The sequence below is a fragment of the Juglans regia genome, chromosome 1, assembly GCF_001411555.2.
Source record: "Juglans regia cultivar Chandler chromosome 1, Walnut 2.0, whole genome shotgun sequence".
Classification (NCBI taxonomy): Eukaryota; Viridiplantae; Streptophyta; class Magnoliopsida; order Fagales; family Juglandaceae; genus Juglans; species Juglans regia.
The window spans coordinates 19866374-19927321 of NC_049901.1; the positions used below are offsets into that span (position 1 = coordinate 19866374).

General features: G+C 35.8%; 4 protein-coding genes across 4 annotated transcripts; all 4 read left to right on the forward strand.

Moving 5' to 3' along the window:
* The first annotated feature begins 22011 nt into the window (after positions 1-22011).
* LOC108983604 lies at positions 22012-22799 on the forward strand. Its single transcript, XM_018955306.2, has one exon. The coding sequence runs from the start codon at positions 22283-22285 to the stop codon at positions 22550-22552; it is 270 nt and encodes an 89-aa protein (XP_018810851.1). The 5' UTR covers positions 22012-22282; the 3' UTR covers positions 22553-22799.
* A 9260-nt stretch (positions 22800-32059) lies between these two features.
* LOC109018158 lies at positions 32060-32606 on the forward strand. Its single transcript, XM_019000339.2, has one exon. It carries the CDS (start codon positions 32215-32217, stop codon positions 32485-32487), a length of 273 nt encoding a protein of 90 aa, XP_018855884.2. The 5' UTR covers positions 32060-32214; the 3' UTR covers positions 32488-32606.
* Positions 32607-37936: 5330 nt separating this feature from the next.
* LOC109020212 lies at positions 37937-38442 on the forward strand. Its single transcript, XM_035683342.1, has one exon. The coding sequence runs from the start codon at positions 38041-38043 to the stop codon at positions 38308-38310; it is 270 nt and encodes an 89-aa protein (XP_035539235.1). The 5' UTR covers positions 37937-38040; the 3' UTR covers positions 38311-38442.
* A 17053-nt stretch (positions 38443-55495) lies between these two features.
* On the forward strand, positions 55496-56110 carry LOC118343953. The gene has a single exon (XM_035683343.1). It carries the CDS (start codon positions 55743-55745, stop codon positions 56010-56012), a length of 270 nt encoding a protein of 89 aa, XP_035539236.1. The 5' UTR covers positions 55496-55742; the 3' UTR covers positions 56013-56110.
* The last annotated feature ends 4838 nt before the right edge of the window (positions 56111-60948 follow it).

Sequence of the window (60948 nt, forward strand, 5' to 3'; positions counted from 1 at the left end):
ATAGTTCACATGGTGGTCATCGATTGCCTTACTAGCTTCCGATTGGCTGGCAGGGTGTGCCCCGTTGACCTTCGGGATGCTAGCCAACGAGAACCAACTAAGAGAACTCTACCAGCTCTATCCGGCAGTCTAGTTGGGGGGGGGGGACCCAAACTTCACCACGTTAGAGGGGCAATGGGTAGCCGACCTACCACTGCGAGCCTCCTAGGAGCACGACCATGCGCACCCCTCATAACACTATGCATGGCATGCAGAGTGGATGTATGTATTTTGTGCATAATGCACACCCACGTGCACAGTGGGTGCCTCGCATCTGATGTAAGTATTATGTGCAGAGTTCCCCCTCGTGTGCACAGTGTTTGCCATGCATTTGCACATGCTTCTCTCTCCTTTGTTTCTCTCTTCTTCTTTTTTTAACAACATTTTTAACAAAATAAAAATAAGAGGTGAAAAGTTAAGTGATCTTATTTGCTTCTTTGGAGATGATTTCATAAATCGGGGAATCATCCTTCTCTCATTTTTGGTCTAAAGAATAAATCGATTCCACATACAACGCCAACTGTTAATGCGCAAATTTGCACAATACACCGAAAAGGGAGGAAAAAGTCATCCTGGCCCACGGAGGTTATTCGGGCCATGACGAAGTATTGAAAAAGCCCACGAATGTGGTTTGAGAGTCGATACGGTACTCAAACATACATCCATGAAAATAAACAATAAAATAAATACAAAAATAAAAATAAAGATAAAGACACTCGGATTTACGTGGTTCGGCATAAAAGCCCATGTTCAAGGGTCATTTTGGGGAAAAATCTACTATGATGGTGATTTTATAGTCTCTCATGGCCTCACTATCTTTGAATACAATCTGGTCAATTTGACCATGTTTAACAAAGTGGGTGCAGTTACAAACATAGATGTTGGTACCAACATAATAATAGAGGTCACAATTTTATACCCGTGGTAAGGTCATAACAGAAGCAAAAATTGAATGTCATGCCAGAATGCTTTTGGATACAATGTCATACCATAACAGAGTACTAAGCAGATAAATATCATAAAAGCATATAAGACTTTCATACTTCATATTTCCTTTTTATGCAGTTGAGAACAGATTACAAAAAATGCTCCTGGCTACACAATTGATGACATAAATATTTCCTTTTCTTGTTTAGATACAAAGAATAATGCAGAAAACAACAATGGTTATTTTCATAACAAGAAGATGTAAGTTTTTCACAAAATCAACTTTAGTCTGTTTTTGACAAATTCTCTAGTGTTGGAGCACCACTTAAGTGACTTTTCGAGAGTACTATCTAAGCCTTCAACATGAATCGCAACAATATTAAAACGTAATCTTGGAAATATTGCTAACATATAACAAAATTATATAACCAAAACTATAGCTCAAAATAAACCTGTAAAAAAAATATTCCATAATGGCGCCTTGGGTTTATAATGGTCTAAGTACAATTTCCAACACACTACTCACCAATATATCTCACCACAATGTACATCACCATTTACAATCATACTCCTGACAAATCAGAACACTAACCCACATTTTTACGTCCCTCCCTCCTCTGTCCATGACATTATAAACAAAGACCCTCCAAATATCAACCATGAAATTACTCAATCTACAAATTCCAATATACAAATGGAGACAATCAAAACTTCTAATTGGCACCAATCACAAGATTCACAAAAATTAAATGGTGGTTACGAGGCAATAGCTCGTAGGTACCTTACCCAATTTTGGAGCAATGGTCGGTCGTATTCGAGAGCGAGGTGGCGATGTTCTTTATGCTCAATGACACTGACAAACAAGGCTAAATTCGAGTTTAAGATGGTGAGGAAACTGGAAGGAGAGAGTGCGAGAGAGAAAGATAGATAGATAGATAGATAGATAGATAGATAGAGAGAGAGAGAGAGAGAGAGAGAGAGAGAGAGAGAGAGTGTGTAAAAGAGATAGAAACCGAGACATACCTTAGTGGCGAGAAGTGCATTGTTGGCTCCGGTGGCCTCTGTTGATCACCGCAGTTGACCTAAGACCTAGAGAGAGAGAGAGAGACCCAAAACGACTTAGAGAGAAAGAGACGTGGTGGAAGTGGCTTACCAACATTGGTGACGAAATCAAGAATGGAGGGTGGCAAACGAGGTCTACCACGGAGAGAAGAAAATCGCAGAGGGGAGAAAGAGAGATACTGTCTCAAGCTGAGGGAAGAAGAAGAGGGAAAACAAAAACCTTGGGTCAAAACGGCGCACTGCATCTTTTCTCTCTTTGTACCAGTGGACTGGGTTTTGGGTCTTCGGGATGGGCCGGGTATTACATTTGTGACGCTCCCAAACTCTGCTTGGGATTTGACTAAACATGAAAAGTTGGAACATGCAACATAAGGTTACATACCCTCGTTCATAACAGTTAAGAATGCGATGCACCTAGCATGCTTATAACAATATGCATAATCGCAGCAGAAAAAAGTTAGTTTTAGCAGTACACAATGTACCAAAATACTAATCCCAAAACAGAAACACTTTCATTAATAATCACATGAACAAAAGTCATAACATTTGTCCAACTTGTCTGTAAATAAAATAATAAGGTACTGGAGACAAAACTCCATAGTTACAGACGATAGAAAACCTAATCTAAACTCCAAGTTGCTCACACAACTCAGTTATTAGTTCCAAAATAAAATCCAAAAGTTGGAGGATCAACTCCATGAGCTTCTCGAGACTCCTCCTCGGCCTATTCGATGTCATCCAGCTAGGGGTGTGCAGGTTCGCCAATCCCTGACACATCATCTACCATTCTGAGGGAATGGTAGTTGGGACTAACACAATGAGATTTACAAATCTCAACAAGTAAGGCTCTTAAGTGACTAATAATACAAATAAGTGTGATTGATAGTAACAATAATATGTATGCTTGATGCACATGATCTTGTTTATGAAAAATATGGAATGCTTGCTTACTTAAGATAGACTTACATATGATGTCTTGTCTCATGGGGTAACCATGATGTCTTGTCTCATGAGCTTAGCTTGATGTAAACTTGACTCTTCATACTTGACATAAAAATATTTCATGACCCGCTTTCATGCTTCATGACATAATGGTTGTGACATGTGACAAATGATCATAATTGTGATAAATAGCATCATGGCATTGGATAACATAATTCAATTTAATAAGCATAATTAAAAAATGAATTTAATTGCCTGAATCTCATCACCATACATACATAAGCATACTATAAGTAAGTTAGAAGCTAACTTACAGAATGTCGTGTGTAATGTAAGCATAGCGTAAGCTAAAATGAAATACGTTCTATGGTTAGCATTTCTCACTTAATCTTTATAAAAACAGATTCTACTAACTTTGGGCTTAATTTACAAAATTACCTATTAACTTTTGAAAAATTGTAAATTAGCTCCTAAAGTTAAGGAAAATGCAAACAAATTCTAAAACTTATCAAAATTTACATACGTCATATAAATTTCATTATAAATCCAAATATGGGCTTAGAATTTTCAAAACCCAAACCCTACTATGAGAACTACTTTTGGCTTAATCATATAAAGGATAAAAGCTATGATTTTGCTTGCTACTTGACCATTTAACACACTAACGTGATTAACCAAAAAGAACAACTCTCAAATATCACATCCTTAGTTCTAAGATCATGCCAAGATACTAAATCACACATTTTACAAAAACTTAAACTCACCACTTCAAAAAATAATATGAAACATCAAGATTAGGTCAAATCGAACCTAATCTTGGTGTTATTTGTCTAATACTTTCATTTCAACTCCAAGAACTCTAAAAGTCCACAAATTTCACTCCTAACATGTTCATCATTCAAACCTAGTTGATAGAATTTACAAATAACAACAAAAAGCACAAAAGTCAAAAAATGAAACTCGGTTTACAAGGAAATCATAGAAACCAAAACTTGCATGCTTTTGACTTGAATCGAATCGCCTACTTTGTTTTCACAACTCATCTCATCTCATCTAATCTTTACAACTTTCTCAAATTCTCTCACAAAATAAAATAAACAATTCAACTTTTTCAAATTTCAAAACAAAAATAATATTAAAAAAATTTATTCTAACAATATTTTATTCAACTTTTAACTTTAATTTCACTCATCTCATCTCATATGTGAAAACAAACCAAGTTGTAACTTTATCCAGGTTCTAACTTGAAACAACACATTCATATTCCTCACATTCAAATTCTAACTTGATCCAAGAATTAAATCCAACATACGACAACAAATAATCCATCACAGCAAACACCAAACACGAGAGCCTCTAATCATACTTAAAAACATACTTTTGCATGTTTATTACAAATCCAACAAAGACCTAAGTCACAAAACTTTAAAAAATCCAACTTAATCCATATATCAAAGCTTTAAGAACAAGATTTAAAAAAAATCAAAACTATAGACTCAATATCCTAGGCTAAAATGACAACTACACCAAACAAAAACTCATTTGGAGGATTCAGCTTCTAGCACATAATAGATCATGCAAAACTATTTTATAAAAGCCTAACATGCTATAAATCAAACCAAAACTTACACAAAAATCATGTGAACACTTCATAGAATCGAGACTCACAAATCTTTCATCAAAACAACACAAAACTTATAAGGTTCAAGAACAAACATCCAAATCAAACCCTTTCATTATCAGCACCAACATTCATCCATCAAAGTCCTAAGAAAATTCAACCAGTACTCTCCCAAGTTATCAAAAATCACAACTTAACAAAATAGAAGAGACGTAAAACAAGGGAAGGAACTTACAAAGGCTGGAAGTCAAGAACACAAAGATGCAGAAATTGTTCTCTCCAAGCACACTCAGATTCTCTCTAGGACAAGTGATGAAAAATAAACCGTGTGGGGGAAAATGAGAGAGAGGTGTGGGTGGTGTATAGGGGCTGACTTGGTGGTTGAATCTATAACACATGAAGTGAGATTAACTTGTGAAAAGGAGAAGGAAAAAGCGGATGGAGTGTGCTAGAAAGTTGTTGTCAACTGGGGTGAAATTGAGGAGGCTTTTGGTTGCTTCTTTGGCCTTCTATAAAACACTATTTAGGGATGAACATGAGGTGGGAAGGCAGCCGGCCTTGTAAGTGGAGGAAATCTTGTGGGAGAAGCTTAGGGGAACTAGGGGTTTCGATGGGACTAAAGAGGGTGTAACCGACATGGCATTCCATTTGGGGTTTCAAGGGGCTTTCACTTAGGTTTTAATCCAAAGCCAAATTTTCTTGGTCAAATGCAAGTACCAAGGTGTAAGAGAGTATATGAGGGTGTTGGAGAGTGTACATGAGTGGCTGGTTGCTTGTGGAAGTTGCTTAAACCAAGTGGGAATCACATGATTAAAGTCGGTCGCAAGTTTAGGGTTTGGAGGTTTAAGGTTCCGGTTACCCTAACCATTTGGGGTTTCGGTTTGCACCATCAAGTTTGAGATTTCACTAGGGTTGAAATCCACTTTTTGGTTGGTCAAAAAGTACTTAATTAGATGGAATAGTTAATTTTTTAAGAAACCTAATCACTTGGTTTTAACTCCAATCACTTACACATTTATACTCCTCTTGACAAGTGTCAATTTGATTTCCAAATGGATGATTAAGATTGTTCCATGTGTCCAAAAAGGTTTCTAATGATCCTAGGCTAATTTGGGGATCCAACAGGGCGATTTGACAGCTTTTTGAACTAGATGCCACGTGGCACTCCCCCGAAGGGTTACTATTCACCCAAAAAATTCAAAAATTTTTATTACACCATAAAATCCTAAATGTTCATATGAGTCTAATGGTGAAATTATTTTTGTAAAATTATACTTCTAAGTGCCTCAAATAAATCAAAAAGGCAATATGTCTCTTTAGTGGATTAGAATTTAAACACGCCAATGGACTGAAACCTAATCGATCTAATTTTTCTAAGGTCTAAAGAAATTCTTTCCATTGAATTTATTTTGGGACATTACAATATCATTCCTATAAAAATCTCATCCTCGAAATTTGCTAAGGCTTATCAAGATCCTTCCATAGTCGACGAGAGATCATATGAACATTTAGTATCCAAAATGTAATTACTTATATGATATGAGACAACAACATGTATCCCTCAAACAAGTGTGGGTACTTGACCTGCATCTCTTCCCCAAGCTCCCAACAAGTTTCTCCAATGGTATCATTACTCCACAACACTTTGACTAATGAAATAGCTTGAGCCTATAACACTTGCTCTTTTCGCTCCAATGTTTTCACTGGTTCCTCGACATGGGTCAAATTTTCCTGAATCTGAAGTCGCTTATAGTTGATAATAGGGGTCGGATCGAGAACGTATTTCCTCAACATTGACACATGAAACACATTGTGCACTCTGAAAGTGTTGGTGGTAGGGCCACTCTGTAAGCCACTAGGACAATCTTGTCAAGAATCTTAAAGGGTCATATATACCTAGGGCTCAACTTTCCCTTTTTCACAAATCTCGTAATTCATTTCATCGGTGCAACCCTTAGAAACTTTGTGTCCCTAACCTTAACTCTAGTTGGTGACCACAATTGTCTGCATATCTTTTATGTTAACTCTCAGTTGCCTTCAATCTATCCCAAATGATCACTATCTTTTCTATTGTTTTTGTTTAGTCTCTGGCTCCAAGGCTTTTCTTTCACCCATCTCATCCTAATACGAGGGGATCAACGCCTCCTAACATACAACACTCCACAAGGTGCTATATCAATACTTCCTGATAATTATTATTATAGGCAAACCCAGCCGGAGGTAAGTATAGCATCCAAGTCCCTTTGAAATCCCTCAACACGTCCTCCAAGGTCTGGATAGTTATTTTTGACTGACCATCCGCCTAAGAGTGAAAGGTATTACTGAAAGTCAACCTAGTGCCCATGGCTTCCTATAGGCTTTCTCAAAACTTCAAAGTGAAATAGGGATCCCTATCTAAGATAACGGGGATACCAGCATCCCTTGTGATCTGAGTATCTTCTGTACATATAGCTTAGCTAGCTTTTCCATCTTATAGAAAACTTTAATGGGCACAAAGTAAGTAGTCGTCGTCAAATAGTCCACTATTACACAGACTATATCTTGCCCACTTGGTGTCCATGGTAGCTCTATCAAAAAATCCATAGAGATGACCTACCACTTCTATTCTAAAACCTTAAAGTTCCAACAACCTTACTGATCTCTAATGTTCTACCTTTACTTGTTGATATGTACAACATTGTTCTACAAATTTTGCAGTTTACCTCTTCATACCATTCTCCAAAAACGACTCCAATCCCAATACACTTTTGTGCTCCCTAGGTGAACTATGTAAAGGGAGCAATGTGCTTCCTGAAGAATCATTCTTTTATTTCATCATATTAGGCAAACACAGTCTACCCCTGAACCTCAATACCCCATCTTTAGAAAAATCAAACTCAGACTTACCTCCTTTTCTGCTTCTTCTACGAGTCTCACTATCCCCATGTCCTCTTTTTGGGTGGCCTTGATTTTCTCTATCAATGTTGGCTGGACCATCAAGTTGGCCATGAAAGCATATTGTTCACCGGTTATAACTTCAATCCCTACTCTTTTTTCGCCCATCAATACCTGATGTGGAGTAATAAGAATTGAAACTTGACCCCATTGATTCCCAACTCAGTGCATCGGCTTTTACATTAGCTTTACTGTGATGGTAGTTGATTGTACAATCGTAGTCCTTGATCAACTTGAGTCATCTTCTCTATCTCATATTAAATTCCTTCTAGGTGAAGACGTATTTTAAACTCTTGTGGTCGGTATAAATCTCACACTTTTCCTCATACAAATAAGGCCTCCAAAACTTTAGTGCAGACACAGCTGCTACTAATTCCAGCCACGTGTGGAGTATTTTTTTTCATATGCCTTCAGTTGTCGGAAAGTGTAGGTTATAACCTCCCTGTGCTGAATTAAGACAGAACTTAATCCCAACGTTGATGTGTCACTGTAAATCCAAAATCCTTCTTTATTAGTGAGAATTGTCAAAATTGTGGCGGTCACCAACATTTTCTTTACTCTTGGAAAATTTTCTTGCATTTTGTAGTCCGTAGAAACTTGTTGTTCTTCCTAGTAAAGGGAATCACTACTTTGTCCAATTAACATGTCAATCTTAAGAAACTTCTAACTTCATGCACATTCATTGGCTTTGTCCAATTAGCTACTGCTTCAGATTTCCTGAGCTCTACTAAGATGCCATACTTTGAAACTACATGCTTCAAGAAAGGAATTGTTTTTAGCCAGAATTCACACTTTTTCAAAGCAAACAACTTCTTATCCCAAAGTGTCTCAAGCACTTGACTTTGATGTTCTTCAGGTTCAGCTTTGCCCTTGGAGTATATCAATGTCTAATCGATGAAAACAACCACAAACTTATCCAAGAAGCCATGGAGTACTCGATTTATCAAATATATGAGCATAGCTAGGGTGTTAATCAAATCAAAAGGCATGAACAAAAATTGATAATGACCATATTTGGTTCTGAAAGCTATCTTGGGCACATTCTTTGTCTTGATTTTCAATTAATGATACCTGTATTGGATGTTAATCCTAGAAAACACATGAACGCCCTAAAGCAAATCAAATAAATCTTCTATGTGGGATAATGTGAATTTATTCTTTATGGTGACTCGATTAAGTTCCCTATAATCAATGCACATTCTCATCGACCCATCTTTCTTCTTCACAAATAGAACTAGTAGAACTTCCCAAGGTGATACATTAGGCCTGATAAAACCTTTATCCAATAACTCTTGAAATTGCTCCTTGAGTTATGCTAGCTCAGATGGTGCCATTTTGTATGGGGCCATGGAAATAAGTGTCGTGCTTGGGACTAGCTTAATGGCAAACTCCACTTCTCACTCTGGTGGTAATTTAGGCAAATCTTCAAGGAATACTTCTGGGTACTCCCTCACAATATGGATGTCTTCTAACTTCAATTCTTCCTTCAACTGGCGTATCAACCACAAAGGTTAAAAATCCCTGACACCCAATTTACAGTAACTTCCTAACTTGAACAACATGTATTATTGGTGGAAAAGAATGCACTCGTGATTCAACAAATCAAAAGTCATCTTTCTTAGGAGGCTTGAACACTACCTCTATTTAAAATAATCAACACTGGCATAAATGAAAACTAGCCAGTCCATCCCCAATATCTCATAAAGCCAAACAACTGAAATACCAGTAGTTTAGTTGGCATCAACCTCCCTTCTATGGAGATTGGACACCCACAAAGAATCTAACTACATACCACCGAGTTCCCTGTTAGGATTAGTACTAATAAATTGTTACCCAATATTTCAGAATCTATAGTACAAAACTTAGAATAATATGTTGAAATGAAAAAATGAGTAGCCCTAGAGTTGAATAAAGCTGTAGCTTTCTTGGAGAAAAGAGAAAGAGCATTTGTAATTACGTCGTTGTTGTTCTCTACCTCTTCAGGTGTCAGTGCATAAACTCGAGCTGGCATTGTATTACATTAATGATTGTTAACTCGTGTTGTTCGATTAGTCCCTTGAGGTGGGTTGGTGTTTTTGCTACTATCCAGTTGTAATGGTCCATCTTAGATATAGTGATCTGAATTACCACATCAAAACCACAGTTAAACCTCCCTTCTGTATTCCCCAGAGTGTACTTGATTGCATGACTTGCATAGGTAATATGTTGATTGCCATGGGCTTGCCTCTGTCTTGAGTTAGTCCCTTCATTACTCTTCTTCCATGGTCCCTGGTCTTTGTCAGAATGGGGCCCTTGTGACTCCATCACTTGGGATAATGGATTGAATATTTCTAATCCCATTTGGTCCCTCTAGAGAAAAAATCCTAGTTTCATCCTTGCCAACGACTTTTCAAGTAATAATCACTCCAAATGCTTAGCAACTTACTATGATAAGATGACATTATAATCAGTTTAAATCTCAACAAACTTGTGTAAAGTCTCCTATTAACGCAATCCTCGTGAGCAACACATTCAATACAAAAAATTCAAAACTTAGAAATTTACTTTTAGCACCTCTGAACAAACAAATTTCTCCGCTTCACAAAAACTCTTGAAACACCGATGAGCTTATTACTTATATATAGATAATCTCAATCATATAAAGAGCATCAAAACATGATGGTGGTGGTTGTTAAACAATAAGATAACAAAAACTAAGGCTCAACCTCTTTGAATAAAGGTTTCTTTTAAGAAGGCAATTGGAGTTTTTTTTATAGCTTTTCAAACTCTCAAATCGTGTACGCAAGTGTTTAAAAAATTTTAGATATTGGTTTTATATGCTGCATTGGGACTCTAATTTCAATAAACTAGAAATATAATTGTCACATTCACTACAAGAGATTGGGATTTTTGAGACAAAACATTTTGTCTCCAAAACCCCAAATTTTGTCTCAAATTATTTTTGGAGACCAAAAAACGCAGTCTCTATTTTACCTTGGAAAGACTATCTCAAAAAGTTTTTGGAGACGGTCTCAAAAAATCATTTTTAAAGACAACATTGAGCGGAACTAGTTGAAACCGTTCGAACGGAATTTCTTTTTAGACAAACCAATTTCGTCTCAATAAATGGTTCGAATAGAATATTTCTCTGTTCGAACCAACACATCCATTCGAACAATATGAAATATTCATTCGAACTAATAGCCATATTGATCTTGTTCGAATGAACGGAGTGTTCAAACAGATTTTATGCGTTCAAACTAATAAATTTTTCCTTAGTCTTGTTGTTCGAACAGAAATTCTATTCGTTCGAGCAAAAATTTCATTTTTCCAAAATTATATCCGTTCAAATGGGGTTTTGCATATTAATGTTGTTCGAACAAATATTTTATTGTTCGAACGTCCGTAGTGAATGTATTTCTCGGTTGTCGTTCGAATGTGTTACTTTTTGTTCGAATGGGTCTGTTTTTGTTCGAATGGATTTATAAATGGTAAGTTACCGTTTGAACTGGTTATTTACCGTTTGAATGACATTAATCATACAGATCAGAATTTAATTAAAAATATCATACTAATATTGCACAAATTTTAATTCAAACATCAATAGCTCAAATGTTCTGGAACATCATAATATAAAGGCGATTAAAGAAAAAATAAATTTTAAGATTGTGGTGGGGGTATAGAGTTTTGGGACATTTTTTACTGGAACTGTTCAAACATTTTTTGGTTATTCAGCTCCAACCTCTTCTGTATGTTCTCTTCTAATGTTGCCACTAAATCCGTCACTTGATCTAATCGGGTTAGCAACTCTTTTTCCTTGGACTTCAATCGTTCTATCTCAAGTGTTGCTTCTTCCAATTCCTTAGTCTTATCGTTATTCGATCTGGCTTGAAAAGAGGATGATGATGTTGATGATGGTTTCACACAACGTCCTAGGCCCCTCAAATATCCAGAATGTGATCCAAGAACTTGAGAAATGATTTGAGCATCATTGACAAAAGATTCATCAGTCAGATCCGCAGCAATTTTCTTAAGAGATATCATCTTGTCCTACAAAAATAAAAACTGTAAAGTTATTATAAATATCAAAAATATTATTAGACAATGGAATTAAATAAATTTAAACTTACATAATTTGCCTCTGCTTCGGGAGTGGTCCAAACACCATTACTATTTTTATGTGCTTTAGCATATAATTGGGTCAGATCATACTCAATAGGACTTTCTTCTTCCTGTAAAAGGAAAATCTATATTATTTAATGAGGACGAGAATAACTTATCATTTTTTAGACAAATGATGAAAAAGTCAAGAACCCGCAAGATGGTGTATCATTAATTTTGATCTATTTGCTTGGTTTAAAGTACTCCATTGTTAAAAAAATTATGTTTATATGTTTATTGCATCTATCATATGCAATTTAAAAAAGATAACAACAAAAGTATCTGATAAGCAGGATCTTCAAACATATCACAAACATTCTCTCATTCGTTGGGTGGCATTGTTTGGAATGGATTTTGGCGCGCCTCTGTTGTAGTACTGACCTTTTTATAGTGTGGATGACATTAACCTTTATACCTACGGAATGCATGTGGCATCAATTCCTTAACAGTTAATCGATCCTCTCGTAGGCCAAAATTAAGTTCAAACTCGTCCTTTAAAAAATTATAAAAAATTAGTATAAATACAAAATAACTTAAAATTAACATGTTATATACTTAGTTACTTGGGATATAGCTTATTACCAAGCAATGATTTTTTATGTTGTCTTTCACATCTTGGGGAACTTTAGACCAGGAGGATGTAGCCATCAGTGCATACGTGCGAGTCAGCGTACCAATATAAGAAGCAAGCCAGGCTGCCGAATCTCTAGAACCACTAGTGTGATAATCAGGAATATCAACTTTAATTTTACCCACTTTCCTTACTTTCTCTATACAGACACCCTTCGTAGTACCTCTACCTCCGCACTGGCTTACAACATCTATATACACAGTAATTAAAGCATATATTTTAATTTAACTATTTTATTTTATAGATATATATTTCTTAAATTGAGCATAAAATGTGATATTTAATTTGATAAAATATCTTGTTCTAGATGTGGTGATGTTGGCCACTATTGATGGCAGGTGAACCACAAGGGGAGTCGATAATGGATGATGATGGCGCACGTGTTGCTTTGCGTTTATGAGGCATATATGTTTGAAATTGTAACAAATTATTATTCAAACAAACGTTACGGATATTTATAAGAATAATACTTACAAAAATATTTATTTGAAATTCATTCACTATCAGTTTTGCTGGATCAGTCGCCCTTATTCTCAGTAGGCACTTCAATTGATTCATCTTCTTTCGACATTTTACTCTCATTTACTTCGGGTTGAACATCCTCTCTACGCAATGGGACTATGTTATATTAGTTTAGATCAACAAATAAATTGATGCTAGATTCATTTTCTTGATATGCTTCTTGATTTGCTGGACTATCAACTTCTTCATGTGGTTCGTTTGCCTCTGGAATGTAATCATATACATTTCTTGGTGCAAACTTCTCCACTACCCGCCATGGGTTTACATACTCCGAATCATTTAAATAAAAAACTTGATTCGCTTGGCAAGCAAGAACTAAAGGATCGTCCTCACACCATGTGCGAGATGTATTGACACTCACAAAACTTTCATCGTTATGCACTCCAAACCTAAGATTTGAGACATCCCATCAATTACATTTAAACAACCAAATCATATATCCCCCCACGTACTTTAACGCTATGATATTTTCCACAATTTCGTAGAAGTCAATGTTATCATCCCATGGCTTCCTTCAACTACGACCCCACAATTTTGAGTTTTCCTATATCGTTCTCTATCAGCTGTGTCAAATCTATATCCACACACCAAACATCCTAAGTATTGGATGGCTTGTCTGGACAAACCACATGACAGAGCATACAGTTCTGGTGAGATTTCTTCTGAATTTTTAGTATATTTCAATACAACCTGAATCAATAAATATTATTATAATTATATCAATGTTAGATAGAAATCTGTGAAGTTTAGTGGTATGTAGTTTGTATTATTATAAGATGGGGGTTTACAGTAATACCGTATGTTCAAACCACGAGGCAAATTCCTCTTCGTGCGTCTTTTCTATGTCAGTTACACCATTTATGCGAAGTAATTGTATATGTTCGTTGCGCATGTTCATGTGAACTATTAATTTGTAACAACTAATACTATATTATTATACATGAACTTAAATTAGATACTATTTATTTAGAGGATCATCACTAACCTCAAGTAGTGATGCATCCTCCCACAGTCTTTCAAAGTTTCCATTTCCCTTAAATGATTGTATAGATGTTCCTTTTCCATCCTTCGTTCCACATATTCCTACACCCAAATCGGCTAACATCTTAATCATATCCTCTCTATTATCCTCACTGTCATTAAAATCATCAACATTAATGTCGTCCATGTCGATGCCATTACCCTCCTCCATTTGATTAGAGTGACTACTAAATCTAACTCTTTTAGGAAATGGTTTGCCATGTAAGACCCAAGGTGAGTAATTAGAATCGATTCGATTTATAAATAAATGATCATCTACTACCACCAAATTATAAGAAGTAAGATTTTTACACTTCTTGCATGGACATCATATAAATCCTCAACTATCAATACTCATACGAGCAAACTCTATAAAAAAAACTTAACCCATCGTGCATACTCCTTGTAGTCTCACCCAAGTCTATCTCCCAATAACATCCAACTATTTTCCCTCATATTTCCATTACTCATAGGCTGCTATAAAAAAAACTCATTTCAAGGGATAAACACTATCAAGAGTATATTCTAATATACTTGTTTAATTGCCATCTATTTTATAAGATAGTTGTCATATCTTATTCGAGAGACTATCATCTATACCACATGTATACTCAGTCCAAAACTCTATTGTCAGTAAAAATTTCAGCAGCATTTTCTTACAATTCTCCAAATATGCTAGTCACGATAGGTCGTCGACTCTATTCATGAGCCGAGAAACTTACAGATCACATACTCGAAGAATGTAACAAAATGCTAAACCAAAATTAAAATTGACTAACACAAGAGTTTAAACTGAATATATCTGCCATATAGATGATAGAGTCACAAACTATCCACTTTAGACAATTCAAGAGTTGTACCCAAACATTCTTTAAGAGAATATTTAGCCACAACTCTAGAACGGGTCTAAGGTTTAACTTCATGTAAAAATAACTCTAAATTCTAGCACCTAAATAGTAAACCAACCATCTTCTAAATCACAAATAGATTGCAAAATCACATTCCAAATCACAAATATCTTGCAAAATAACATTACAAATCACCAATATTTTAAGTATTAATAATTTTTATTATTTTGTAAGTATATATTTTAATCTAAGTATTAATAATTCTTATGTTTATTATATTTTAAGTATTAATAATTTTAATTAGAGTGCAAAATATGTTTTAATTATACATTATACTTTTTTAATTAAATATTTTATAAGTATAAATTTTAATTTAAGTATTTTTAATTCTTATGTTTATTATATTTTAAGTATTAATAATTTTAATTAGAGTGCAAAAGGTGTTTTGATTATACATTATAGTTTTTTAATTAAATATTTTTAAGTATATATTTTAATTTAAGTATTTCTAATTCTTATGTTTATTATATTTTAAGTATTAATAATTTTAATTAGAGTTTAAAATAAGTTCTATTAACGCTATTAGTCTTTTAAGTAAAATCTTTTAAGTTTAGTCTTTTAAGTATTAATAAATCTCATGTGAAATCATTTTTTAAGTATTAATTATAATTTAAATTTACTTTTTTTTAGCAATACCTTATAGATTTTTATAACTTATCTTTTAATTATTAATTCTAATTTAAGTATTAATGTCCATCTTATGTTTCTTATTTTTTAATTATACCTTATAGTTTTTAATAAATTATCTTTTAAGTATTAAATTTGAGTTTAAGTATTACAACATAGGAGTACACTCGTTCAAACACTTCAAGATCTGTTCGAATGGGATACACGTTCAAACGGGAAATCATTGAGTTCGAATGGTTGCAACCTAGATTCCAGACACGAAATAGAGACAAACAGCATCTTAGAGAACACATTCATGGAAAAAACACAAACTCATAATATTCATATTTCACAAACATTGTACAAACACAAATATATTTTCATATTTCCACATCCAAACGCAAATATATGTTCATATTTGTTCAAAAATACAAATATATTCCCACATCCAAACACAAATATATTTACATGTTTCTCACATTCAAACACAAATATATTCTTCTAACCTTAATATTTTGTTCAAAAACAGAAGAAAAAATAACTAATTTGAGTTTAAGAAACATAAATTTGAGTTTTTTAATAAAACAATCCCATGGAAATAGAATATTAAAGTAAAAGAACTTACCAATTTAAAGAAAAAGAGTTGATGTCCAACCCTCTCACGGTCGTTCTCTCTCATGCTCTCTGAATCTCAAGAAAAAATAAGCACAAATGTCTAGTACGTTTGTGCTTCTGGACGTCTTATTTTGTATTTTCTTGTTCGAACGTAATTTACTAATTGTTTAAATCCGAAACAGGGAAGCGGGAAACATTTCCCGCCTGGACCAATTCAACTCACACCCGTTCAAAGGTCCATTATAGACATTTGAACGGATAATTGAAAGTGTAATATGGCGCAAATTGATCCAATCACAACTTATCAATGGCGCCAACATATTATATACATTCGAACTCTGTAAATTTCCATTCGAATAGATAATTATACCTTCGAATATGGATAATAGGCAGTTCGAATGTACAATATATATATATATATATATCTAATTTTATTACTATATATATAAAAGTATAGGTATATAGAATATATATAAGTCTAAATATATAGTAGAAGATAAGGATATAGTAGTGTACAAAACTATATACTTATATAGTACACTCATATAAGTATTATAAGTATATTATATAAGAGTATATTATATAAGTATATTAAATATATATATATATAAGTGTAATATATCGTAGTATATAAGTAGATATAGTTTTATATCTAACTATAATATAAGTGAACAAATATATATAAGTGAACAATAGTATAACTATATAAGTATATTATCTATATAGTAGTATATATATATATATAACTATATATGTAAGTATAAGTATATGTATTGATCTTATACTTATAAGTATGTATTATATATAAGTATATTATATATTATAGTTGTATATCTAACTATAATATAAGTTGACAAATATATATAAGTATAACTATATAAGTATATTATAATTATAGTAGTATATAATTATACAGTTGTATGTTTGAAGTATAATATATTGTAGTATATAAGTATATATAAGTAGTATATAAGTATTAGCATAAATATAAGTATATAATAATTAAGTATAAGTTTTATATAAGTAGTATAAGTATTATATATAAGTAGTATAAGTATATATACTATATTATATAACAAATACAATAATAACCTACACAATATTTTTTCCGTGTTGGAACGGTATTCGTAAGCATTCGAACGGATAAAATGAATGCGTTCAAACATCATTACCAACCGTTCGAATGAAAAAAAATAAATATTAGGCATTGTGTCCAGACCCAGCGCCATTAGAATGCAAAATCCTTTCTCCCACTCTGTCGCTCCAGTGCCACGAGCTACCAAACACCGCCACTGAAGCCACTGTCCACCACCACTCTCCAACCCACAACAGGTCTGTCCTCTCCTAACCGTTTTTACCGATTAATTTCTCATAAAACATGTTTTAAATGGGTAAAAAATGGGGTTTTGAAAAAAATATCATTTCAATCACGTAGTCGATTGGAAATGGGGGACGGGATGACTCTATGGTCATCCCGGCCTTTCATTGTTGTTGTGGGAGGAAAACCGACGGTTCTAGACCGATTATTTACGGTTTTGGCAATGACTGAGTCAACTCAGCCATTGCCGATTTTGAACCAGAAATCGCTGTTCGAACGTGTTGTATACGTTCGAACGGCATAGAATTGGTTATCGTTTGAACCACAATTAGATGGTTCAAATGGAAATCGATGAGCATTCGAACGTATATTTATTACCAGTCGAACGTATTATAACATCGTTGGAACGTGTTGTTAAGCATTTTAACGGTACATTTTAATTTTAATTTTTTTTAGATATAATTACCTTGATCTAATTGTAATTATGATATTTTGTACTCGTTGTCCTTTATTTTATATCATCAATTTAGCATTATTCCAATGGCTTCTTGGGAAAATAAGCGAGTTGCGTCAGGGCAATCATCTAGTGAAGAAGTCCGAGACACAAGTGAAGATAGATGATTTTAGGGATCTTCTATGGGAGAGACATTGTCTCGCATCTGTCTTTCTCGATCGTGATTGGACATCGATCATTGATCAGAAGGACGAAGACACGGACGAGATAGTTTCATACATCAATATTGTATCTGAGTTCTATAGAGAACTTGATCGTGTCAATCAGGAGGATGAGGCATACACTTTCTCCGTCTAAGACATCTCAATACGATTTTCAGTTGATGCAGTTACTGATTTTCTAGGTATCCATCGACTGCCCACTGCATATCCTAACGTGGTGCCTAGAGATCAGTCTACACCTGTAGGCGATGGGGAGACCGCAGAGGAAGAGGATACTGTGATGCCTAATGAGATCGATGACCTTGCTAATCATGAGGTTCGTGAATTGGTTGTAGGTCCAAATGCTCCTTCCTCTGATGGGAGCAAGAACATCAAACATGTGGACTTATTTAGTTTTTTCAAGATCATGAACATTATAATAGCCAACAACATTGATCATCGACTGCACAAGACTAAGGTGAGCATGGACCGAGTACGATTTATGTTACAGGTCACTCGTGGGGTGCCTATCGACTTAGCGAGATATATATTCGTTGGGATTCAATCAGAAGCCACCTATATTACGACAGTTAGAGTTTTATTTTATTCAGTGCATTTGGTTACTCCTTTTGATATATATAATACTTGTACTTATAAAAAAAAATTATCATAGAAATATTGCCATTTGGAGTCATGCTCACATGATTCCTTTCAGCAAAAGGAGTTAGGCCAGATGAGTTTGAGCGTCTGGACTCGATTGGACCGATCAACTCAACAACCTTGTCTCATAGCACTGGACACTCCAGATTTCATATTTGTGCACCCACTACAGAGACGGTCGACACTCAGGGAGGTGCATAGGGCGTATTTGGTGAGGCATCTACACAGGGTGCATCACACAGTGCTACTTATGAGGAGATTGCAGATATTGTGCATGCAGAGATGCACGCACAGACATCAGAGATCATTAATGCAATCCGGGTCGCCCTTGCAGAGATTGAGTCGAAGCTCATGTCTCGAGTGACTGATATTAAGGCACGCATTGCTGGAGTCAAGGCATTGTTACACGATCTGGCCTAGTAGTACTTTATATCTTTTATTTGTATTAAATGTGCTTTTTTGTATGGATAATCTTGACTATTTTTATTTTGTATAATTAATTTAAATATTCAAATAGTTATACATTATATTCCTGCCATACATTATATTTTTTGGATGCAATTAATATATGGTTTTTAGTTTTAGTGTTTGCTAGCTTGTTTATTGTTAATTATGTTTGTTTTTGCATTTTACTTACCGTTCACAATAATATAAAAAATGACACTATAAGTAATATTTATTTAAAATAAAATAAATTACTAAAATATTTTTACATTAATTACATAAAATAAATTTATGAATTTGTAAATATTTTATGTTCCATTCGAACAAGGCTTAAAAAAATCTCCGCCAATTTTAACTTAATTTCCCACCAAATGTTCCGTTCGAATGCATAAATTTTGTGTTTGAACGAGCTTGCAACCTTCTCACCTATTTTTCCCACCAAATCATTCCTGTTGGAAATTTTCCTGCCCAGATTACCATTCGAACAAACTATAAACCATTTGAACAATAATTAATTCTAGGTTCGAAAGTATTTTTGACCATTCAAACGGTTTTGACATTTTGAGACGACCTAATTAGTCACAGAAGATCTGGTTCGAATGGATTTTTAGCCGTTCGAACGTTTTTACAAAGTCATCCATTTTTTGAGACGAAATCAATAATTACTTTTAGGGATGAAATTTCTTTCGTTCCTAAATAATTTCATCCCTAAAACTAAAATTTCTTGTAGTGATTGTTGTTCAAGCAAGAGTGCTAAAGATAAAATTGGAAAACTACCAAAACAGAAGGGTAAATTAGGAAAAAAAGAAGAAGATGAAAATCCCTGTTGCTTTTTCCATTCATGCTTTTAATAAAGAATAGATATATATATATATATATATATAATTTTTTCATAATTATTTACACATTCTTATTTTAAAGCATAAATGTTTTTCTAAAATAATTTATATAAATAATATCATTTTTTTAAAATACTCTTAATTTAAAATATAATTATATAAAAAGTTATAACAAAAAAGACTAGTGGATTACTACTCTTTTTGTTTATTACAATCCAACTCTCCTAGCATGAATTAGTTTTGAGAAATTCTATTCCTAGTCTAGCTTTTTTATCAAACACCACACGACTTCTGATATGGCAAACTCAGTCTAAGGGAAGTCCAGTACATTTGTGAATCTCGTTCCAGTGAATCACTCGTAGCCCTATCATCACTCTCCCCCTCTCCATGGCCACTTCCCATCGCCTCTGAGCAATAAGAAATCCCTCTTCCCCCTCCCGTCGATCCCTTTTCCCACGTGAACATAATCAGAAGCTCCCATTGGTCACCTTTTCCCATTGCACATAATCCCCCCTCCCATCGGTCCCAGTGAATCGCTCATAGCCCTAGCATCCACAGACCCTCAAAATATTACATTGGTTGTTTTACATTGCATGTATGGATGGGAAAAAAAAAGAGAGAAATTGATTTTGGGTGTCTCGCTTCTCTGTGTTGGGTGGGTGTAGTGAGCTTTTTTATTTTTATTTTTTTTTATAAAACAAAATGCATTCATTAATAACAAATATTACAACTTTGACCTGAAACATTCATTACAAGCTAGCTACAACATTAACGGCTCCCCAGTACACAACTGTGACTGACATGGTATAGTCCATGCTGCAAACCTCTCTCAAACCACCTGAGAGAGAGCACAACTCTGTCCAAGATAGAGTTAACAAACTCCATACTTTGTCTAAGACGGAGTATAGGACACACTATGGACAAAAGTCCAAGAAACGATGTGTTATTATTGTTTTTATTTTTCTAAAACAAAAGACGTAACATAAATTAAAGATACATGGAAAAAAATGAATTACATCTTAAAAAGATATAAATCCACATTTTCAACCTTGGTGGAAAAAATTACAAACAAAGTGACAATGATGGCACGTGAGAGCCACATGCCACCCTAGGAGTATGGAGTATGGCGGTCTGTTAGGTCTGAAGTAATCGATGCCTCTGGACCCAGAAAAGCAGCGCGTGGTGGTAAAAGAGCACCCTTAGTAGTGACACGTGGATTTCATGCACCCATTTTGGACCGTGCATGTGGGTCACGCGCAGCTCCATTCAGCGAAAAACTTTGCGAAGAATCTGTGCCTTGGGAAACCTTTGGGAGGGCACGTGGTGGTCGTCAAACGTCGGAGAGTAGTAGATGATCAGCCTTCCTCCATACTTAGCCCTGAAAAAATAATAAAAAAAGAAAATGAAAGAAGAAAACTAGAGTAGAGAGAGAGTAAAGATGAAGGAAAGAGGAGCGGGGCCAGGGGGGGAGGAGCCGAAGTTCCTCCCCCCTCTGCGCAGGTTCAGATTTGGTGGTGGTTTCTCAAGAGAATGAGGAGTATCTCTCCCTAAACTAAGGCGAGCTTGGTGCATTGAGCTTTTAAGCAAATGCGACATCAACCCCCCACAGGCAGACAAAATTTGTTGTTGGCTTTATTGTTTTCAAATGCACGTATTGTGTTCAAGCAAAAATGTTGTTGGCATATTAGATATTGTATCGAACGGATGTCTAGTAGCTAGCCAGGAAAACAACCCCTCACATGAAAACAAAATCTAGGGAGTAGCTTGAATATGGAGCGTAGACAATGAAGAATTATAAAACCATGGATTAGCTTGAATATAGAGAATACAATAAATACATGAAAACATAGAGAAAAAAAAAACCCTTGCAGCTTGAATATGGAGTGAGAGAAATTTAAAATCAACCTGGTCGTGATTTGGGGTATGTAGGGTAAGGTAAAACGCACGTGTTTAAAAAAAAAAAAAAAAAACATATCACAAGGGGGTGTGTGGTGAATGAGACTTGCGAGTAGATGAATAGCATGACTCACTAGTTTTATATTGCAAAATAGCGTGCGCATCACTAACTCAAGTGGACGTACGGGACCATTTTATCCTAAAGTGACAGAAATAAAGGGTTTGTCGTATCATGGGGAAAAAAAAACCATTGGCTCCCAGACCCCAAAACCTTGAACACTAGTGGTATTGCTGATCGATGGATTTTCCCAAACTTCGGCAGGCCTTTCCAAGTATCCGTCTTTCCATCTCTGTCCCTCTATAAAAGAAGCTCCTCCATATGTTTGCCACATCAATCACTTAATCCTTAATTCTTCGATCAGTTTTGATTAGTTGCTACACAGAATTTGCCATTCGTTTTTCTCTAATTTCAAGAGCAAATCAGAGTCTTGTGCAGAGTAGAAGATGAGTTCAACAAGCAGAGCAATTGTGGCAGCCAGCGTAGGAGTTGTGGAGGCCATGAAAGACCAGATGGGTATATGCAGGTGGAATTATTTTATAAGATCCGCTCAGCAAAGTACAAAGAACCATCTCCGCTCCTTATCTCAGGCAAAGAACCTCTCCTCTTCGACTTCTGCAGTGGTTTCAAGCAAAGTAAGAGATCAGGAGAAACTGAAGAAGTCGGAAGAGTCTTTGAGGACAGTCATGTACTTGAGCTCTTGGAGTCCCAATTGAGGCTTTGATCAGTGAGTTCTCTGAGAACGTCATTGCGGGAAGGAAGTCGGGCCTAAAGCATACAAACGGTACACTTTGTACATGGCACGGCAGTGAGAATGTCATTATGTCAGGCCGTGTTGGTCATGACTCAATTATATTTGTTAATGTAAATTAGGCGGTTCTTATATTCTTACGACAGAATTTAACTCAATTTTTTGTGTTTAATTCTTATGACAGAACAAAAAATCGCTATGCACTATTTTCATTAAATGTTGGTGAGATTTTCGATCGATCCAGACTATGAAACAGTTGTGTTCCTTCAAGTTTTAGATTGATAGATTCAAATGAAAAAAGAAAACGCAGTCAGAATTTGTGAGTTTGATAGATTGAAATGAAAAAATAAATAAAATGTGTGAATTAGATTTCGCTAGATCACCCTCCCAGGACAGGCGAGCGAGCTAAAATCCACCTACATGTGAATTGCTTTACAACTTCTCCTTCAAGTCTTTGGCCGGGGCGGTGAAAATTAAGCTACACTATATATAAAAGTTTTAGGGACGATTTTGGATAACAGATGGAGTGGCAGAAAGTGAGTATTGAGCAAAAGATTTTGACCGTACGTCAAAGATCTAGCTTCATTCGCCAACATATTAAAAAGGTTGAAGATTTTCTTGAGATAATACAGATCACCATCCTTGTTCTGATTGTAATGTGTTTGGACTTTTAGTGAGTTATAAGAACTAATGCTGGAATTCTAGAATTTAAGAGCTGTCGTTGACATAGGGCCTTTTTCATGAAGATGTTTGTCGTCTTGGATGTTTCTTGCTGGAAATTTATAAGCTGATCATCAGTTTTCTAACAAGATGATCATCATGACCTGATTAGAGGCATTGGTTTATTTGAAACAAGTCTAACATAACCATGTTTATTGATTTTTCCACCTAAAAGCAGTGTACCATCACTGTGATCTCTTGGATCAAGATTTACTAAAATTTTTATTCAAACTCAAGAATAAAAATTTAACAAAAATGTGTTTTGTGTAATTGAAAATCCTGAGAGAGTTTTGTTATCTTCCCAACTTTTTTTTCCTCTCTCCTCTCCCACGAGTAGAGGTTTGCTTTCCTGTCTATCGCAAGTTCATTTTTCTTTACTCCATGGCAGACAATTTGGAAGCATTGTACGGCAAGTTGTCCCTAACGTAGCAGGAGCAAGAAGTTATCTCGGTTGATGATGATATAGTCTAGGAAAACTTAGTGGGTGGTGAGAAATGCCTGATAGTGCAGCTGCTTACTACTAAACATTATAACAAAGAGGCTTTCAAGTAGTTCCTAAGGAAGATTTGGCGTCCAATCAGGGTTATGCGGTTGCAGGATTTGGGTTCTAAATTCTTTATTGCTGAGTTTGAGGATGTCTAAGATCAGAAGAGAATCTTCCTTGATGGCCCATGGTCTTTTGATAAGTAACTAATCTTACTGAAACAATTTGATGGTTTGCTTCAAACCCATCAGATTAATTTGATGGAAGTTCTCCTCTGGGTGCGTATTCATGATTTTCCACTTATGGCCCGAAGTAAGAAGATCGGTCGAAAAATTGGCAAATCACTGGGTGAGGTTTTGGAGGTGGATTTGTTGGATGGTGAGTGTGAATGGGCGGAATTCATGAAGGTGTAAATCTGTCTCGATGTTTCTAAACCTCTTTTATGGGGGAAGCAACTTAGCTTGGGGTTCAATGGGCCTTACTGGGTAAGGCTTTCATATCAATGCTTGCTGGAGTTCTGCTACATTTGTGAACAGATTGGGCATCTGTAGAAGGATTGTGAGCAGGTTGGCCAAATGGAAGCTATGGATGGGATATTGCCATATGGTCAATGGTTGCGGGATTTTGGTCTTGGAAGTCCTATGCCTGATCAGGTTGGTCGCCGACAGCCGTCTAAGGTGATCAATCTCGATGTTGAAGGTCAGAGTACGTACTCATAGTTGGTCTCAAACGGTTCTGCAATATCTCTAGATGTAGTTACTACTGTTACTAATGAACCATTAAATGCGGAGGTGGTGGAGAACCAATTACTAGTTGAGATAGCGCGGCTATTAAATGGGGGGGGGGGGGGGTTAATGGCATAAACATGGCTACAATGGTGGAAGGTGAAGCAGTTGATGAGGTGTTTGATGCTAGGCATGATTCTTGGGTTCAGGTGGAAGTCGTCATGCAGAAGGCTGCTGCAAGGGGAAGTAGTAAGAATGTGATGGGCTAGGATTATTGTCATTCTGAGATGGGTGGTTGCGACATGTGCCCATTACCTAACAACCAATTAGAAGGCCCAGCTCATACTTTCTAGAAAAATAAAGGGAAAGTGGTTAGGAATTCGTGATCTGAGGTTCCCGATTCACATGCCACACAGGCTAAACGACGCTCCATTACGAAATTGAAGGAGGTTCCGGTGAAAGAAGAGGAGGACCATTTCTAAGGATGTTCAAATTTGTATTTTTCATGAGGTACCAATTGTGTCATCGGCAGAGGCTGAATTCCAGCCAAGCTGACAACCATGAAAACTATCTGCTAGAATTCCGGTGGGCTCTGGAACCCACAGGGAATTCGAGCTCTTTGTGATTTAATCGTGAGAGAAGGGCCCAACCTGTTGTTTTTGCAGGAGATGATGCTTACAACGCGAGGTATGGAAGTTTGTAAATATAAATTAGGTTTTAGAAATTATTTTTTCTATTGATTTTGTGGGGCGTGGTGGGGGTTTGGGTTTGTTGTGGAGTTCTGACCTAGGTGTTGAGATTAAGTCCTTCTCGAGATATCATATAGACGCTCATATTAAAATGGAGGATTTAACGAAGTGGAGATTTATGGGTTTGTATGGGCACCCAGAAGCCTCGAGTAGAATTTCTACATGGAATCTCATTAGAACACTTAATTCTTTTGAGCAAATTCCTTGGTTGTTAAGGGGATATTTTAATGAAGTATTGCATTTACATGAAAAGCAAGGTGGGAGACCACGATCTGTAGCTTAGATTGGGGCTTTTAGAGATGTGTTAACAGATTGCAATTTGAGAAATTTGGGTTATAAAGGACCCAAGTTTACTTGGTGGAATGGGAAGGGTTTGCTAATATCTTTGAGCGTCTTGATAGGTATTTGGGAAATAATGTTTTTGTGTCAATTTTTTCCACAAGCTGTGATTAGACATGGGACTGTTGCATATTCAGATCATTTGCCAGTTTCGTTTGACTCCATATGTTATAGGGATGTGCAACAAAAAAAGAAACAATCTCACTTTAAGGCCATATGGATGGGAGAGGAGCAGTGTGAGGAAATTATTGAACAAGTTTGGGGCAATAGGGATAGTAGCCCTAGTATGGAAGGGATTCTTAGTCTCATTAAAGGATGTGGGGAAGAATTGATAGTATGGAACAAAGTCTCATTTGGACATGTCAGGAAAAACTTAATGAAGGTAGGAATCAGGTTGAGAAAATGCAGCTTATTGACTCTTGTAATCCAGATCCTGGTCGCCTTAGTCATGCTAGAACGGAAGTTCAATTGTGACTTGAAAGAGAAGAGGTAATGTGGCGACAAAGGTCTCGAGTCCAGTGGTTAAAAGTAGGGAACCAGAACACACAGTTTTTCCACTCTAAGGCATCTCTCTGGAAGAAAAGAAATTTAATAAGGGGTCTTAAGGATGAGAGGGGAATATGGCATGAGGGTGTACAGCATGATGAGTTGGTTGTTGATTTTTTCAAGAACCTATGCAGGATGACCAGGAGGTTGTTTTGAGCTTTGTTGACAAAAGGGTAACTGATGAAATGAATGTTGAACTCACCAAGCCCTTTGTAGCAGATGAAGTAAAGCTAGCCTTGAATCAAATGCAACCTAACAAGGCACTTGGGTCTGATGGCATGTACGCTTTGTTTTTCCAATCATACTGGCACATCGTGGGAGATTCCATTACAAGTGCAGTGTTGGATTCTCTTACTACAGGTAAGTTGCCCTCTCAACTAAATCATACACTTATAAGTTTAATTCCTAAGAAGAAAACTTGTTAGCTTGTTTCTGATTATCGCCCAACCAACCTGTGTAATGTGGTTTATAACCTTGTTTCTAAGGTCATTGTGAATAGAATGAAGGGTTTTTTACCTGCTATCATATCTGAGTCTCAGTGTACTTTTGTGGGGGAAAGACTGAAAAGTGACAATGTATTAACAGCTTATGAATTAGTGAATTATCTGAGAAATAAAAGGCATGAAAAGAAAGGGTATATGTCTCTTAAATTGGACATAAGTAAGGCATACGATAGAATTGAATGAGGCTTTTTAGAGAAAATCATGCTCAAATTGGCAACCAAATTTGTTAATCTCATTATGTAATGTATTAAAACTACCACTTTTTTAGTTTTAATTAATGGGAATGCTCATGGACCCATTTTACCTACAAGGGGCATTAGGTAAGGGGATCTGCTTTCCCCTTACAATTTTTCTCTTTGGCACTGAAGGTTTAATAGCCTTATTGAGAGATGCTAAAGTAAAGAGGAATTTGATAGGAGTGAAAGTTTGTAAAGGGGCTCCAATGGTAACACACCTCCTCTTTGCTGATGATAGCATACTTTTCGGTCGAGCTGATGTTGATACAACTAGATTTATTCAAGGTTTGTTAGATAAATATGAAATGGCTTCTGGGAAGAAGGTGAACAAAGGGAAAACAACCATGGTTTTTTCTAAAAATGTGGATTCTATTAATCAAAGAGAGTTGTTGCATTTATAGGGCGTCAATACTTTTCAACAGTATGACAAATATTTAGGGTTGCCAAATTTTGTTGGGAGATTTAACTCTCGAGCATTTGAAGGTATTAAGACAAGGGTGAGGACAAATTTGCAGAGTTGGAAAGAAAAACTACTTTCTCAATGGGCTAGAGAGATTCTTATAAAAGCAGTGGTTTTATCTATACCCACTTACTCAATGAGCTGGTTTAAATTACCTTTGACTTTGTGTCGGGAACTTGAAAGGTTGATGGTGAGGTTTTGGTGGCGTCAAATAAGTAATGAGAGGAAAATTCATTGGTTAAGTTGGAAGAAATTATGTGTGTCAAAATTTCGAGGTGGGATGGGATTTCAGGATTTACACATGTTTAATATGTCATTATTGGCTAAGTAAGGGTGGAGGTTGTTGCAAAATGAGAATCCACTGATGCAAAGAATATTTATGGCCAAATATTACCCTAACTGTACTTTTTTCGAAGCTTCTTTAGGCTCTAACCCTACTTGGAAGGGCATTTTTGAAGCAAGGAGATGGTTTTTGGAAGGGTGTAGGTGGCAAGTGAGAAATGGTGAAACAATCAAGATTTGGAAGGATCATTGGTTACCTGACCTTAGACTCTTACAACTTGTGTTGGATAGCAAAAATGGGCCAATTGTTGATGAAGAAATTACAGTGGACAATTGATGCTACTACTAAGACATGGAATGCATAGTTGGTTAGAGCTCTCTTTAATCCAAGTACAGCTGAGGAGATCCTAAAGATTCAATTGTCAGCAACTCAGTGTATGGATAGGTTGATTTGGGATAAGGAAGCAAATGCCAAGTTCTCTGTCAAGAGTGCTTATAACCTGATTCAAAATTTAATGGCTAGCTGTGATGGGGAAACATCTTTGCAGATGCAAGATAGAACTCTTTGGAGGAGAAATTGGCACATGAAAGTTCCCATGAAGATTAAAACTTTTGCCTGGAAGGCTTGCAAGGATATCTGGCCAACTCTCACAAATCTCAGGAGGAAAAAGATTGATGTGGAGGCTCAATGTAGTTTCTGTCAGGATCACGAGGAAGATATTAGCCATGCTATGTTAGCTTGTTCTACGAATCATATTTTATGGTAGAAATTCCTCCCAATGTTACAAAATTTTCATTCAACTTTGAGTTTTATTGAAACTATGAGAATGGTTATGATGCAAGGTAGTGAAGCTGAGTTAACTATGTTTTTTATTCTATGTTGGAGCTTATGGTACAGGCGAAATCAGTTGCAGTTGGAAAACAATTTGATATAACCTGTTCAAACAGCTGAACATGCTTTATCACTCTACAAAACTTTCAATGATGTGCGAGCAACAACAGTAAGGGATTTGCATAAGCTATCTAAGTTGCAAGCTCCCCCAGATGGTTTTCCCAAAGTAAATGTAGATGGACCAGTTTTTGTTAATCTGAGAAAAGCTAGAGTTGGGATTGTCCTGCGAGATATAAGTGGAGGAATTGTGATGGCTGCAAGCAAGAATGAATTAGAAGTGGATGAGGCAACCACAATTGAATCCATTGTTGTTTTGAGAGGGCTACAGCTATACCTCCCACTTGGCATTTCGAAATTGATCATTGAAAATGAATGTACTAACGTGGTTCAGGAGTTGCAATCCACAGAAGATTCTTATGCAAGTGCTGGTAATTTGATCAATGAAGCCAAGAATCTAATGATGCGTTTCCAAGAAGTCCAAGTTCAACATGTTAACAGGATGGGGAATAGAGTAGCTCATTCTTTAGCTAGACATGCTTGGAACGTTGTTGATATCAATGTATGGTGGGAGCAAGTCCCTTCTTTTGTTCATCATGCTTTATGGTTTGATAACAATTGATGTATTGATGTTTTCAATTGAATGAAGTTCTCTTTATCAAAAAACAAAAAATTGGCAAATGTGTTTGAATGGTGCAGAAGCTTTCCATTAGGTAGCTTGACAAATCATGTGTTAAGTACAGAATGAGCAGAGGTGAACAAAGATACTGAATATATATACCATGTGATCTATCGTACCAGTATCAATTATCTAATCATTAGAAGAAAACGTAGAAGGATTGATTTTCTTGGAAGTGTTTATGAAGAATAGTGGAAGAAAAATCACCTGAGAGATGTTCAAAAGATTAAGAAGAAACAACATTCGCTGCTTGTTGTGGACAAGCTAGCAATCAAGTTTGAGTCAAGAACGGCTAGAAATCAATATTGTCATTGTGGAAAATATTACTGTTGAGACCCTTTTTATATAAGAGAATATCTAAAATAAATATGTTATATATTCTTTGCTTAAAAATATAAAATCAAATAATCACTTGTATATGTTAAAATAAATTACAAAATATATTAGATTTTATTTTTAACAACTTATGAACCAAACTCTCAATTGATTAAGAGTATTCTAGATCATGAGAAAAACATGATCAAACTCATATCAAGAATTTTATTCCTTTTAATTGATGTGAAGTAAGAACAATTGATCATTTAATACACAAATAATTAGCGAAAAAATTACATTTCATAAGTAATATTACTAATCTTCAATAAGGTTTCATCCACAACTTTAGTTAAAATTTTAGGTAGCCATATTTATGAAAATAAACTTCAAAATATGAACGTAAACAAGCATTAAAATTAGGTGTGTAATCGGTAATTTGGCTCGTTCATGATTTGGACATTTTTTGAAATCGAGCTGGTCTAAATCGATTTTGGATCCGATAATTGATACAGACCAATTCATCTAAGAAATCGGAACTTTCGATTTTCTTCAGTTTTGGTCCAGTTTGATTCAATTTACAAGTGTAATTCGGTTTTGGACTTTTTTGTTGGGGTAGTTGGTTTTTCTAAATCAAATGAAAACAAATTTTATCTCAAATATCATAGAGCCCAAAATATTATTTTCAAAAACATCATGCATATAACTAATTAACCAAATAAATAAAATCTAAAAAAATGCACGAACAATAGCAAATACAACCGCCAAAATAAAAGGTCCAACTCCAAAGTATATAAAAAGAGTTATAGGATATCTTATTACCAACTACTTAACTTAAAAGAAATTACAATTCCATATTATATATATATATATATATATATATATATATAATGTACTCTTATACTTATACCCTATTATATATGTAAGTATGTAACTTAATATATAAGTATAACTAATAACTGTGAGCGCCTTGTATTGTATATATATGTACAGAGGAATGTACTATACAGATTATAGAGTAGCGTTACAATTTGAAAAATATACTAAGAGGATTCAATGCTTGATTGTGTAGTTTCCATTCTTGTGCTCGCAGTCGATGGTGTGTAGTTTCCATTCTTGTGCTCGTAGTCGTTGGGTGTGTAGTTTCCATTCTGGGTCCTTTGACTGGTTGGGTGGTTTCCTTATGTGTAATTGTAGCCATTTCCATCGGGCCTGATTCTTGGCTGACTTGGTTCAGTTACTTGGCCCAGATAGAAGGCGAAGTACACGAAGAGCACGCTCAGTGGTACAAGCAGGATAGCCCGCTAGCATTGTCTCTTTTTTTACCGTATATAATCATCACCAATACAATTGCATGTATTTGAGTAATACTATATGTAATTATAGAGTATAGAGTATGTAAGTACTGTATAATCACTTTAAATAAAAGTGAATAAATATAGAATTCACATGAAAAAATATTAATTTTTTAATAGGAGACTCCACTCTTTTCCAAAGCGACTATATGACGCTTGCGCACTCTACGATTGTACGTAGCATTGCTAATAATTTAAATATATATTCAGCTCAACTATCACCAATTGGTAATGAACAAGACTGATCTTCAAATACGTACACTACAAGAAAAATGAACATTTGTGACGGATTATTTACGACGAGAATGATTATTTGTGAAGAAAATAGATTCATTTTATTAGGAAATAATCATTTTCGCAAAAAATAACTGGCCACAAATAAAAACGATGTTGGCATTGGCTTTATCAAAGTCATCTCCAAAATTTGATGAAAGGTACATGTTTTCTATAAATCCAATGTCTCCCTAGCTATAACTCCACATTAGATTAGCCATTAGATTAGTCAAAATAATAATATAATTTTAATTTTAATTTATTTTTACAATTACACTAACCTTATGTTAATTAATAATTTAATTTGATATTTAAATTATTATTTCCTAATTAATTTTTTTTATCAATCTAATTAATCTTAATTAATACTTAAACCATAGTGACATTAATCGAAAAGTTGGGGATGTGATTATGTAATTATAAAATAATAGAAATAGATCATAAATAATGTGTCTTCAAATATGAAGATGAAAATAAATACATTGTGATTCAAAGTTAAAGTTTTGATTATTTACCGAATTTATCCACAAACCATTCAAATTTTAAAGATTGTTCCATTTTAAAGATTCCATTTTAAAGATGCCGATAGCTGTGCTCTAAGCAGTTTTCTTGTAAGGTGTAATTCTCTGATCGGCTTCAACCTTGAATAAAACCAAAGTAGCTGTTCTTTATTCCTACCCAAACCTGTCGGCATGATTTGGATTTTATATACTGGAAACAGCGTGCGGGTTATTAACTTTAGTGGACAAAAGACTGAAAGTGACAGAAATTACGGATTTCTCGTATCAGGGACGGGAAGAAAACAAAATCATTGGCTGATCCGGACCCAGACCCCAAAACCACCAGCAAATTACTGGTCTTGTTGACGGTTTTTCCAAAACTTCAGCTCCTTTTCAAGTTTCTGGCTTTCCATCCCTCTCTCCCTATATATAAAAGAGCCCCTCCATTTGATTTTCTATATCAAGCACACATCCTTCTCGGATCAATTGTATTCTCTAGTACACAAAGTTTGCAATTCCTTTTTCTCTAATTTCAAGAGCAAATCAGTCTAATTGTGAAGAGTAACACGAAGAAGATGAGTTCAACAAGCAGAGCTATTGTAGCAGCCAGCGTAGGAGTCGTGGAGGCCATGAAAGACCAGATGGGCATCTGCAGATGGAATTATATTATAAGATCTGCGCAGCAAAATACAAAGAACCATCTCCGGTCGTTATCTCAGGCAAAGAACCTCTCCTCTTCAACTTCTGCAGTGGTTTCAAGCAAAGTAAGAGATCATCAGGAGAAAATGAAGAAGTCAGAAGAGTCTTTGAGGACAGTCATGTACTTGAGCTGTTGGGGTCCCAATTGAGGCTTTGAGGTCTGCTGAAGAATGCGAGCGCGAGCCACTGAGTAGTTCCCGGAGAACGTCGTTGCCTGAAGGCAAATATCAGTCCGAGCTTGCCATAGCGGAAATTTTAGACTTGAACATAGGCATTTGGTTGATGCAAAATTATTAATAGCAAGGAAACGTCTTTTTACAAACGAGTTGCGCATTAAACCGAATGCCAATTCTATATGTAAGGTATTTGTTTAATAAAACGAGACGAGTTGAAACGAAAATTATTTTTGTGATATAGAAGGCTTTTGTTTTTTCTAATTTCTTATTTAATTTTAATAAAAAAAAATTATATCAACATGGATGTGTCAAACTGCTTGCATACCTGCAAGGCTCTTAATGTAAATTTTGAACTGTTGTACGTAATGGGCAAATGTTCCATTATATCAATCCTGCAGTAATTTTTTTTTTTATGAAACTATGAAATTTTCATAGATGAAAGTTCCCATAACAAAGATAGTATACAGTGAGAGGATCATCAATGTCTACAAAACATTCAGACAGTCCTGAAACATTCTTGCCTAACATATGTGCAATTACATTTGCTTCTCTTGGAATGTGTTTGATGAAGCTGCTTTCAAAACAAAGAAGCTTGGTCTTTATATATGTTATCAGCATCCCAATAGAACTCAAATTTTTCATATGTCCTTGAATAGCCTGCACAACTTTCTTTAAATATTCCTCCAAAATAATTTTCTAAGTCCCAACTCAATATCAAAGATAGTAGCTTGAAGAGCAGCATAGGTCTCTGCTAGTAAAGGATCAGGGAGTAAATCTTGTCTCTTCCTCATTGTTGCCAAAATACTACCTTCATTGTCATGCACCACTATGTCAATTCCTATCTTGCAATTAACCCTATCCACTGATGCATTCTAGTTAATTTTGGCAAACTCAAAAGGGGGATGCACCCAATATGCAGTCCTACCAATGGAGTTCGAAAGTCGACTGGTTTCCCCTTCCTGAGATGCTCTAAATTCCTGTAGAAACTAAGAGGCTTGTTTCACTAAAAGATTAGGATAAGTGCAAGTGTTTCTGAAAATAAAATCATTCCTTCTCTTTCAAAGCTTCCATAACACCATTGACAGTTCCTCCATCTCCACTTTGTTTAACTTCAAGAACATGATTTTCAGAAGATCTTGAAAACTATTGAATGAACCCATGCTTTTTTGGATTTTCATAGAGCATTGTTCCCATACATCTCTTGCTGATATGCAGTTCCATAAAGAGTGTTCAATAGATTCTGGTTCCTGCAAATGTAAGGGACAAAGAGGGTCTACCATTATTTTCTTTTTACAAAAATTGAGTTTGATAGGCAATATGTTAAGAGAAACTCTCCACATAAAGGCTTTTGTTGCTGGAGGGAGTGACAATTTCCAGAGTTTGGTCCATTCTTTTGCATTTTGGTTTCCTTGTGAGGTTTGGCCTTCTTGTCTTCTCTGTAATTCACCTTGCAGATGATATGCACTCTTTACATTGAATTTTCCATTTGCTATACATCTCCACATTAATAAGTCCGGCCTGTTTGTGTGACTGATAGGTAGGTTGACTGATGAGAATTGCTTCTTCTTTGGTAAAGATTTCATGGACTAAATTTAGATTCCAGTCCATATTGTCTGAATTGATTAGCTCCTAAACCTTAGCATCTGCATCCAAAATGTTTATTGGACTTTGTACTGTGAAAGTAGTTGGTCGAGGTAGCCATTTGTCAGACCAAATTCTGATTGTTTTGTCATTTCCAATTCTTCAAATGGTCCCTTCTTTAAGCAAAGGTCTAGCTGAAATTAGGCTTCTCCATATAAAAGATGGACAACTACCCAGTTTGGCTTGTAAGAAGTCATTGTTTGGAAAATATTTCATCTTGAGAACCTGGTGCACAAGTGAGGTTGGGGATTGGAGAATTTTCCAACCTTGCTTTGCAAGCATAGCAAAATTAAAGTTTTCAAAGTCTCTAAACCCCAACCCCCCTATGTTTTTTGATTTCTCCATTTATTCCAATTTAGCCAGTGCACTTTTCTTTCCTCTCCTACCTGTCCCCACCAGTAGCTCTTCAGTAATCTGTTTAATTCCTGCAACAGTCCTGTAGGAAGCTTGAAAACTCTCATACTATAAGTGGGGATGGCCTGTATTACTGACTTTAGGAGTATTTCTTTCTCAGCTTGAGATAGTAGCAGTTTCATTTTCCAGTTGCTAAGTTTTCCCCTCACTCTATCTAGAATTCCTTTGAAAGCCTTATTTCTGGACCTTCCTATTAAAGCAGGCAAACCTAAATACTTCTCATAGGAATCGGTGGTTCTAACACCTGCAATGGTAGTGATGATGTCTTTGGTCTCTTGCTTCTTGTTTTTGCTAAAGAAAATGGAAGTCTTTTCTTTGTTTAGCCTCTGACCTGAAGCTTGTTCATAGATGTCTAGCAAACTGATTATCCTACTCCATTCCAAAGAGGAAGCCTTGCAAAACAGCAAGCTATCATTTGCAAAAAACAGATGATCAATCCTACAGTAATGGTTGGTCCAAGAATGTCTGATCTTTTTTATCTGCTTCACATGCATTAATATAACATTTTATTTGATCTACTTATTTTTTGGTTTAAACCATACCTCAAAGAGCTTGCTCTAAGCGTCCTCATCATAACTAGATCAGTTATCTTTATATGAATCTGAAAGGCAAAAAATATCCTCACCACTAATTAAACTGATGATTATTTTCTACTAAAGTAGTGAAAGTCACGAAATTCTAATCTCATTGGGAACACTTGATTTCCAAGAACCTTATAACTCACTGTCACTAAGGGTTGTTTTGGACTTTCTATATGAAATTTGGACATGCAACTCTAATCATGTGTCCGACACCCTTACATTTATGACATATAATATCCCAATGTTTCTTTTCGTGGATACGCATATAGTTTTTCTCATCATTTAATTCTGTCCCTTAATTTTGCTTATATATAATAGAGCTTGCATTGGTCATTTCATTGATACCCATGCATATAGTTTTAGGTCTAGGATCACATGACTTACAAAACTAATGTCAATCCGCTCAAAAATTGTTAATGCCTAGCTAGAGAGTGAATAGGATTTTTACCCTAATTATCATTTAAATATTCAGTTCATTTATTAAATAAACTACCACATATATATATAAAGAAACTTTTAAGAAAACGGTAAAAAAAACTTATAATACTGAGATCTTGTTAAGAAATCTAGAATTTTCAAATAATAAAACCACTTTTGAGTGCTTAGCGCTATCACTTATAATCCATTGTAAAAGATAGGGGTTGTGATAAATTATGTATCGGTTACACATATGATATTATATAAAAATTTAAAATAGAATATAATTTTTTAATATTATTTTATTTTGAGATTTGAAAAGTTGAATTGTTTATTATATTTTATATATAAATTTGATAAAATTATAATGATTATATGAGATGAAATAAAATGAGATGAGATAGTTTGATCTGTATAACCAAACTAGGCCTTAAATTTCATAGAATCTTTATAGACCCAGATAACATATATAATAAGGTTTTGAATTTCGTACCATATCGACCAGTACGTACGGTCGAAATATACCGTTTCTGGAGTATAGTCGGTACAAAGAATGATATAGTTTCGTACCGGTCATAATTTCGACCGTTTCGATCCATATCGGCCGATCTTTCGGATTTCAACCGATATACATATTTCAACATTTACTTTTTTCTTTTCTTTTTTTTTTATTTCTTCAAATTGAAGCTCATTATTAGACTCATCAATTCATGAGACCAGACTATTTATAATTTATATATATAATTTATTCATATATGGACTATTCTGAAACAGTATCCGAAACGGTATCGGTACCGATATCGAAATATCTCGTTTCAAACTTTTAATGTCTCGATTGAAACGGTCGTCAAAACAGTATTCAAAATATTGATATATATTATAATTTTCGCGAGCAACCTCGGGATCTCTTAACACACCAAGTTCAAATCTATGGGGACAAATTCAGTCATCACTCTAATAGAATTTCGGCAACCCTGATGAAATCCTCGTGAACAATCTTCAAATCACAAGAAGATCAATAGAACGCGGTACTGGCCGTGGTGGTTTAATAATAGGGAGAAAAAAAACCAAGGAGGCTCAATATGTGTCAATAAATAGCATTGGCTATTGTCAACTCTAAATTTTTATTAAAATTTTGAAGTTTTGATTAAAGTTAAAGTTAAAATTTTTAAAGAGGTTTAGGCTTGTCATTTTAAAATCAAAATAATAATATAATATTATATATTTTAATAATTCTTTTTTATTTTTTTTATATTTTACAAATATATTCTATATATTAATTAATAATTTAATTTTTACTGTCCAAATAAATTATTTAACATGAAGAAAAATTAAAGAGCAACGAAAAAGAAAGAAAGAGAAAGGGAATATTTTTTAATAAAATATTCTCTTGGTTGGTGAATAGTAACTCACCAAATATGATTTTTGTTTTTAATTTACTATAGCTCATAACTTGAGTTGAAGTGATTTGACTAATCCAATGCAGCTGGTTTTGAAAAAGAGAACTGCTATAAACATAAAGAGATTATACAAAAATAAACTCATAAATTGATATGATTTCACGTGATATGTTAGATTTATTTTATATTAAAAATAAGTTTATAATTTGATATACTATATTAGGTCACGTCATTTATAAATTTACTCTTGTGTAATTTGTTTATAACTAAATATTTCGCTTTGAAAAAATTTAAGCAAGATTTAGAGTTCGTTAATATTTAACTAGTCAAATGTCAGTGGTCTATGCTAGCCAGCTTTTCTTTTCAGAAGGTAATTTCGGTTTCTTTTATGACTTTTTCAAACCCTGAAAATCGTGCATGACTGTATAAATATGTTGGTGTCTTTCATTTACATGCTAGAGTTACATTATAACCTTCTAGCTAGCGGTTGTTAGAAAGAAGGCCGAAATAGTGAAAAGAAATTAAGTTTTTAATTTCATTAGGCAACATCTAAGCAGGCTCGGGAGAGACGCGTGATAAGGACCCTGCTTAAGAAGTTACTTTTGAGTGAGACAACCTAATATTAATCCTTTGGGACTCAACTTGGAGAAAACGAGTGGCTTTTGTTTATTCCAATCCAAATCTCCTGACTGCTCAAAAGAAAAAAGTGGTCCAAGACTCCAACTACCTGGCATGGATTGGCTTGTATATTGGAAAACAGCGTGCGCGTTAGTAACTCAAGTGGACAGCATTATTTTATCTGAAAGTGACTGAAATGTAAACCATTGGCTCCCCGTACCCGAAAACCACCAGCAAATGGTTTAGTTTTGGTGGGTATTCCCAAACTTCAGCTCCTTCCCTAGTATTGGACTTTCCATCACTCTCTCCCTCTATATAAAAAGAGGCTCCTCCATATGGTTTGTTACATCAAGCAGTACGTATCCTTCTTGGTTCAGTTTTATTTGCTACACGAAGTTTGCATTTCCTTTTTCTCTAATTTCAAGGGCAAATAACAGTCTTTCGAAGAGTAGAAGATGAGTTCGACTAGCAGAGCAATTGTGGCAGCCAGCGTAGGAGTTGTGGAGGCCATGAAAGACCAGATGGGTATCTGCAGATGGAATTATATTATAAGATCCACTCAACAAAATACAAAGAACCATCTCCGGTCCATGTCTCAGGCCAAGAGCCTCTCCTCCTCAACTTCTGCAGTGGTTTCAAGCAAAGTAAGAGACCAGGAGAAAATGAAGAGATCAGAAGAATCTTTGAGGACAGTCATGTACTTGAGCTGTTGGGGTCCCAATTGAGGGTCTGGTCAGCTGAAGGCCATTCATACGTCGGCATGGCGATGGGAAATGTCAGGCCGAGATGGTCATAGTAGAAATTGTAGACTCAATATAGTATTTGATTGATGAAAAATTATGGTAAATTGTGAACTTCGTCTTGTTTGCGTATGCTTTCGGAGTAGGCCTCTTCAAGCGATTGTGTTGCCAAAATCTTGCATCGCCAATTGTAAACACCCAAAGGACCAAAAGAGCTACCTAATCAAGCAATTGCCATATGTTCACGTGACAATGTGTAATTAGTTTTTTTTTTTTTTAATTCTGATTTTAATTTTGCAAAAATTAAAAATTTAGACTTCAATTTATAAAAATATATAATAAAAGTATTGATTGCGCTATTAATCCAAAAAATAAATATTAAGGACCTATTTGGATATATACTTAGAATCTAAATATACTTGTAAATAGTAGTAAAATTGTTTGAATTAAAATGTTTTATTAGATTTTAAAAAATGAGAGAGAAAGTTAAATAAAAATATTATAATGTTAAAAAATTATTCGAATGTAATTTTTTAATATTATTTTTAAAAAATTTTGAAAAATTAGTATTATTTTTATATTTTATTTGAGAGTTTGAAAATTTTATAATGATTAAATAAAAAACTTAAAAATTAAAAATTAAAAATATTTTATATTTTAGTGATATTAAAAAAAAAAATATTGAGAATAATTTAAAACAGTTGCTACCAAATGGACCTTAAGATCACCAATCAGCTAGCACATCAATGAGTAGAAAGCCCATGTTATTGACTTCGCTTTGCTGAACTTAATTTTAAAACAGCAGTATTAATTAATGGACTACCTAATACATTGACCTATCTTGTGGTCTTTTGGATCATCAAACTGGTTGATTAAGGGCATTCTTGGGTAATGAGATGAGATAGTAATTATGTGAATATTATTAAAATAGTTTAAATTTAAATATTTTATTGGGTTTTGGAAAAAAGAATAGAATAAATTGAATGGTAATGAGATGAGATAGTAATTATGTGAATATTATTAAAATAGTTTAAATTTAAATATTTTATTGGGTTTTGGAAAAAAGAATAGAATAAATTGAATAAAAAATATTATAAAATTAAAATATTAATTGAATATTCTTTTTAATATTCTTTTTGCTTTGAAATCTAAAAAAGTTGTATTGTTTTTTATATTTTACTTAGAAGTTTGTAAAAGTTATAATATAATTAGTTAATAATTAGATGAAAAAGTTAAAGATTTGAAATTTAAAAATATTTTCTATTTGAATTATGTTTAAAATGTAAATTATAAAATAAATTAGATGAAATAAGATATTGAAAAAAAAAAAACCGTGTGCACGTTACTGCTTTGTCACGATCAAACCTGCAAGCAATACCCAAATTTTTTCCCATAAAATCAAATTATTAATGGGGAAAAAGTGATCATATAAGGGCAAAAACGTCATTTGTTGACATTCCTAACTCAACCAAGATTTAGGAGGTGAGATGAGAATTTTATGTTTTGTTTGAAAGTTTAAAATATTATGTTTTAATATTATTATTATTTTAAGATTTGAAAAAAATGAATTAGTTTTTGAAAAAGTTGAATTTTTTATTATATTTTGTGTGGTGATTTAAAAAAGGTGAAATGATGATATGAGATGAAAACAACTAAAACCATTAGCATAGCAGTCCATTTCTGCCAAACAAGCGGGCGGATCTCTCAAACCACCATCCAACCACCATAATCCAAACCTCAAATAAACATTTAAACCCTAACCAACTATCTAAAGTTCATAGATCTAAAAATAAACATAGAAATCCAAAGATAAATCCGTAAATCTAAATAAGATCTAGTTTAAAAAAAATATATAAGTCTTAGATCGAAAATAATTTTGCTCATGGGTCTGCCCTCTGTCACAGCGCAAGAGTCGTGGGTCTATGCACACCCACGGCATGCTTGGCGATAGGTATGCACTGCGCTGTGAAAAGTGGTGAAGGAGAGAATGAGAAGATTTAAAAAAAAAAGGAGAACAAGAGAAGATAGTGAGGAGAAAAAGAAGAAGACGAAGAAGACCATAAGGGGAAGAAGATGAGGAAGAGGAGGCGGTGGTGGATGAGAAGAAGAAGAAGAAGAAGAATATGAGAAAGAAAAGAAAAGACATCATGCAGTTGTAATGAGGAAAGAAGACTAGGAGAGGAGAAAAAATATAGGATTTAACTTTAGAGAATTGATAGTTGCAGTCGTGAATGTGTAAGTATTGTGCAATCATTTTGAAAAAAAAAAAATAAATATGAGACCTACATGAAAAGTAAATTAATTTTTTAATAATGAACCACACTCTTTTTCAAAATGACTGCACAATACTTACGCACTTCATGACTATATGTAGCATACTCTTAACTTTATATACCTCAACAGGTAAGTGGGTACTTTGCTAAGAACCCGCCTACTTATGTATATAAATTTAAGCTATCCACCCGCACCCATGCCTGGGGCGGCCGGATCACAGGGCAGTGGGCAGGCCAGATGCAGGTGACATGCCCCCCACCTCTATTTTCTAAAGCTCATATGCGTCCTAACTAATTCATGTACCCAACTCTACCACCTCTCTATATTAGCAAATATTTTAATCCATCAAACATATCTCAAGGAAAATGATTATCCTACAACTCTCTTACAACTAGATCTATATTAAGTGAATGATTGTTTTGTAAATTTTAAATTCGTTTTTAACGAACTTGCATGCTTGCATTGGTTAATTGTAAAATGGGTTATAAAATAGCTGTAAAAAAATTATAGCTATATCATTACTCTATCCTTAAAGTTCAGTTTTATATTCATTTAAGAGTTTCCATTTACTTGAATTAGTCTATTATATTTTTGCTTGGCTTCTGTAATTCAGAAGATAAAAAACCAAAGAGTTCTGAAGAATAGATACATGAAGATGAGCACTTCAGCAAGTATAGATTGTGCTTGTGGCAAGCTCTATTGCATGGAGTCGTGGAGTCTCTAAAAACAGTCGAGTAATTGAGTTGCTGTGGTCCAAACTGAGCTGAATTACATGATATTGTATTATATATGGACCTAAGCTGCTGTTTATTCAGAAACTAGATCACAAATGTATAGGATGAAATCTTTGTCATCTTTTCAGAACAAAAGGAGTTTATTATGTATCAAATATATATAAAAAATAAAAAAAATATTTAAGAGTTGGGCTATGTTTGGTTACACAGTTCAAATGAAATTAGATTAGATATTTTGAGTAGTAGTGAAATTTTTGAGTTAAGATGTGATGAGATGATTTGTAAAAAAATGTGTTTGGATAGTGAGATAAGTTAACATGGTTTGTAAAAAAATGTATTTGGATAGTGAGATAAGTTGTGATGGTTTTAACTTTTTGGAGATTTGATAAGGTGGTGGGTCCTACCAATTATTGAAAAGTACTTTTAATTATTAGGTGGAAAATATTATAAATAAATTTAAAATAATTATTATCTATTATTAATTTAAAAATCCATAAATATTTTGCCTTTTCCAAAATATTTTTTTTTTAGTTCACCACAATTATTTCAATATTCCCAAATATGAACATAATTCTTTGCTGTTGGTGCTTGCCGACGACCACCAAGTGCGTCTCTATGGGGATGATGTTGGTTTCATCCATTACTGGGATACAATGGGTAAAGGTAGACGGTAAGTGGCGTGAATACAAAGGAGGAAAATTTTGAAATGGGATGGGGAAAGGAAAGGAGGACTGCAACTTACATATGGGTCAGTGTTTTTTACTGTTCACTATCAGAGAGTAATTGCAATTGTTTAAAAATTTTTGAGATGAGATACAAACTTGAGGACTGCCTTTTGGATATCCAGACAAGACCTGCCGTACAACTCAGTTGATATAGTTTGTATCTCATCTAGACATCCAAACTAGTTAATGTTTACTTTCTTATTCTTACTATTCCGTCTAATCATACTAGCTAGTTATCTAACACAAAATATCCTAGTAATTTAGCATCCACAAATTGTTTAGTGATTAATCTCCCACCTCCCCCATGGATGAGAATTGGAATGCTATGCGGGAATTGGGAATTTACTCCAATCTTGTAGTTTAAATAAACTGTAGCTTTAATTTTGTATCAGGATGCTTGATCAGTTTATCATGTTTAAGAACTCCACAACTTATATTGAATTTGTATCTAGCCTTTTTTTGTACAGCATTTCCTTCAATAACACGATATCCCAAACTTAGTATCCTGATTTGGGGAGGTGAGAACATCAAGACCTAAGGGGCTGTTTGGATTGAGATAGCCTATCAATTCATCCCATCTTATATAATCTAATCATTATAACTTTTTCAAACTCGCACACCAAATACAATAAATAATTCAAAATTTTCAAATATCAAAACAAAAAAAATTAAAAAATAATATTCTAACAATATATTATTTAATTTTATATTTTCATCTCATTTCATCTCATCTCATATCAACCCACTATCCAAACCTTCCTAAAGGCATTCTATATATGTGAGGCATGTAAAACACAGTGCAGATCATTTGATAAACTAGACATAAATGACACTGAGTGATTGTATCACCGTTCCTTTCTCCAATGAAAATGCTCTATACCTAAGGTCCAAAATCTTACATTCTCCATCCAGAGGGTTGCTAAAGCTTCGGCTCTACCCACCGTCCTCCTGTCTATATAGTCTCAATGCTATTCTACCATGTTTTTTTTTTTTTTTTGTTTTCCTTCATTTTCCCTCTGTAGCATAGAGAAGTGTAGATTTACTGCTGGTCACCCATAACAGCCATGTGCTGCACCGCAAGACTTCCCAATTGCCAATACTTCAGACGACAAAAGCAGATCGTCGAAAAGAGTGTCGCGTGCATCTCACGCGCAAACCAAACCGCGCGTGGATCTCACACGTCGTCACACCAGGGAGAGTCAGTCACTGCCACTTGCAGCATTTTTGGGGTCAGTTTCCTCGAATCTCGTAGATCCGACCAACCTCCACTCTCCTAGTGTGGCGCATGAAGAGTCCTGGCAGTTGTCCGTCGGTGATTCGATACTTCTTTTGCTTGCTATCTTCCTATCTTATCACTCCCCCTAACTAAGGATCGTGGGAAAAGGATAGTGAAAGTCTCATTTTGCCACTCCAGATCAGCGTTATAGTCTATTTATTGGATTGTATCAAAATCGTTTTAGGCTGCTTCCCCTGGTGGGAAATGGGTGAGCGTCAAGTCATTGGCTCCAGATCAGTGTTTTAAATTTCGTACCGGCCGATCGATACAGGTACTATATCTGTTCCGTACCGGCTAAAATACCGGCCGTACCAGCCGGTACCAGCCATACCAGACTAAATTTTGGCCTGTACCGGCCTATATTTCGGCCGGTACCAGCCGATATTTCGGCCTATGTGTTTTTTTTTTTCATTTTTTCAAACTACAAACTTATTTTTTAACCCCTAATTCAGACTAGACTATTTATAATTTATATATATATGTATTTATATATAATTTATTTATATATAGACTATTATTTTGGAATATAATTTTTATATATGTTTATATATATAATTTATTTATATATCGACTATCCCGAAACATTATCTCAAAACGTTATCCCGAAACGGTACCGGTACCGAAATATTTCATTCCAGTGCCTTGACCGGTACGACGTCCGCTACGGTATTCAAAACATTGCTCTAGATCCCTCATTTTTTTACCTTTTTTTTTTTTTTTGTACTAGTTGGTTTGGGATGAATATCGGGCCTTCCCACCCTGGTATCTCTTGTATCATATAATTGTCTTATATATTTATAATATTGCTTGCTTAGGAGGAGGGGAAAAAAGAAAAAAAAAAAACAAACTAGGCTGAAATGAAGGGGTATTTAGTTCTAAAGTGATAAGAAGCTCATCATCATCAATGAGAAGAAGACCGAAACACATTTGTGAAATAAAGTGCGAATGAAGCATTAAATGTGAATGGTATAGACTGAAAGGAGTATGTATCTGAAACAGTAACAAGAAACTATAATTCTGTAACAAGAGTATGGTATAACCTTACTGTTGACTGTATTTTCTCCTTAAAGGGAACTAACTTTTTTTCTACAAGGGGGCATACATGCCTAGCGTTGTGTTTTTGTATACAGGAGCCATCTCTCATCTAAGCGTTGAGAACTGTACCCATCATTTTGAGTTCCATTCCATTCCATTCCAACCAAAATGTTGGGAATTTTCTATTTTGATACAGTATCCGACTAATACAGTACACATCTTAATTCTGTTTTGTTTCAAATTTCAGTCCCTTTCGCCAATTTCAGCTATTTTAATAAAAATTTTATAATTTTCTTGAGTTAAAATGTAATTTTTGTAAATCTTAAATTTAGATAGCATTCATATAATTTTAAAATCTAAAACGGATTTATATAATTTAAATTTTTTGTAACTTTAAATATATCTCTTCATTCCCTTTTTTTATTTCGTTATTTTTAATAACTTATTGGCTTTTCTTTTTCTTTTTCTTTTTTTTTCTTTTTTTGGTGTCTCAACTCAATTTTGTGACTTTTTAAATATTATCTTTTGACACAAATATCTCTACCATTTTGTTAATGTTTTCAACATATATTCATTTTAGAAATATTCAATTCTTCCATATATATATATATATATATATATAAACACACACAAATATATCTGCATATATATATGATATACACTTACACAGGTATATATATATATATATATATGTAGCAATCCCAAAACGGTATACTGGAACACACCGATACCGAATATAAGTAGTCTATATAAGTAGTATATAAGTATTAGTATACATATAAGTATTATATAAGTAGTATAAGTATTATATATAAGTAATATAAGTATATATGCTATATTATATAACAAATATAATAATAACCTACACAATATATTTTCCCCGTTGGAACGGTATTCGTAAGCGTTCGAACGGATAAAATGAATGCGTTCAAACGTCATTACTAGCCGTTCAAACGAAATAAATAAATAAATATTAGACATCGTGTCTAGACCCAGCGCCGTTAGAACGCAAAACCCTTTCTCCCACTCTGATGCTCCAATGCCACGAGCTGCCAAACGCCACCGTTGAAGCCACCGTCCACCACCACTCTCCAACCCGCAACAGGTATATCTTCTCCCAACTGTTTTTACCAATTAATTTCTTCTAAAACATGTTTTAAATGGGCTTTCAAAACCCCATTTCTAACCCGAAGTTGGCTGGAAATGGGGGACAGGATTACTCTATGGTCATCCTGACCTCTCATTGTTGTTGTGGGAGGAAAAAGACGGCTCTAAACCAATTATTTACGATTTTGGCAATGGTTGAGTCGACTCAACCATTGCCAATTTTGAATCAGAAATCGCCGTTCGAACTGGTCGTATACATTCAAACGGAAATCTATGAGCATTCGAGCGTATATTTATTACTGATCAAACGCATTATAACATCATTGGAACGTGTTGTTAAGCATTCGAACAATACATTTTTATTTTAATTTTTTTAGATATAATTACCTTGATCTAATTATAATTATGATATTTTGTAATCATTGTCCTTAATTTTATATCATCAATTTAGCATCATTCTAATAGCTTCACGGGGAAAGAAGTGAGTTGCGTCAGGGCAATCATCTAGCAAAAAAATATGAGAGATGACTATTTTGCTTTAGAGGCAGGTGAAGATAGATGATTTTAGGGATCTTCTGTAGGAGAAACATTCTCTCCATCTGTCTTTCTCAATCGTAATTGGACACCGATCATTGATCAGAAGGACGAAGGCACGGACAAGATAGTTCAATACATCAATATTGTATTTGAGTTCTACAGAGAACTTGATCGTGCCAGCCAGTAGGACGAGGCATACACTTTCTCCATCCGAGGCGTCTCAGTACGATTTTCAGTTGATGCAGTTGCTGATTTTCTAGGTATCCATTGACAGCCCACTGCATATCCTAACATTGTGCCTAGAGATTAGTCTACACCTGTAGGAGATGGGGAGACTACAAAGGAAGAGGATACTGTGATGCCTAATGAGATCGATGGCCTCGCTAATCATGAGGTTCGTGAGTTGGTTGTGGGTCCAGATGTGCCTTCCTATGAGGGGAGCAAGAGCATCAAATAGGTGGACTTATCTAGTTTTTTCAAGATCATGAACATTATAATAGCCAACAACATCAATCATCGACTGCACAAGACTGAGGTGAGCATGGACCAGGCACGATTTATGTTACGGTTCACTCGTGGGGTGCCTATCGACTTAGCGAGATATATATTCGCTAGGATTCAATCAGAGACCACCTATATTACGACAGGTAGAGTTTTATTATATTCAGTGTACTTGGTTACTCCTTTTGGTATATATAATACTTGTACTTATAAAAAAAACTTATGATAGATATATTGCCGTTCGGAGTCATGCTCACATGATTCTTTTAGCAAAAGGAGTCAAGCCAGATGAGTTTGAGCATGTTCGGGAGCCAATTGGACCGATCAACTCGACGACCTTGTCTCGTGGCACCGGACACTCCAGAGGCGGTTGACACTCAGGGAGGTGCACAGGGTGTATTTGGTGAGGCATCTACACAGGGTGCATCACACAGTGCTACTTGTGAGGAGATTGCAGATATCGTATGGCAGAGATGTGCACACAGACATCAGAGATCATTGATGCAATCCGGGTCGCCCTTGCAGAGACTGAGTCGAAGGTTGTGTCTCAAATGACTGATATTGATGCACGAATTGGTGAAGTCGAGGTGGTGCTACTCGATCTGGCCCAGTAATGCTGTATATCTTTTATTTGTATTGAATATGCTTTTTTTGTATGGACAATCATGACTATTTTTATTTTATACAATTAATTTAAATATTCAAATAGTCATACATTATATTCTCGCCATATATTATATTATTGGGATGCAATTAATGTTTGATTTTTATTTTTAGTGTTTGGTATCTTGTTTATTGTTAATTATGTTTATTTTTTCCCATTTTACTTACCGTTCTCAATAATATAAAAAATGACACTATAAGTAATATTTATTTAACAAAAAATAAATTACTAAAATATTTTTACATTAATTACATAAAATTAATTTTTGAATTTGTAAATATTTTATGTTCCGTTTGAATAAGGCTTAAAAAAACCCCCGCCAATTTTAACTTAATTTCCCACCAAATGTTTCGTTCGATTGCATAAATTTTGTGTTCGAATGAGCTTGCAACCTTCCCCCTATTTTTCCCACCAAATATTTCCCGTTCAAATGAACATATTTTTGTTCGACTGGATTTGAACTTTCTCCGCTAAAATAAATTATTTCTCCACCAAGATTACCATTCGAACAAATTATAAACCATTCAAACAAACATTAAATCCAGGTTCGAACGTATTTTTCACCATTCAAACGTTTTTGACATTTTGAGACGACCTAATTCGTCACAGAAGATCTAGTTCTAACGGATTTTTAGTTGTTCAAACGTTTTTTAAAGTCATCCATTTTTTAAGACGAAATCTAGTCTCCAATAATTACTTTTAGGGACGAAAGAAATTTCATCCCTATTTCTTTCGTCCCTAAATAATTTCGTCCTTAAAACAAAAATTTCTTGTAGTGATTGTCGTTCAAGCAAGAGTGCTAAAGATAAACTGTGAAAACTACTAAAACAGAAGGGTAAAATTAGAGAAAAAAAAATATAAAGACGAAAATCACTGTTTCTTTTTCCATTCATGCTTTTAATATGGAATATATATATATATATATATCTATAATTTTTTTTCATAATTATTTACACATTCATATTTTAAAGCATAAATGTTTTTGTAAAATAATTTATATAAATAATATAGTTTTATTAAAATACTCTTAATTTAAAATATAATTATATAAAACTTTATAACAAAAAAGACAAGTGGATTACTACTCTTTTTGTTTATTACAATCCAACTCTCCTAGCATGAATTAGTTTTCAGAAATTCTATTCCTAGTCCGACTTTTTTATCACACACCAAATGACTTCTGATGTGGCAAACCCGGTCTAAGAGAAGTCCGGTCCATTTGTGAATCTCGTTCCAGTGAATCGCTCGTAGCCCTAGAATCACTTTCCCCCTCTCCCACCTCCCATCACCTCTGAGCAATAAGAAATCTCTCTTCCCCCTCCCATCGATCCCCTCTCCCACGTGAACATAATCAGAAGCTACCATTGGTTGCCTCTTCCCCGTGCGCATAATCCCCCCCTCCCATCTGATATGAACCCGCGGGAAAGGAATTCCCTTAAACCCACAATCAAATTGAAAACTACCCAAGAAAGCCAAAATCAGGTCAACGGATGGAGAACCTAGACCCGAAGAGAACTCGTTTCAAGAACCTAGATTATATTAAAATCTAGACCCGTTGAAGAACACGTCTCAAGAACCTAGATTACAAAGGAGGAACGCCACAAAGGTTGTGATTTACCTTTGATAAGTTCAAAAGTTCAATTAAGAACAAGAGTAGATAAACTCAACTCACAATGAATAAATTCATCAAATTTCATAAACTTCATTATTGTCTAATCTCTCAAATGAGGCTACAAAGAGTTTTTAAACCCAAACCTAATCAAAACCCTAGCCAAAATAAAGCCCCTTTTACCCAAAATTACCCTTGATGAACAGTACCGGCTACAGTACGCGCGGCTACAGTAACCCCTACAATAAATTGATGAAACCCTAGTTCCTAAAATGTAACTTTCCAAATAAGCCATTGGCCAAAATACAAGGCCTTCCCAAAAACATAGTTCATAAGAAATAAGACATGTGAGCCAAGCATCTTCAAGCCCACTTATTCTAAACTAATAAAATAAATCATTTAACCAAATTAGAAGCCTCCAATAATAATAGGCCGTATCTCTAAGTCATGTCTTCCACAGCTTGAATAAAGTGGATCAAAGCTGGTTCTTCTTCTTTCAGACCCATCTTCAGTGTTGGGCTCTTGCTGGCTTCATCCCAAGTGGATTGCACCAATCCTTGCATTGCTTCCTTAATCTTCTTGGCCCTTGATCTTGGAATTGGCCCATCTGGAACTTGCAAAGGATCTTTAAGAATAGGCCCACTTATTCTAGTACTACTTGGAAATCAAAATGGGATAGGAATGATCCAGCTGAAGCAAAGAGAAAGACCGAACCACCTAAGGGAAAAGATAAGAGAACTAGCAACAAACCCAAGGTAGAATCCCAACCTTCACGGAATAGAGATATCAAATGTTTTAAGTGTTTAGGTTCAGGGCACATTGCTTCTCAATGTCCAAATAGGAGGGTAATGATTATGCGTGACAATGGGGAGGTGATGACTGAGAGTGAGGATGATAGTAATGAGGTGCCCGAGTTGGATGATGATAGTGATGATGATGGAGTGGTATACCCTGTGACAGGTGAGTCTCTTGTTGCCAAGCGTGCTCTTAATGCACACATTAAGGTGGATGATGCAGAGCAACAGAGAGAGAACATTTTCCATACTAGATGCCATGTCAACAATAAGGTATGTAGTATGATCATTGATGGAGAGAGTTGTACTAATGTGGCTAGCACTACTTTGGTTGAGAAATTGAATTTACCAACCTTAAAACACTCTAGACCATACAAATTGCAGTGGTTGAATGATTGTGGAGAGGTTAGGGTGGATAAACAAGTGTTAGTTACTTTTTCTATTGGGAAGTATCAAGATGAGGTGCTTTGTGATGTTGTGCCTATGCATGCGGGCCATATTTTGTTGGGGAGGCCGTGGCAGTATGATAGGAGAGTGACACATGATGGGTTCAAGAACATGTACAGCTTTGAAAAGGAGGGCAAAACAATTAAACTTGCTCCTTTAACTCCAAGCCAGGTCTATGAGGACCAACTGAAATTGAAAAGTGAGGTTGCTCAAAAAAGAAAGAGTGAAAATGAGAGTGATCAGAAGAGAAAGAGTGAAAATGAGAGTGATCAAAAAAGGAAGAGTGAAAAAGAGATTGAGCAAAAAAGAAAGAGTGAGAGTGAAAATGAGCATAAAAGAAAGAGTGAAAAAGAAAGTAGAGAGGTGGCTGAGAGTAAAGAAAAAAGAGTGGAGCCACGAGAGAAAAAAGAAAGAGAGTCTTCTGAGAGAAAAGGAAAGGCAAAAGTGAGTTTCTATGCAAGAGAGAGTGAGGTTAAGAGGGCTTTCTTCGCAGATCGCCCTATGATTTTTCTTGTCTATAAAGAGTCTTATCTTACTCTTGATGAAACTAACCAGTCTCTTCCTAGTTTGGCTGTTTCTTTGTTGCAGGAGTTTGAGGATGTATTCCCGAAGGAGATGCCAAATGAGTTCCCACCCATTAGAGGCATTGAGCACCAGATTGATTTTGTTCCCAGGGCTGCTATTCCAAACCGACCAGCCTATAGGAGTAATCCAGAGGAGACAAAGGAGCTTCAGAGGCAAGTTGAGGATTTGATGAGCAAGGGGTACGTGAGGGAGAGCATGAGCCCTTGTGCAGTACCAGTGCTACTAGTGCCAAAGAAGGATGGGACGTGGAGGATGTGTATTGATTGCAGGGCGGTCAACAATATCACGGTAAAGTATCGCCATCCCATTCCTAGATTGGATGATATGCTTGATGAATTGCATGGCTCATGTATTTTCAGTAAAATTGATCTTAAAAGTGGGTACCATCAAATTAGAATGAAAGAGGATGATGAATGGAAAACTATTTTTAAGACTAAGTATGGGCTTTATGAATGGTTGGTTATGCCATTTGGACTTACAAATGCGCCCAGTAGTTTCATGAGATTAATGAACCATGTCCTACGTGCATTCATAGGCAAGTTTGTGGTTGTGTACTTTGATGATATCTTAGTATAAAGCAAGAACTTAAATGAACATATTGAGCATTTGAGATATGTGTTTGATGTGTTGAGATGTGAAAAGTTGTATGCTAATTTCAAGAAATGTGCCTTTTGCATGGAAAAAGTTGTTTTTCTTGGTTATGTTGTTAGTACAAAGGGTATTGAGGTGGATGAAGAGAAAGTCAAAGCCATCAAGGAGTGGCCAATGCCAAAAAGCATCACTGAGGTAAGAAGCTTTCATGGCTTAGCTAGCTTTTATCGGCGTTTTGTTAAAGACTTCAGCTCCATTGCTGCACCACTCACTGAGGTAATTAAAAAGAATGTTGGGTTTCATTGGGGGGCTAATCAAGAGAATGCTTTTGCCACTATTAAAGAAAGGTTGTGCTCTGCACCTGTGTTAGCATTACCTGATTTTAACAAAACTTTTGAGATTGAATGTGATGCCTCAGGAATAGGGATTGGAGCCGTTTTGATGCAGGATAGGCGGCCCATAGCCTTCTTCAGTGAAAAGTTAAGTGGGGCATCCCTGAAGTACCCTACTTATGACAAAGAGCTTTACACTCTTATTCGTGCATTAGAGACTTGGCAGCACTACCTATGGCCAAGGGAATTTGTGATCCACACCGATCATGAATCATTGAAGCATCTTAAGGGTCAAGGTAAGTTGAATAAAAGGCATGCTAGATGGATGGAATACATTGAGACCCTTCCCTATGTCATCCATTACAAGCAAGGTAAGGAGAACATTGTCGCTGATGCTCTATCCAGGAGGTATGTACTTCTTACTTCTATGAGTGCTAAAATGCTTGGGTTTGAATATGTGAAAGACATGTATGCCGATGACGCTGATTTTTCTAATGTGTATGTGGCATGTGATAAGGCGGCATTTGGTAAGTTTTACAAGCATGATGGTTATTTGTTTAAAGAAAGCAAACTTTGTCTGCCAAATTGTTCTATGCGTGAGTTATTGGTGCGTGAGGCACATGGTGGAGGATTACTGGGACACTTTGGTGTCAAGAAAACTTTAGACATTTTGCATGAACATTTCTTTTGGCCTAAGATGAAGAGAGATGTTAACCGTATTTGTGGAAGGTGCCTTACATGCAGAAAAGCCAAATCTAAGGTTTTGCCACATGGGTTGTATACACCCTTACCCGTTCCTAGTGAGCCATGTCATAAAACAGATAATGCAACAAACATAGCTGACTTGTTTTTTCGGGAGATAGTGAGACTCCATGGTGTACCTAGGAGTATTGTTTCTGATAGGGATGTTAAATTCCTTAGCTACTTTTGGAAGGTGTTGTGGGGGAAATTGGGTACTAAGCTCTTATTTTCCACTACTTGTCATCCGCAGACTGATGGTCAGACTGAAGTAGTTAATAGGACTTTAACTCAGCTTTTACGCACTGTTGTTCATAAGAATTTAAAAACTTTGGAGGATTGTTTACCATTTATAGAGTTTGCATATAATAGGACGATGCATACTACTACTTCATACTCTCCTTTTGAAATTGTTTATGGATTTAATCCACTTACTCCTTTGGATTTGATGCCTTTACCTGTTGATGACAGGAGTAGTTTGGATGGACAAAAGAAGGTGGAGTTGGTGAAGTCACTTCATGAGAGGGTACGGCTTCAAATTGCCCAAAAGAATGAAAGGGTTGCTTCCCAAGCCAATAAAGGACGAAGGCGTGTCATCTTTGAACCAGGAGATTGGGTTTGGGTTCACATGCGCAAAGAAAGATTCCAGCCCATAGAAGGACTAAGTTGCATCCTCGAGGAGATGAACATTTCCAAATTCTTGGAAAAATTAATGACAATGCATATAAAGTGGATCTTCCAGGTGAGTATAAAGTTTCTGCAACTTTCAATTTTTCTGATCTTTCTCCTTTTGATGTAGGTGAAGATTCGAGGTCGAATCCTTTTGAAGAGAGGGGAAATGATAGGAACCAAGGTGGGCCTACTCTTAAAGATCGTTTGCAAGTTCCAGATAGGCCAATTACAAGATCAAGGGCCAAGAAGATCAAGTAAGCAATGCAATGATTGGTGCAATCCACTTGGGATGAAGCCAGCAAGAGCCCAACACTGAAGATGGGTCTGAAAGAAGAAGAACCAGCTTTGATCCACTTTATTCAAGCTGTGAAAGACATGACTTAGAGATACGGCCTATTGTTATTGGAGGCTTCTAATTTGGTTAAATGATTTATTTTATTAGTTTAGAATAAGTGGGCTTGAAGATGCTTGGCTCACATGTCTTATTTCTTATGAACTATGTTTTTGGGAAGGCCTTGTATTTTGGCCAAGGGCTTATTTGGAAAGTTACATTTTAGGAACTAGGGTTTCATCAATTTATTGTAGGGGTTACTGTAGCCGCGCGTACTGTAGCCGGTACTGTTCATCAAGGGTAATTTTGGGTAAAAGGGGCTTTATTTTGGCTAGGGTTTTGAATAGGTTTGGGTTTAAAAACTCTTTGTAGCCTCATTTGAGAGATTAGACAATAATGAAGTTTATGAAATTTGATGAATTTATTCATTGTGAGTTGAGTTTATCTCTTTTTGTTCTTAATTGAACTTTTGAACTTATCAAAGGTAAATCACAACCTTTGTGGCGTTTCTCCTTTGTAATCTGGGTTCTTGAGACGTGTTCTTCAACGGATCTAGATTTTAATATAATCTAAGTTCTTGAAACGAGTTCTCTTCGGGTCTAGGTTCTCCATTCGTTGACCTGATTTTGGCTTTCTTGGAGAGTTTTCAATTTGATTGTGGGTTCAAGGGAATTCCTTTCCCGCGGGTTCATATCACCATCGGTCCTAGTGAATCGCTCGTAGCCCTAACATCCACAAACTCTCAAAGTATTAAATTGGTTGTTTTACATTGCATGTGTGGATGGGGAAAAAAAAAACAGAGAGAGATGGATTTTTGGTGTCTCGCTCCTCTGTGTTGAGTGCATGGGTGCTATGAGCTTTTTCTTATATATAAAACAAACTGCATTCATTAATAACAAATATTACAACTTTCACCTGAAACATTTATTACAAGCCAGCAACAACATTAATGGCTCCCCAGTACACAACTAAGACTGACATGCTCTAGTCCATGCTGCAAACCTCTCTCAGACCACCTAAGAGAGAGCACAACGCTATCCAAGACAGAGTTAGCAAACCTCATACTCTATCCAAGATAGAGTAGAGGATACACTCTATAGACAGAAGTCCAAGAGACGATGGAAAAAAATGAATTACATCTTAAAAAGATATAAATCCACATTTTCAACCTTGAAGGAAAAAATTACAAACAAAACGATTGTCATGGCACGTGAAAGCCACGCGCCACCCTAGGAGTTGCAGTCAATTAGGTCTAAAGTAACTGGTGGCCCCGGACCTAGAAAAGCTGCACGTGGTGGCAGAAGAGCACCCTTAGCAGTGACGTGTGGATTTCACGTGCCCACGTTGGACTGCGCGTGTGGGTCACACATAGTTCCATTCGGCGAAAAAATTCGTCCGTCTAAAGGATCGATGCCTTTGGAAACCTGCAGGAGGGCGTGTCGTGGTCGCTGAATTCCGGAGAGCAACAAATCAACCTTCCTCCACAAAAAGAACAGGTAAAAAAGAAAATGAAAGAAGAAAACTAGAGAAGAGAGGGAGTAGGGATGAATGAGAGAGGAGGGCCTCCCCCCTCTGCGCAAGTTTTAATTTGGTGGTGGTTTCTATAGAGAATGAGGAGTATCTCTCTCTCTACTAGGGCGGGCTTGGTGCAATGAGCTTTCGAGAAAATAAGACATCAACCCCCCACAGGCAAACAAAATTTGTTGTTGGCTTTATTGTGTTCAAATGCACGTATTGTGTTTAAGCAAAAATTTTGTTGGCTTATCTGATATTGTATCCAACGAATGTCCAGTAGCCAGCCAAGAAAACAACCCCCACATGAGAACAAAATCCAGGGAGCAACTTGAATATGGACTGAAGACAATGAAGTACTGTAAAATCATGGGTTAGCTTGAATATAGAGAGAAGGCAACAAATACATGAAAACATTGGAAACTGTTAAAAACCCCTTATAGCTTGAATATGGAGTGAGAGAATTTGAAATCAGCCTGGTCATGATTTGGTTACGTAGGGTAAGGTAAAACGCACACGTTTTAAAAAAAATGACACATCACTGGTGTGTAGTGAATGATTGCGGATAGATGAATAGCATGACTCATTAGTTTTATATTGCAAAACAGCGTGCGCATCACTAACTCAAGTGGACGTACAGGACCATTTTATCCTAAGCGACAGAAATTAACAATTTGTCGTATCATGGGGAAAAAAAACCATTGGCTCCCAGACCCCAAAACCTTAAACACCAGTGGTATAGCTGATCGATGGATTTTCCCAAACTTCGGCGAGCCTTTCCAAGTATCCGACTTTCCATCACTCTCCCTCTATAAAAGAAGCTCCTCCATATGTTTGGCACATCAATCACTTAATCCTTAATTCTTCGATCAGTTTTGATTAGTTGCTACACAGAATTAGCCATTCGTTTTTCTCTAATTTCAAGAGCAAATCAGTCTTGTGAAGAGTAGAAGATGAGTTCAACAAGCAGAGCAATTGTAGCAGCCAGCGTAGGAGTTGTGGAGGCCATGAAAGACCATATGGGTATATGCAGGTGGAATTATATTATAAGATCCGCTCAGCAAAGTACAAAGAATCATCTTTGCTCCTTATCTCAGGCAAAGAACCTCTCCTCTTCGACTTCTGCAGTGGTTTCAAGCAAAGTAAGAGACCAAGAGAAAATGAAGAAGTCGGAAGAGTGTTTGAGGACAGTCATGTACTTCAGCTGTTGGAGTCCCAATTGAGGCTTTGATCAGTGAGTTCTCTGAGATCGTCATTCCGGGAAGCAAGTCGGCCTAAAGCATACAAACGGTACACTTTGTACATGGCACGGCAGTGAGAATGTCATTATGTGAGGCCGTGTTGGTCATGACTCAATTATATTTGTTAATGTAAATTAGGCGGTTCTAATATTCTTATGACAGAATTTAACTCAATTCTTTGGGTTTAATTTTGATGACAGAACAAATAATCGCTTTACACTATTTTCATTCAATGTTGGTGAGATTTTCGATCGATCCAGACTATCAAACAGTTGTGTTCCTTCAAGTTTTATCTGAAGTTCGCGATCGATAACCTCTTGAGATTGATAGATTCAAATAAAAAAAGAAAACGCAGTCAGAATTTGTGAGTTTGATAGATTGAAATTTTAAAAAAATAAAATAAAAATGTGTGAACTAGATTTCGCTAGATCACCCTCGCAGGGCGGGCGGGCGGGCGGACATCCTCCTACATGTGAATTGCTTTACAACTTCTCCTTCAAGTCTTTGGCCGAGGCAGTTACACTGTATATAAAAGTTTTAGGGACGATTTTGGATAACAGATGGAGTGGCAGAAAGTCAGTATTGAGCAAAAGATCTTGACCTTACGTCAAAGATCTAGTTTCATTCGCCAACATATTAAAAAGGTTGAAGATTTTCTTGAGATAATACAAATCACCATCCTTGTTCAGATTGTAATGTGTTTGGACTTTTAGTAAGTTATAAGAATTAATGCTGGAATTCTAGAATTTAAGAGCTGTCGTTGACATAGGGCCTTTTTCATGAAGATGTTTGTCGTTTTTTATGTTTCATGCTAGAAATTTATAAGCTGATCATCAGTTTTCTAACAAGATGATCATCATGACCTGATTAGACGCATTGGTTTATTTGAAACAAGTCTAACATAAGCATGTTTATTGGTTTTTCCACCCAAAAGCAGTGTACCATCACTGTGATCTCTTGGATCAAGATTTACTTAAATTTTTATTCAAACTCAATAATAAAACTTTAACAAAAATGTGTTTTGTGTAATTGAAAATCCTGAGAGAGTTTTGTTATCTTCCAACCTTTTTTTTCCTCTCTCATCTCCCACAAGTAGAGGTTTGCTTTCATGTATATTGCAAGTTCATTTTTCTTTACTCCATGGCGGACGGTTTGGAAGGGTTGTATGGCAAGTTGTCCCTAACGTAGCAAGAGCAAGAAGTTATCTCGGTTGATGATGATATAGTCTAGGAAAACTTAGTGCGTGGTGAGAAGTGCCTGATAGTGCATCTGCTTACTACTAAACATTATAACTAAGAGGCTTTCAAGTAGGTCCTGAGGAAGATTTGGCATCTAGTCAGGGTTATGCGGTTGCAGGATTTGGGTTCTAAATTCTTTATTGTTGAGTTTGAGGATGCCTAAGATCAGAAGAGGATCTTCCCTGATGGCCCATGGTCTTTTGACAAGCAACTAATCTTACTGAAACAATTTGATGGTTTGCTTCAAACCCATCAGATTAATTTGATGGAAGTTCTCTTCTGGGTGCGTATTCATGATCTCCCACTTATGGCCCGAAGTAACAAGATCGGTCGAAAAATTGGCGAATCACTGGGTGAGGTTTTGGAGGTGGATTTGCTGGATGGTTAGTGTGAATGGGTGGAATTCATGTGGGTGCGAATCTGTCTCGATGTTTCTAAACCTCTTTTACGAGGGAAGCAACTTAGCTTGGGGTTGAATGGGCCTTATTGAGTAAGGTTTTCATATGAATGCTAGCTGGAGTTCTGCTACATTTGTGAATGGAATGGGCATCTGCAAAAGGATTGTGAGCAGGCTGGCCAAATGGAAGCTATGGATGGGATATTGCCATATGGTCAATGGTTGCGGGATTTTGGTCTTGGAAGTCCTATGCCTGTTCAGATTGGTCACCGACAGCCGTCTAAGGTAGTCAATCTTGGCGTTGAAGGTCAGAGGACGTACTCATAGCTGGTCACAAACGGTTCTACAATATCTCTAGAAGCAATTTACTACTGTTACTAACGAGCCAATAAATGCGGAGGTGGTGGAGAACCAATTACTAGTGGAGATAGAGCAGCTGTTAAATGGGGGGGTGGTTAATAGCATAAACACGGCTACAATGGTGGAAGGTGAAGCAGTTGATGAGGTGTTTGATGCTAGCCGTGATTCTTGGGTTCAGGTGGAAGTCATCATGCAGAAGGCTACTGCAAGGGGAAATGGTAAGAATGAGATGGGCCAGGATTATTGTCATTCTAAGATGGGTCGCTGCGACATGGGCCCATTACCTAACAACGCATTACAAGGCCTAGCTCATGCTTTCTAGAAAAATAAAGGAAAAGTGGTTAGGAATTCGTGATCTGAGGTTCCCAATTCACATGCCACACAGGCTAAACGGTGCTCCACTACGAAATTGAAGGAGGTTCCGGTGAAAGAAGGGGAGGACCATTTCTAAGGATGTTCAAATTTGTGTTCTTCATGAGGTACCAATTGTGTCATCAGCAGAGGCTGAATTCCAGCCCTGCCGACAACCACGAAAACTATCTGCTAGAATTCCCGTGGGCTTGGGCAGCCACAGGGAATCCGAGCTCTTCATGATTTAATCGTGAGAGAAGGGCCCGACCTGTTGTTTTTGCGGGAGACGATGCGTACAATGCGTGCTATGGAAGTTTGTAAATAAAAATTAGGTTTTACAAATTATTTTTCTGTTGATTATGTGGGGTGTGGTGAGGGTTTGGGTTTGTTGTGGAATTCTGACCTGGGTGTTGAGATTAAGTCCTTCTCGAGATATCATATAGACGCTCATATTAAAATGGAGGATTTAACGGAGTGGAGATTTACGGGTTTGTATGGGCACCTAGAAGCCTCGAGTAGAATTTCTACATGGAATCTCATTAGAGCACTTAATTCTTTTGAGCAAATTCCTTGGTTGTTAAGGGGATATTTTAATGAAGTGTTGCATTTACATGAAAAGCGAGGTGGGAGACCACGATCTGTAGCTCAGATTGGGGCTTTTAGAGATGTGTTAACATATTGCGATTTGACAGATTTGGGTTTTAAAGGACCCAAGTTTACTTGGTAGAATGGGAAGAGTTTCCTAATATCTTTGAGCATCTTGATAGGTATTTGGGAAATAATTTGTTGTGTCAATTGTTTCCACAAGCTGTGATTAGACATGGGACTGTTGCATATTCGGATCATTTGCCAGTTCCGTTTGACTCCATATGTTATAGGGATGTGCAACAAAAAAAGAAACAATCTCGCTTTGAGGCAATATGGGTGGGAGAGGAGCAGTGTGTGGAAATTATTGAACAAGTTTGGGGCAATAGGGATAGTAGCCCTGGTATGGAATGGATTCTTAGTCTCATTAAGGGATGTGGGGAAGAATTGATAGTATGGAACAGAGTCTCGTTTGGACATGTTTAAATTACCTTTGATTTTGTGCTGGGAACTTGAAAGGATGATGGCGAGGTTTTGGTAGCGTCAAAGAAGTAATGAGAGGAAAATTCATTGGTTAAGTTGGAAGAAATTATGTGTGTCAAAATTTCGAGGTCGGATGGGATTTCAGGATTTACACATGTTTAATATGTCATTATTGGCTAAGCAAGGGTGGAGGTTGTTGCAAAATGAGAATTCACTGATGCAAAGAATATGTGACGCCCCCAAATTCCGCTTAGGATCGGACGGACATTTGAAGCGTTGAGACATGCAACACAAGGATACCTGCCCCCCTTCATGACATATAAGATGCAATATTCCTAACATGCATCTAGCATTATGTAATATTCGCAACGGATAATTTTTTTCTTTAACATGCATCGAAATATCCCAAATACTTAAAACATACTTCATACATAATGACGTACTAAACAACTGAGATCACAACACTAGTCCAAAATGGTTGTGATCAAAAGAGTGTTGGAGATTGAACACCACAAATACAAGTAGTAATGAGGTAACTACTGTACTACCATCTACGTCACACCATTGTTTAGTCGATCATTTCCAGTTGGTCGATTCCCGATTCTCCTTCAGATCCTGTAACAAAATCTACCATTCGGGGGGAATGGTAGTTGGGACTACCACAGTGAGATTTGATTACAAATCTCAGCAAGTTAACAGGAAACTTCCACACAGGTTAATGATGCATGCATGGCAGTAAAAGCATGAATGCATAATCAAATCATAAGTAATCATAGCATAACTTGACATACAACATAACATAACTGGCATAACGTAAACTGAAACTGAAGCTTTGCATGAACGTGACTTGAAACATAACATGGACTTGAAACATAGCATGAACGTGAACTTGAAACATAACATGGACTTGAGACATAACATGAACGTGAACATGCATAATTTGAACATGAATTTGGAACATAACATGAACCTGAGCATGACATAATATAAATGTGAACTTGGAATATATCGTAAACGTGAACATAACATAACATGAACTTGAAACATATTCTTGTCTCATGAGATTACCATGATTGCGTGAACGTAAACTTGAACATAACATAACGTGAAACATGACTTGAATGTGAAATACATGAACTTGGAATCTTATTCAATAGACTTAATCATTAAAGTGACCATATGGGTGCTACACAGGTCCCCTTGAGCCGTGTGTCCCTGCCGATTACCGCATCACATCACAGGTTTCTATACCAGTTATGAGTGCGTTAATACGTACTCCATAGTTATTGTAGCCCCACGTATTCAACGTGTCACAATTGCTGTGTCTCACGTAGTGTATGCTCTACAGTTGTTGTGGCCCCATACTTCATGCTCCACAGTTGTTGTGGCCCCATGACTTATTTGTTTGTGCCACACTTGCTGTGGACACACGTAACATAATGTGTGGCACCATCGGCGTTAGTGTCTGGGGCGCTCCGGTGACCAGCTAATTAGGTCACATTCG

Bases quoted from the DNA above. Each gene is read 5' to 3' on its own strand.
- LOC108983604 (XM_018955306.2), top strand. From the start codon at position 22,283: ATGAGTTCAACAAGCAGAGCAATTGTGGCAGCCAGCGTAGGAGTTGTG.
- LOC109020212 (XM_035683342.1), top strand. From the start codon at position 38,041: ATGAGTTCGACTAGCAGAGCAATTGTGGCAGCCAGCGTAGGAGTTGTG.
- LOC109018158 (XM_019000339.2), top strand. From the start codon at position 32,215: ATGAGTTCAACAAGCAGAGCTATTGTAGCAGCCAGCGTAGGAGTCGTG.
- LOC118343953 (XM_035683343.1), top strand. From the start codon at position 55,743: ATGAGTTCAACAAGCAGAGCAATTGTAGCAGCCAGCGTAGGAGTTGTG.